The sequence below is a fragment of the Cervus elaphus genome, chromosome 26, assembly GCF_910594005.1.
Source record: "Cervus elaphus chromosome 26, mCerEla1.1, whole genome shotgun sequence".
In the NCBI taxonomy this organism is placed as follows: domain Eukaryota; kingdom Metazoa; phylum Chordata; class Mammalia; order Artiodactyla; family Cervidae; genus Cervus; species Cervus elaphus.
In genome coordinates, this window is record NC_057840.1 from 49045863 (window position 1) to 49116806 (window position 70944).

At 51.5% G+C, this 70944-nt stretch overlaps 1 protein-coding gene across 2 annotated transcripts; it reads right to left on the reverse strand.

Moving 5' to 3' along the window:
* Positions 1 to 25940: 25940 nt before the first annotated feature.
* On the reverse strand, positions 25941 to 53178 carry THBS2 (thrombospondin 2). Of its 2 annotated transcripts, XM_043888080.1 has the most exons (23): positions 53022 to 53170; positions 52728 to 52785; positions 50376 to 50450; positions 47900 to 48456; positions 46497 to 46581; positions 43575 to 43771; positions 42179 to 42319; positions 41504 to 41600; positions 40319 to 40483; positions 39971 to 40147; positions 39671 to 39844; positions 39327 to 39454; positions 39096 to 39248; positions 38561 to 38779; positions 37612 to 37719; positions 36206 to 36365; positions 34413 to 34531; positions 33559 to 33793; positions 32088 to 32315; positions 31402 to 31673; positions 30637 to 30734; positions 29140 to 29279; positions 25941 to 27967 (listed from the first exon to the last, which is right to left on the reverse strand). In XM_043888080.1, exons 3-23 carry the CDS (start codon positions 50425 to 50427, stop codon positions 27960 to 27962), a joined length of 3513 nt encoding a protein of 1170 aa, XP_043744015.1. In that variant the 5' UTR covers positions 50428 to 50450; positions 52728 to 52785; positions 53022 to 53170; the 3' UTR covers positions 25941 to 27959. The 2 variants fall into 2 exon arrangements, with proteins under 2 accessions (XP_043744015.1, XP_043744014.1); XM_043888079.1 differs by lacking the exon at positions 52728 to 52785 and having other exon boundaries at positions 53022 to 53178.
* Positions 53179 to 70944: the final 17766 nt, after the last annotated feature.

Below are 70944 nucleotides of genomic sequence, written 5' to 3' on the forward strand. Positions count from 1 at the left end.
CCTCATGCCGGAGCCCAGAGCAGGAAGCGCCAGATTTCAGGCTCTGGTATCCTTGTCCTCTTTATTTTTCACCTGAAAACTTTGGGTCTTGTGAACAATGGATGATAAAAATAGCTCACATATTTCCTTTCTATAGGAATATCTATATCCTTCCAGTGGCTGGGAATTGGTGTAGCAACATGGTCAGGACCACCAGTGCTGTCGTCCGGCGACCTGAGGTCAGATCTAGGCTCTGCCGGTTCATCTCATCACCTGCCTTGGATCAATTTATCCATCTGTAAAACTGACATAATGGCTGTTCTGGGCGGTTCAGATAACATAATTGCCCCAGGGCACTCATACACAGGCACAGGTACACAGTCGTTGTTGTTTAGTCTCTCAGTCCTGTTCAACTCTTGGAGACCTCGTGGACTATAGCCCTGCAGGCTCCTTCATCCATGGGATTCTCCACGCAAGAATACTGGAGTGGGTTGCCATGCCCTCCTCCAGGGGATCTTCCTGATCCAGGGATCAAACCCACGTCTCCCACATTGGAGGGGGGATTCTTTACCACTGAGCCACCAGGAAAGTCCCAGGTACACAGTAGGTGCTCCGTAAATGTTGGCTACACATACTTGTTTTCAACTGAACTTTGCAAAGATCACCCTCTGTGTACTGTTCCAGATGCCCAGTGAGACTACTGCCCTTTAAACACTATTTGGTGATGCTGACCTAACAGGACCCTTTCTGTACCAGGTAAGAACGACTGTATACATCAGCCAAGTTTCTGTTGCCCCGTCAGCAGCCACGCCTCTGCGGGGAGTTTCCTCGGGGTCATGTCTGCCCGACGCTCCCTACTTGTCATCCAGCAGAGGTTCCAGCTGAGAGAAGATAGCAGCAGGCATAGAGACAAATGTGTATAATTTCAGACGTTTCTGAAGTGAGAAATCGAGGCCACAGAGGAAAAGACCACTGTGTTCCAGAAAATGAAATTTGGTGTCAAAACGTCTTCTGATGAGGCTATTTAGTTTCAAAGAAAAAGAAAGAGCATTTCACATGTCCATCCACATCTTAGGAGAAGGCGATGACCCGGCTGGCCTCCAGGGTTTCTGCCTCAACTCTGACACCAAACGCTGGAATCTGCAGCTTTGGTCCAGCTGTGTTTCCCCTCCAGCACAAAGACACTGCCAGCGGATGACAGCTCCACATCTATGCTGGGTCCAGGGCAACATGGATGTCGGGCACAGAGCCTTCTTCCTGAGCACCCCAGGGCCACCACCTCCTTCTCCACTAGCCCCGCTTCCCTGCAGGGACCCCAGACTCTGCCCCTCCTCAGGGCTGCCCCAATTCTCCCCTTCCCATCCTACACCCATAAGACTGCTGTGAGCAGGTGGTGAGAATTTGGAAAAGCTTCTAAAACAAGCAGAAGAGGAAGAAAATTGAAATTAAAAATCAAACTGCTCTGAAAGCCCATAGCAGACAAGCAGTCACCATGACACAGTTGAAGGAACGAACAAATGGATGGACAAAGAACAGACAGTGTCACTAAGTCTTTCCTGGTTCGTGGACACACAATGTGCATTTTTTAAAATGTCATCTTTTCTGCTTCTAATTAGTTGTGCATAGTTTAATGACTATCGCATTGCATCATATACAGCGGATACTTTCTGGGCAAAGTCTTCATGGGAGCAAAAGAAAACCCTAAGGCCAGTAAATCAGTGTATACTTGATAAAAACTATGAAAGCAAAGCCTTTGTTGTCCTCGTCAGCCAGCAGGAAGGGTCAGTTCTCGTAGGATCAGAGGCTCGGAGAGCGTGGCCCTGCCTCACGCTGGCCCCATGCCCGCAGACCCTCACGCCTGCCAGAGACAAGGGCTGCTGCTTTATTTCTCAGACTCTCCTCCCTGCCAGCGAGGAAGATGAGCATGGCAGGAGGATGCCAGCTCCCCCAGAGTTAAGATCATGTGAGCGGCTTTCAGAGACACTGACTCCCTGTCATTTAATTAAAGCAGAAATGAAGACTTGAGCACTTGAGAATCTTGGGCATTTTAGCCAACAGATTTATCTCACAGAAGATGATTTCCCAAGCAGCAAATGCCTGCTTGTTCTAGAAAGAATGTGTCCCGTGGAGACAGGACAGCACGTGGTCTTCAGAGCATTTTCGTCCCACTGGCCCTGCGCTCAGCACCGCACTCAGGGCAACACGCAGCCTCGTGGGTGGAGGTCCGGAAGCAAGGTTCCCAGCCCTGCAGGAGAAGCGTTCAGGCTCTGTGAACAAAGGGTGTTCTGTATCACTTTCTGGGCAATTTCTGAACAGTCTCACCTACAGGTGGAGATTGTCTTTAACTGACAGTGTTCTTGGCAACACAGACTGTTCTTGATAAACTGCACCAGGAAACTCCCACGGAGAGGAAGGGGGCGCTACGGACAGACCCACTACGGCGACACAAGACAGGTCACGTGTACCTGCAGGTGTGCATGTGACACACCTCTCCCTAACGCTGGCGTCACGGCGACTAACGCAGGGATGCCCTGATGCAAACGGCCCCCTTGTTCACCCATCTGCTCAGCCCCCAGACATCTCCCCTTCACCGTGGACGGCGGGCTCTCTGCTGGGTCTGTCAGCTCATGGGCGCGACCAGCCGCACGCCCAGCGTCTCTGCAGTGACTGTCTGAGGTTCTTTTCACCCCGGCCGGGGCCCCGACATAACCTGGGGGTCAGCAATCATGCTGGACTTTGGGTTCCTAAACAAGAATAAATCCGCACATCTTCCATCCACTGGTGGTTAAAGTTTAGTCTCAAAACAGATCTCTTTCTACAGCTGACAGGGAACACAGACACTGGGTTCGTGCCTCAAAAATGGAGAAGAGGTGAGTAAAGTCTCCTTACTTTTGGGAGAAACTCAATGGCTTTGTGACCCAGAGCGGTGTTGGGGAACAGGATGCCTGCCTGCTGGCTGGGACGCCTGGGCGAGCGTGGTCCCTGCTGAGTGGATGCGGATATGGCCCCCCTTGCTCAGCTCATGCCTCTGTGAGACCCCCACGCCTGTGTGTGCACGTCTGACCTGACCTCACAGGAACCTGGAGCCCAAGGGCCGCCTCACTTGTTCTCAGGAGAAGGTGCGCTGGGACTCCGCCCACTGCAGGCTCCGGGGGGCGGGGCTTGGGGACTTAGTTCTGACCCACCCCAGGGGCGGGGCCTCTCGGGAGGAGGCGGTCCTCTCCCCGGCGCCCGTCAGTCACAGCTGTCGGCAAACGAACAAGACCTGGGTCCCAGGGCTTCAGGGCCCTGACTGGGCTAGGAGCCCCTGGGCCCCAGCCAGACAAAGCCAGCGCCGTCCTTCTGTTGGGGCCAAAAGCACTTTAAACCTAGTGTTTGCTGAGTCTTCGTGGCTCTTCTTTCTCTGTGCAAACAGCATAAGAGTATTTTGAGATTTACTTGAAAGGGGATGATAGTAGTTAGTAGTGATTTTATACATATTTGTAAAATAGGAAAGGTTGTACCTATTTGCAGTGAATCAGGAGAAATGAGAGAAGTTCAGTGCATCCTGAGATCTCCTCTGCTGGCCTCTCAGGATTTGGGAATTTTCATTAGAGGCTGTTCCACCAGGTGTAAGTAGCCTGGGGCTGACTAATGGCTCATGGAAAACATGGACATTCAGAGAGACTCCATTGGTGATGACATACAGAAAGATTTCTTGTTGCATGAAGTCCTATGCATGATGCCAAAGGTGTTTTATTAGGTTAATCTCAGAACCTGCAGCTGGGCTGAGGTCTCGAGCCTTCAGTCAGGCATTGGGTACAAAAAGCTGAGAAGGAGGAGACAGGTTAGAAGCAGGAGACTGGGGTGTCTTGGGTCCACCTCTCATAGGTGGGATCAGGCGAGCCCTGAACCAACTCGAGCATCCCTGTGGGACCATGAAATAGACTTACTTGACAAAATTACCAAAGCTGCATCACACACTTGTGTTGGGGTGAAGTAAGATAGGTGAAAGAAGTTATAATTCCTCCCGTGTGGCTCATGCCTGGGGATCTTGTCCACACTCCTGATGCTGGTCTCTGGTACCCACAGGACACCTATGGTTCCTGCCGGCTCCAAGCCCAAACCAGGCAGGTGACCTCTTAGTGAGAGCTGACCTTTCTTCCCCTTTTCACAAGGAAATGCAGTGTGATGGCCACTTCCCGCAGGCTGTGAGCGGAGGCAGGAGGAGGCAGCGTCTTCACAGACGTGGCAGGCTTGACCTTGCCTGTCTTCCCATGAAAATAAAATTCATACATAGTGAGAGTAAAGCAAAGCCACAGCCACACACGTCCCACAAAAGCAGCACATGGTTGACGTGAGAGAATCCGTCTCAGGAGATGCCGTCGATGACATTGTCCTTCACTTAAACCAAGCTGCTTATTTCTTCTGATGCTAAACCTCTTAAGCGGGGCTCCCATCACCTGGCGATGAGTGAAGTCTAGAATTCATGGTCACCTACCTTCAGTGTCGCTCACTCACCCTCCTCACTCCCGTAGACACCAGAAGTGCTTCTGCGGTTGGAGTGAAGGTGATTTCACCTCACCCTCCTCACTCCCGTAGACTCCGGAAGTGCTTCCGTGGTTGGAGGGGAATAATTTGTTAAAAGCAGAGCCTGTGGTTCGTCCACCGAGATGCCTTCCCCTTTCTGGAGTGTTGCCTGGGCAGTAAGCTTCTTGCTGGCTGCCCTGGATATCATCTTATGCATTAATCTATGGGCTACTTTCATGCATATGCTTCCTGTATTGATTTTATTTTTGTAGGAAAGTTGACAGGGAATCACAGAAAAGTTGAAATGTCTCATGGATTCTGTCCTCCATCCTTCCCTCTTGCTGTAAAATGTGATTTCTCCCTGGAAAATACCTCCTAAAATGTAAACATTGCTTGGCAACAGGGTGGAATCTTCTGTCAGTGTGGCCCAGAATCTTCCTGTGGGTACAAGCCCTTAATTTTATTCTGAAGACTGTCCTTAAGAGGTTGTCAAGCTCCCAGAATTAATAGTCCTGGGATATCATTCAACAGAACAAACTTCTAATGAGAGATGAGGGTAGTCAGCGCACGCCCACAGTGGCAGCCTGTGAATCAGATCTCCCCATCTTTCCTCAGGGACACGAGAGATAGAAACCCAGTTCTGACAGGTCCTCTCTCCACTGCCTGGCTGGTTTGTCTGCTTTCCTCTTCTCCGCTTGCCAGGTGCAGGGTTAACAGCTCCCCTGGCAAGCTGTTAGCAACAGTCAGCAAGTCCCCGTGAGGACCAGCCTGAGCTCACTTCCTCCCGCCATCCCCGTGTCCTGCTCCAGGGTTGCTGGGACGCCGTGAGGGGATCATCCCTGCCGGAGGAGGCATCCAGGGAGCCCAGCCTGGGGGCAGAGGAGACCCAGGCTGACAGGAGCCCGCCTCTGGCCCTGTGGGTCACCCGGGTGCAGCTCCTGTTCACCTCACCGTAGACCCAGGGATGTCCCCCATACTGGGAAGGAGGGGGACGTCTAGAGGTCAGGCAGATGGGGCAGGGGGCTGGCTACTCCCCTGCAGAGCAGAGTTTTCAGACCGGCTTCCACCAGAAAGGGGCCTCGGCCTGTTGGTTCCCGCGTCAGTCCAACCAGCTCTTCCCTGGGGTCGGGGTGGGGACCTTTCCCTGGGGTATAAGTACCAGGTCAGTCCCGTCCATCCAGGTGGCCCAAGGGAGTCTGGGGAGAGACAGGCTGGGTGGGGAAGGGGGTCCCCTTTCTCCCTGGTGCCCCCACAGGCCCCTACCCTGCACGGCCCCCATGCTCTGCACCCCCAGCCCAGCAGCACCTTCTGCAAAGCTGCTTTCTTCACACCTTCGAGGTGGGTGGGGGGCTCCCACAAGTCAAGCCCCCAGCCTGGAGGAGGGCGCAGGGGCCCATCCCTCTGCGGCCAGGACGAGCTCCAGCTCTGGGGCGCCCCATCCTACCTGGGGGCCACAGGGCTCCTGCACACCCCCTGCCCCCTTCCTTGACCCCTCCTGCCTGGCCCCTCGGCGCTGACGTCCCCCGGCTCCAGTGACTGCCGGCCTGTCCATCCCTCCAACAGGACCCTCACTGCCTTGCAGCTGCCCCTCGGGGTTCCTTGGGGCTCCAGACTCTTCCCTTTCTTTCTGGACCTGAGTGTGCAAGGGGCCCCTCAGGGCTGTGGCCACCTCACTATCACACTGGGAGTTGGTCCAAAGCGAGGGGATGCCTGGCGGAGACCCGGGCCGGATCGGGACACGCGGAGCTGCAAAGCCCCTCCTCCCAGGACTAGGATGACGTCCGCCCCCGGCGTGGCGGGAGCCCGTGAGAGTCGGGGGCCCTTTGACCCAAGCTGGGAAGCGTCCCCCCACTGTCATCTGGTGTGTGCGCTTTGTCCACGGGGCTGCGGCCCGCACCCTCTGAGCCCTGACTCCGGGAGGGCCGGGCGCATGACAGCCCTGAGTCCTGCCTGGGATGGATCGCTTCCTGTGTTTATCTCTGACTGTCCAGCTGGGCGCTAAGCTCATTAGGACGAGGATTAGCCTTCCTCTTCTCACAAGCCTGTAGAATCTGACAGAAAACAAAATTCATACTTGGTGGTGGTTTAGTTGCTCAGTCGTGTCCAACTCTTTGTGACCTCGTGGACTGCAGCATGCCAGGCTGCCCTCCCTGTCCTTCCTCACCTCCCTGAGTTTGCTCAGACTCATGTTCATTGAGTCGGTGATGCCACCCAACCATCTCATCCTCTGTCGTCCTGGAGTGGGTTGCCATTTCCTTCTCCAGGGGGTCTTCCCGACCCAGGGATCGAACCCTGGTCTCCGGCATTGCAGGCAGATGCTTTACCAACTCAGCCATCGGGGAAGTCTAAATTATGCTTGGTACCCAACAAATGATGAGATCAAATGAGCATCTTCCATTTGCTACTTGTGCAGTGATGAATTCTCTGTACTGTGTTTTCTGGCATTTTTTTTTAATATATCACTGTATAATCAGAAAAGGTATTTGATAGCTGATACCAGAAAGCCTCTCAGGGAGAAAGCCATGGTTAGGAAGACAGACACCTTCACACGTAGCTCAAGGAGGAAGGTGATCCCAGGGCAGGGACTGGCGGGACACGGGGCAGCTGTCCAGGGCTGGAGGAAAGGGACAAGGCGCAGATTGGAGTGGGAGGGTGCTGAGGACCGCACCAGAGGCCGCAGGACTCCCGGGAGCCTCGGGGTTGACTGCTGGCTGCCTGACCCACCGCCGCACAAGCCCTGCCTCCCCCAACTCCGCGTGCTCCGTGCTCACACAGGGGCTCCGCCCGTTTGCTTCTGTTTTTGGATGATTGGCTGTTCGGCTCAGGGTCAAGAGCTGGGTTGGGGGCTGTAGAAATTACAGAGAAAGCAGAATCCCTTATCTGCATCAGCATTCACAGGCCACGGCGAGGTGGGGGCTCTGCGTGACGTGTGGGCTGACCCAGCACAGGAGGCGCTGGGACGCTGCATGCACGGGGTGACAACTCCGTAGACGGAGCGCAGAGCATCTCCGCATGTCCGTGTGCACCCACCACCTACCTGCCCGCTGCTTACGGGAAGGGTGTGGCCTCTGAAGGCCAACAGAGGGGTCGGCCGCATCTGCTTAAGCTGCTACTGCAGGATGCCCCCCATGGTGGCTTATACACAGCGGACACTTCGTCCCCAGGTCTGGAGGCTGGATGCCCGAGATGCAGGGACCGTCAGTGTCTGCTGAAGACCCTCTTCCAGGCGTCTGCTCACCATGTCTTCATGTGGAGGGAGGGGCAGAGGGGTCCCTGGGGATCCTTTACAAGGTCACTGGTTCCCTTTGCAGGGCTCCACCCCAGGACGGCATGACCCCTGTGGACCGACCTGCTAGGGCCTCAGCATGTGACTTTGTGGGGGAACACAGGCATTAGTGTGTGACTTTGTGGGGGGGACAGAGACATTAGTGTGTGACTTTCTGGGGGGAACACAGACGTTAGTCTGTGACTTTGTGGGGGGGCACAGACATTAGTCTGTGACTTTGTGGGGGGCACAGACATTGGTCTGTGACTTTCTGGGTGATAGAGATATTAGTGTGTGACTTTGTGGGGGGCACAGACATTAGTGTGTGACTTTGTGGGGGGCACAGACATTGGTCTGTGACTTTCTGGGTGATAGAGATATTAGTGTGTGACCTTGTGGGGGGGCACAGACATTAGTCTGTGACTTTGTAGGGGGCACAGACATTAGTCGTCACAGCCCTGACAGCTAAGATGCCAGGCCTGCAGGGCGCCGTCCTAAGGAGAACACTTGGCACCTGCAGACGGTCCTCTGCTCACCTTGTCCTCGTGCCTGAACTGCTCCTGTTCGTGGTGGCAACAAGTGTCTGTTAACCACTCACTTTGCTCCAGACGCTGCACCAGATGCTAGATGCACAGGCAGAGCCCCTCGACAGCACGTCATAGATGCCATGATATTTACAGACTCAAGTTGTATGACAATCCTGCTCCGAGTCTGTTGGAGCCATTTTCCAAACAGCATGTACTCACTTCATTTCTGCATCACACTCTGCTCATTCTCACACCATTTGTTCATTACTAGGATATTTGCTATTATGACCCATGGGCTCTGGTCTTTGATGTTACTATTGCAAAAAAATTACAACTCACTGTTGACTCAAGACAGGCCGCAGTTTTTGGCAATGAAGTGTTTTGTAATGACGCTTACTCCTTGGAAGGAAAGTTATGACCAACCTAGACAGCATACTAAAAAACAGACATTACTTTGCCAACAAAGGTCCATCTAGTCAAAGCTATTTTTTTTCCAGTAGTCATGCATGGATGTGAGAGTTGGACCATAAAGAGAGCTGAGCACCAAAAAATTGATGCTTTTGAACTGTGGTGTTTGAGAAGATTCTTGAGAGTCCCTTGGACTGCAAGGAGATCCAACCAGTCCATCCTAAAGGAAATCAGTCCTGAATATTCATTGGAAGGACTGATGCTGAAGCTGAAACTCCAATACTTTGGCCACCTGATGCGAAGAACTGACTCATTGGAAAAGGCCCTGATGCTGGGAAAGATTGAAGGCAGGAGGAGAAGGGGATGACAGAGGATGAGATGGTTGGATGGCATCACCAACTCAGTGGACATGAGTTTGTGTAAACTCCAGGAGGTGGTGAAGGACAGGGAGGCCTGGCATGCTGCAGTCCATGGGGTCGCAAAGAGTCAGACATGACTGAGCGACTGATCTGAACTGAACTGATTTTGTAATGAAGATTTGTCCGTTGATTTATAGACATAATGCTGCTGCACGCTCGACAACCACAGCATAGTATAGTGCGTACTGGGAAACCAAGTAATTTGTGTGAGTCACTTTATTGCAATATTTGCTTTCCTGCCGTGGCCTGAATGTGACACGTCATTCAGTTATGCTGAAGGAAGGCCAGTGGGACCTAGTTTTTATGGTCCTCGAAAACTTTGCAAAAGCACACGTCACCACTAAGGGAACGTAAAACCCTGTCACCTCCAGGAATGATGATCGTTCCCGTACAAGGATCAGGAACAGGCATGAATGGTGCTTTGCATGCACCCTCCCAGAAAGTCTCGCACCTTTGCCCTTGCACAGTTCGTACAGAAACGTAGACACTGTCCCCAGCACAGAGGACGAGTAGTGAGACACCCACAGTCTGGTGTGGCGTGTGGAGTAAAGAAGCTGCCCCTACACTTACTGCCCAGCCCTTGCCCAAGCAGCGTGCCAGGGCCGCTCCCAAGGTCCAGTGGAGGGGTCGTGGCTCGGGCTGAGAGCGAGCGTCGTCTTGTGGCTTCTCAACTCCTCCTGCTCTACTGCTCTGGGTTTACTGCTCTCATTGGAAGCAATGATGCTGAAGCTGAAGCTCCAATACTTTGGCCACCTGATGAGAAAGGCAACTCATTGGAAAAGGTCTTGATGCTGGGAAAGATTGAGGGCAGGAGGAGAAGGGGACGCCAGAGGACAAGTTGGTTGCATGGCATCACCGACTCAGTGGACATGAGTCTGAGCCAGCTCCTGGAGACAGTGAAGGACAGGGAAGCCTGGCACTTGCAGTCCGTGGGGTTGCAGAGAGTCAGACACGACTGAGGGACAACAAGACGTGGCAAAGTGCACTTTATGCGACCCTCCGCGCTGGGGCTGGCTGTGCTGGCCCTACGGTATGTCTGGTATCTGTGCAGACTAGAAGGAGCCTGGCCTTCCGTGAGGAGGGCTACTCTGTGTTCCCCCACCTTCGTGCCTCCCAAACATGGGACATGAATACGGTGACAGCCTCTCCTGGACATCATGTCCCAGCATCAAACTCAGGCATCTTTGCTGCTGGACACAAAACCTACAGAATTTGACAATCTGTGGCTTCCCTTGTCCAACATGTGTCTGCATCATGCATGGCTCTAAACAGAGTTGAGTCAAAAACCTTCTCTCTCTGTAACCAGATTGTGGATTCCAGGATGTCTGGCTCTAGGTGAGTGATCACACCATCGTGGTTATCTGGGTCATGAAGATCTTTCTTGTATAGTTCTGTGTATTCTTGCCACCTCTTCCTAATATATTCTGCTTCTGTTAGGTCCATACCATTTTTGTCCTTTATTGAGCCCATCTTTGCATGAAATGTTCCCTTGGTAACTCTAATTTTCTTGAAGACATCTCTAGTCTTTCCCATTCTGTTGTTTTCCTCCATTTCTTTGCACTGATCACTAAGGAAGGCTTTTTTATCTCTCCTCACTATTCTTAGCAACTCTGCATTCAGTTGGGTATATCTTTCCTTTTCTCCTTTGCCTTTTGCTTCTCTTCTTTTCTCAGCTATTTGTAAGGCCTCCTCAGACAACCATTTTGTCTTTTTGCATTTCTTTTTCTTGGGGATGGTCTTGATCCCTGCCTCCTGTACAATGTCATGAACCTCCATCCATAGTTCTTCAGGCATTCTGTCTGTCAAATCTAATCCCTTGAATCTGTTTGCCACTTCCTCTGTATAATCATAAGGGATTTGATTTAGTTCATATCTGAATGCTCTAGTGGTTTTCCCTACTTTCTTCAATTTCTGAATTTGGCAATAAGGAGTTCACAATCTGAGCCACAGTCAACTCCCGGACTTGTTTTTGCTGACTGTATAGAGCTTCTCCATCTTTGGCTGCAAAGAATATAATCAATCTGATTTCAGTGTTGACCACCTGCTAATGTCCATGTGTTATAGTGTATATAAGCGCCAATTTTTCCCTAATTACACACAGTTAATGTAGCTTAAACAGTAAAGCAAGGCACTGTCTCTTGTGTTATTGGAAGAGGGTGTTTGCTCTGACCAATGCATTCTCTTGGCAAAACTCTATTAGCCTTTGCCCTGCTTCATTCTGTATTCCAAGGTCAAATTTGCCTGTTACTCCAGGTGTTTCTTGACTTCCTACTTTAGCATTCCAGTCCCCTATAATGAAAAGGATATATTTTTTTGGTGTTAGTTCTAGAAGGTCTTTTAGATCTTGATAGAACCGTTCAACTTCAGCTTCTTCAGCATTACTGCTCAGGGCATAGACTTGCATTACTGTGATATTGAATGGTTTGCCTTGGAAACGAACAGAGATCATTCTGTTGTTTTTGAGATTGTATCCAAGTACTGTATTTTGGACTCTTTTCTTGACTGTGAGGGCTACTCCATTTCTTCTAAGGGGTTCTTGCCCACAGTAGTAGATATAATGGTCATTGGAATTAAATTCACTCATTCCAGTCAATTTTAATTCACTGATACCTAAAAAGTCAATGTTGACTCTTGCCATCTCCTGTTTGACCACTTCCAATTCATCTTGATTCATGAACCTAACTTTCCAAGTTCTTCTGCAATATTGTTCTTTACAGTGTCAGACTTTATTTCCATCACCAGTCACATCTACAACTAGGCATTGTTTATGCTTTAGCTCCATCTCTTCATTCTTTCTGGAGTTATTTCTCCACTAATCTCAAGTAGCATATTGGGCACCTACTGATCTGGGGAGTTCATCTTTCAGTGTCATATCTTTTTGCCTTTTCATACTGTTCATGGGGTTCTCAAGGCAAGAAGATTGAAGTGGTTTGCCATTCCCTTCTCCAGTGGACCATGTTTTGTGTGATCACTCACCTAGAGCCAGAAATCCTGGAGTTCAAAGTCAAGCAGGCCTTAGAAAGCATCACTGCAAACAAAGCTAATGGAGGTGATGAAATTCCAGCTGATCTATGTCAAGTCCTAAATGGTGATGTTGTTAAAGTGCTGCACTCAATATGCCAGCAAATTTGGAAAACTCAGCAGTGGCCATGGACTGGAAAAGGTCAGCTTTCATTCCAATACCAAGAAAAGGCAATGCCAAAGAATGTTCAAAAATACTGCACAATTGCACTCATCTCACATGCTAGCAAAGTAATGCTCAAAATTCTCCAAGCCAGGCTTCAACAGTACATGAACCGAGAACTTCCAGATGTTCAAGCTGGATTTTAAAAAGGCAGAGGAACAAGAGATCAAATTACCAACATCCATTGGATTATAGAAAAAGCAAAAGAGTTCCAGAAAAACATCTACTTCTGCTTTATTGACTAAACCAAAGTCTTTGACTGTATGGGTCACAACAAACTGTGGAAAATTCTTAAAGAGATAGGACTACCAGACCACATTACCTGCCTCCTGAGAAATCTGTATGCAGGTCAAGAAGCAACAGTTAGAACTGAACATGGAACAATGAACTGGTTCCAAATTGGGAAAAGAGTATGTCAAGGCTGTATATTGTCACCCTGCTTATTTAACTTATATGCAGAGTACATCATGGGAAATGCCAGGCTGGATGAAGCACAGGCTGGAATCAAGACTGCCAGGAGAAATACCAATAACCTCAGCTATTCAGATGACACCACGCGAATGGCAGAAAGTGAAGAGGAACTAAAGAGCCTCTTAATGAATAAAAGAGGAGAGTGAAAAAGCTGGCTTAAAACTCAACATTCAAAAAATTAAGATCATGGCATCCGGTCCTACCACTTCATGGCAAATAGATGGGGAAAGAATGGAAACAGTGACAGGCTTTATTTTGGGGGGCTCCAAAATCACTGTAGATGGTGACTGCATGAAATTAAAAGATGCTTACTCCTTGGAAGAAAAGTTATGACCAACCTAGACAGCATATTAAAAAGCAAAGATATCACTTTGCTATCAAAGGTCCATCTAGTCAAAGCTATGGTTTTTCTAGTAGTCATGTATGGATGTGAGAGTTGGACTATAAAGAAAGCTGAGCACTGAAGAATTGATGCTTTCAAACTGTGGTGTTGGAGAAGACTCTTGAGTGTCCCTTGGACTGCAAGGAGATCAAACCAGTCAACCCTAAAGTAAATCAGTCCTGAATATTCATTGGAAGGACTGATGCTGAAGCTGAAGCTCCAATACTTCGGCCACCTTATGTGAAGAACTGACTCATTAGAAAAGACCCTAATGGTAGGACAGATTGAAGGCAAGAGGAGAAGGGGACAACAGAGGATGAGACGGTTAGATGCCATCACTGATTTGATGGACATGAGTTTGAGCAAGCTCCTGGAATTGGTGACGGACAGGGAAGCCTGGAGTGCTGCAGTCCATGGGGACACGACTGAGCAATTGAACTGAAGTCAACCAAATTTTACCTAGGAGAAAATCTCAACTCTTTCTACAGCTCGAGAGCCCAAGGCACAGGCTGGCTGAGCAGGGCCAGACCCTGGGCGTTGCATCCACTATGCACAGACTCCCTCCAGTCTGGGGCAGCTTCTTAGAAAAGCTTCCCACGCATAAGCACAGAGAGCAGGCCGGTGCCCCCTGGCCCTGACCTTCGGCCGTGACTCGGTGGGCCAGGAGGCCGGAGCCTCGGTCCCCAGCAGACTCGGGAGGGTGAGCTCACACACTCCCAGGTCAGTCCTCCCAGGCGATGGCCCCTGCCCTTCCCTTGCAGTCGGTCACCAACCCCAACGCTTCCTCCTTCCCCTCTCTCCATGCCTTCCTCTGGCCCCTGGTCTCAAGTGTGTGTGCACTGTGAGGGCCGGGCCTCTACCGGCCACTTAATGACCACGTCCCCAGCACCTGAGGGTGTCCAGAACATGTGGGATTCTAGAAAACGTCCTGAAAGGTGAGTGAAGGAATCTATGTGCTTCGGCATGTTGTTTGCGATCAGAAGACTTTCCGCGAGTGGCGGGTCTGCCTCCCAGACTCACTCCTTCCTGAGGCTCGGGGCCCCGCACACTTCCACACGCAGTGAGCAGCTTGTGTGCCAAGCCGAGAGTCTCGGCCCGCGGGCCCTGGAGTGTAGGCATGCGCTTTCTGGGGCCATGGACAGTTCATCTGTGCCAGTCCCCTGGTGCCCTGGGTTGACCACATCACGTGTGTCTCCCCAGCCCACCCTGCCGGGCCGGCTCTCGCCACATCACTGGTCTCCCGGCGGCCGGTGACTGGGCTCCTGTGGGCACTGTGGCAGCCGGAGGCCATTGGGCCTAGGAATCTGGGTTCCTTCTACTTGAATCACCATAATTGCACTTTTCTGGGAAGCTTGGAATCTGGTGTCTGACAAAATGCATGCTATTTATTGAAGGTAAATGTTGAAACTTGCCATTTCACAATAAAGTAAAAGTTGGATATAGTCTCAGTAGCCATTAAGAGAACCACAGATTTTTTTTTTCATAGAAATATTTTTTAAGTCATGCTTTGGCAAACAATGTAGTAGCTATTTCTGGGTTTTGAGCTTTTCTTGAGCAAGAACTCTGGGCTTAAAATCTTGAAGCATACTTCCATTTAAAAACTAAGATAATTCACAGAACACTGTGAGAAGATGAACACTACATAACTGCTGACAAAGCTCCTTGAGTGTGGGGTTTGGGGCATGTGAAGAGGGGCTCGGGGAAGGGAGATGGGAGTCAGTGGACCCCCAGCATTGCTCGGGGCCCCTCTGATGGTCAGAGTGTTTCTGTGAGCCTGAGTGGTCTTTCTCCTTCACAGCTGAGAAACTGGATGCTTTAACCAAAGCCACGCAGCTCGGAGATGCCACACCTAAAACTTGGGCCCCAAACCTCTTCCTCTTATTGTGAACAATGTCTGCCTTTTACAAAAGGTGACTTTCGTTCATGCATGCAAGTCATTTTTGAAGTAAAAGATTATAAAAAAATAGCCTGAGTCTCAGGCTCCAAGTCAGGAACCCCAGAACCCTCACAGACTTGCTTTCTGATAGTATGGGGCTACTCACCACCTTCTTTTCTTCTGTAGAAAAGGGTAGTTCCTCCCTCCCAGACCAGCACACTGGTTGTCAAAATAAACTGAGAAAATATGTTATCAAAATGTCTAGTTTTTCTTTTTACAATTGAATTGTGTTTCACATGTTGTTTTTCCATCTAGAATATATTTTGATGGCAATTTCTCTTTCTTCATTTTATTGCTGAGCATGCTGAGTGAAGTGTGGGGAAGCAAGAGTCTCAGGAGCTGTGAAGCCCCCCCACCCCACTGCCCGAGGACACGTGGGCCCTGGTATCTGACTCTTCACACACTTGAAGACACACTGGAACCTCCTATGCCTGGATTGAACTCAAGGTCCTGTGGACTCTGCCCTCCAGCGCTCGCTCTTAAAGCAGAGATTCGATCAGGAAGACCCTGCCACCTGGGAGACGACACCCGCTTGGTGATGCCCAAGTCTTGGAAGGTCCTTGCATCCCCACCCGTAGTTTTATTGAGTGTCCATGGCAGCAAGCTCGCTCCCCACCCTGCTCAGAAGATCAGCTCTGTCTCCCATCACAACCACGCTCGCTCGCCCCCAGTTCCCATCCTGGACCGGAGCAGAGTGTCTCCACTCTTCCCACCTCCTGCTCCGCAGCATCCTGCAGACCCCCTTCCTTCACACGGCCATCTTCTCCTGTATCCACGGATGCTCCCTGAGAGCAGGTGGGCTACACTGACCACCCCACTTCTCCCCTCTCCCAGGTCCCCTCGTGGACTCCCCCACACCCAGTCCTCTCTCAAGGAACCCGCATACCCATCTTTAGTAAGAGGGTCCCTGCGCTGAGCTCGGTTTTGGGGCCTTACTGTGGGGGAGTCTGGGGCCAGCTGACCTCTGCTTCTGCCTCCTCCCTGGGGCACCACCTAATGGGTCTCCTCGAGGAGATGCTGGGAAGATGCTGCGGAGCAGGGAACTGGCTGGCAGGGGCTGGCGGGAACCACCGAGCTGATTTCAGTTGTTCCCGCTTTCACTCTGCTTCACCAAAGGTCTTGAGCTCTTAAACAAAACCCCTGGTGTCCTTAGGCTGCAAAGGCAGTCAGTCCCATCAGAGGTTCAGGCTGGAATGCAGCCTGAGGGAAGAAGAGAGGAAAAACCGGGCCTTTGATGCGGATGTTTCCATGGTGGCTCAGACGGTAAAGAATCTGCCTGCAATACAGGAGACCCAGGTTCAATTCCTGGGTTGGGACGATCCCCTGGAGGAGAGCACGGCAACCCACTCCAGTACTCTTGCCTGGGGATTTCCATGGACAGAGGAACCTGGCGGGCTACAGTCCACAGGGTCACAAAGAGCCGGACACGACTGAGTGACTAACACTTTCACGTGGTCACGTGGACATTTGTGGCATCTGTTTTGTGCCTGAAATCAACTCTTATTCCCTTCATCTGGCAGCTAATCTTCCTCTACCAGTAATGCAAGGTCTCTTCCAGGACCTGGAGAACACTTTTCAGAAGCAGATTTTGTGTGATCCAGGAAATCCCAGTGTGTAACATGAAATAACTCTTTTGAACTTAAAATGGTGAGTGAGCCTTTCAGAAGACTCTTCTCAGCTGGGGAGGTCAGAGTCCAGCCTTTTGGAGGAAAGTGGTAGAAACGAGGCTTGGACCCCAGAGGACACTGGCAGCCCCCACTCATGTCTCTGGGCTTCTGCGTCCACTCCGAGCTCTTTGGTGGTGAACCAGCTGCTTCTGGAAAGAATGGTGTAAATACACAGGCTCGCGTTGTCCTGCGGGTGGAGCCTCGTGGCTGGTGCTGCCTCCCTTTGTAGGAGCATCTGCACATCCACGCACGCAACCCAAAGCTGGATCCCCTTGTTCCTGAGCCCCACCCACCCCCTGACCCCCCAGCCCGAGCTGCAGCCGGTGGGTCAGCCAGGCCTCTCCAACCCTTCCACACTCAAGCTCCAACCGCCTCCCGAATACCTCCTTACATCCTCTTCTCTCAGCCCACAGGGTGAGCAGCCCCATCATGGGGTGATTGGGGGTTTGGGGCTGGCAGACAAACGCTCTGGACTCCTTTATTTCAGAGGGGCCTTCTGCTTCCTCAAATGGGCCTGAAGACCATTGAGCTCGAATTGCTCACTGAGAGGTGACCTCTTAGTGGTGGACACACTACTCCCCTCAGCCACTTCCCAGCTCCTGGAGTCCCAGGATAAGGGACCTGACCCCAAACTCATGGCCGTGCTCCCCTTTGGGGGCAGCCAAGCTGATATGAAGTTCAATTACAAAGTCTCCTTGGTTCCTGGAGAATCGACACAGAAACTAAACTCATGATCACAAAAGCTGAAACCTTCTGACTCTGATTGCATCGCATCATGACCATCCAGCCTCCAGGAACAGAGCCATCTGGCCGCCCACACAGGTCAGAGGACACCTGTCCTACACAGGCGACTGGGGTCTCCCTCTCGGCCACCCCTCTGTCTGGGCCCCAAGGCTAACAGTCCCTTCTCTGATCGCATGGTCTGCTTTCAGCAAATCAACCTGCAGGGGACATGCTTAGGCTTTAAAGCTGCATTCCTTTGGAAGGTTACACCCAGGACATTTCTATTAGGATTTGGGTGTTTCCTAAACTTGTCAGCACCTCCTTCAAGGTTAAGTTTCGGGAAGGCTCCCCCCCTGTGAGGACGGCCTCGCCCAGCCCAGGCCGGCCCATCCAGATTGAATTTTCCGAGGGTCCCGCCTTCTACTCAGAGGCAAGGAACAAAGCGGCCGTGGGAAACTACCTGGAGCCCTGCTGCGTCTTCTCTTCTCCAGGCTTCCTCCGCCCGGTCTAATTCCTGCTGAAGTTTCAAGGGATGTTCCTGCTGTAGAGGTCACATTAGCAAAGGTTGATGCCAAGTCCCTGCTCAGCACAGCCCCTGGAAGGCCCAGCTGGGCATGTCCACGTGTCCTCACGTGCCGTAGGGACCCCGGAACTCAGGGGTCTCCTCCAGACACTCCGAGCTTGTTGCCAATTCTTTTAGGAGTTTTATCCAGGGATAATTTAAATTTGAGTCAATGATTTTCCTCCCAAGACAAATAACCATAGGTGGTGGCGATAAAGCTGGCAGCTCAACCTCTGCTGGTGACTTGACTCAGGTCTGGAGGAAAAGGGGCCAGAAAGAAAGAACAAGACCCTAGAGAGGGCAGAGGACAGAGGGCAGAGGGCAGAGGGCAAGGGTGGCTTCACGTCATTCTCTTCTGTATACTTCTCTTAAGCCTTTGCTCACACAAAGCAAAGCATCAGAGTTCTTAGTCTGACCAGTTCATTAACTGAGCATGTGCTACAGTCATGATCATATAGTTCCCATTCTTACAATAAGGTGAAATTCATGCCACATGAAGTTAACCATATTCAAGTGTACATTGCAACAGCGTGCATTCACAGTGATGTGACATGATCACCTGTATTTCATTTCAGAACATTTTTATCTCCATGAAAGAAACTCTGACCATCACCAATCTGCTTTATGTCTCTATGGATTTACCCATTCTGGATATTCCAAATAAACGGAATCATATAGTATGTACCCTTTGTGTCTGGCTTATTTCATTCAGCATAAAATTATTTGGGTCCATCCCAAGTGGCACTGGTGGTAAAGAAGCCACCTGCCAACGCAGGAGATGTAAGAGACTTGGGTTTGATCCCTGGGTGGGGAAGATCCCATGGAGAAGGACAAGGCAACCCATTCCAGTATTCTTGCCTGGAGAATCCCATGGACAGAGGAGCCTGGTGAGCTACAGTTCATGGGGTCGCAGAGTCAGACATGACTGAAGTGACTTAGCACACATGTATGCATGCTGTAGCAGGTGTCAGAGCATCAGTGTTAAGGCTGAACAACATTCCACAGTTTGGACTCCATCCGTCTGTGATGCATGTTCGGGCGTTTCCAGGTTCTCACTGCTGTGGATAGTGTTGCTAAGAACATGTGTGACACGCACTTGTGTGAGTTCCTATTTTCATCCCTCTGGGGTTTATACCCAGGAGTGGAATTGTTGGGTCATATGATGTCTCTGTTTCACTTTTTGAGGAACAGCCAAACTGCTGTCCAGAGCAGATGATTCATTTTTCATCCCCTGCAGCAAAGCGCTCCAGTTCCATCATTGGTCCCATCTTTACCAACACTTCTCTTGTTCTTAAATTATTATTTCAGTGGGTATGAAGTGAACCTCACCGTGGTTTCTCTAGTGGTTAATGAGAGAAAGATGATGACCATTTGTATGTCTTTAGAGAAATACCTATTCAAAACCGTTGCCCATTTTTCTAGTTTTTTTTTTTTTCTTTTTTCTTTTTTTTTTTTTGGCTTTTGTTTTGGGGTTGTAAGAGTTCTTATCTATTCTGGACACCAGATCCTCATGAGATTTATAATTTCTAAATATTTTCTCCCATTCAATAGTTTGTCTTTTTACTTTCCCAGTAATGTTCTCTGATACAGACATTCTTTTTAATTTGATTGAGTGTCCAACTTATCTTTTTTTCCCCCCTTAATGCTCATGCTTTTGGTGTCATGCTTAAGAGTCCATTCCTAAATCCAAGGTCATGAAGATTTATCCATGTTTTGTCTGAGAGGTTTATAGTTTTAGTTTTTATATTTAGGTCACTGACTTAATTTAATTTTTCTGACCTAAGTTAATTTTTCTATGTGGAGTGAAATAGGAGTCAACTTTATTCTTTGGCACGTGAACATCCACTCGTTGAAGATGCTGTTCCTTCCTTACTAAACAATCCTGGGACCCTTGTTGAAAACCAGTCGACCGTGATCATCTGGGTTTACTTCTGGACTCAGTTCCAGTGTGTTGGCCTATGTGTCCATCCTTACATCATCACCAAACTGTTCTGAACACTGTACCTTTGTTGTAGAATTGGGAATCAAGAAGTGTGAGTCCTCCAATTTTGTCCTTATCTTTAAGTCTTGTGTTGGCAATTATTCAGAACTCTTGTAATCCCATATGAAGCTGAGGGTCATCTTTTCCATTTCTGCTAAAAGTTATTGGAATTTTGATAGGGATTGAACTGAATCTATAGCTTGCATTGTGTAGTATCATAGTTCTAACAATGTTAAATCCTCCAATCTATAAATACAAGCTGTCTTAGCATTTATTTAGGCTTTTCTTATTCTTTTTCACAATGTTTTCCACTTTTATTATGTAAGTATTTTACCTTTTGGCTGAATTTACTTCTAGGCATTTTGTTTCAAATTCTACTGCAAGTGAAATTGTTTTCTTAATTTTATTTTCATGTTATATCTTGCTGGTGGATAGAAATACACAGCGATTTTGTGTGTTGATCGTGTACCCTGCAGCTTCTCTGATTTTGCCTTTTTTCTTTATTGAGGTATAATCGACATATAACATAGTTTAAGCTTAAGGTGTACACCCATATTTTTTAAATCCCCCAAAATATGTCATTAGAAAAGAAAGAGCTTGGAAATTAGAAAGAGAAATTATGAATAAAATACCATGGCATTCCAGAAACAGATTTTAGAGTTTTCTATTATATCCTTTATCAAGCAGCATGCAACAGCCCCAGAGAATCAGCAGCTATGTGACTGTGTTTTAAGAAACTGCTAGGATGGACCGTGTTGGCAGTCTCTTTGTCCAACTATTTAGGACTGAGCTTTGATTGATCTGGGGTTGCCAGTCCTGTTCTGGAACTGACTCATCTCACCACGCGTGGTGAAGCTTTATTGTTGCTGTTTAGTCACCAAGGTGTGTCTGACTCTTTGTGACCCATGGACTGTAGCCCGCCAGGTTCCTCTTTCCATAGAATTTCCCAGGTAAGAATACTGCAGTGGGTTGCCATTTGCTTCTCCAGATCTTCCCGACCCAGGGATTGACCCCATATCTCCTGCTTGGCAGGTGGATTCTTTACCACTGAGCTGCCTGGGAAACCTACTCCTCCCCAAACATAGCAAGAAGCTCCAAAATCTACTAGAGCCCTCCTGACGCCAATCTAATTCACGCTTCCCAGCAACTGAAATCTTCAGCTGAAGTGCCGTTGAGTCTTGAGTACAAGATGGAAGTTTCTAAAGAAATGAGTCCTGATGGAGAGACTGTGCCTTCATGAGGTATGTGTATGTGTGCATGCACAAGCATATAATGCAAAATACACATGATTAAGGATCTTATATCATATATTCATGAGGCATGTCTATGTGAGTACACACGAGCATATAATGCTAAATCTATATAATTCAGTTCAGTTCAGTTCAGTTGCTCAGTCGTGTCTGACCCTATAGACTACAACATGCCAGGCCTCCCTACCCACTCACCAACTCCCAGAGTTTACTCAAACTCATATCCATTGAGTTGGTGATGCCATCCAACCTTCTCATCCTCTGTCGTCCCCTTCTCCTCCTGCCTTCAATATTTCCCAGCATCAGGGTCTTTTCGAATGAGTCAGTTCTTTGCATCAGGTGGCCAAAGTATTGGAGCTTCAGCTTCAGCATCAGTCTTTCCAATGAATATTCAGGACTGATTTCCTTTAGGATGGACTCGTTGGATCTCCCTGCAGTCCAAGGGACTCTCAAGAGTCTTCTCCAACACCACAGTTCAAAAGCATCAATTCTTCGGTGCTCAGCTTTCTTTATATGTGAGTCAAACTCTCATATCCGACATGACCACTGAAAAAAACATGGCTTTGACTAGACAGACCTTTGTTGGGAAAGTAATGTCTCTGCTTTTTAATATGCTGTCTAGGTTGGCCATAACTTTTCTTCCAAGGAGTAAGCATCTTTTAATTTCATGGCTGCAGTCACTATCTACAGTGATTTTGGAGCCCCAAAAAATAAAGTCTGCCACTGTTTCCACTGTTTCCCCATCTATTTGCCATGATGTGATAGGACCAGATGCCATGATCTTAGTTTTCTGAATGCTGAGTTTTAACCCAACCTTTTCACTCTCCCCTTTCACTTTCATCAAGAGGCTCTTTAGTTCTTCTTCACTTTCTGTCATAAGGGTGGTGTCATCTGCATATCTGAGATTATTGATATTTCTCCCAGCAATCGTGATTCCAGCTTATGCTTTATTCAGCCCAGCGTTTTTCATGATGTACTCTGCATATATGTTAAATAAGCAGAGTGACAATAAACAGCCTTGATGTACTCCTTTCCCTATTTGGAACTAGTTTGTTGTTCCATGTCCAGTTCTAACTGTTGCTTCCTGACCTGCATACAGATTTCTCAAGAGCCAGGTCAGGTGATATTCCCACTTCTTGAAGAATTTTCCAGAGTTTATTGTGGTCCACACAGTCAAAGGTTTTGGCATAATCAATTAAGCAGAAATAGATGTTTTTCTGGAACTCTCTTGCTTTTTCGATGATCCAGCAGATGTTGGCAATTTGATCTCTGGTTCCTCTGCCTTTTCTAAATCCAGCTTGAACATCTGGAAGTTCATGGTTCACGTACTGTTGAAGCCTGGCTTGGAGAATTTTGAGCATTACTTTACTAGCGTGAGATGAGTACAATTGTGTGGTAGTTTGAGCATTCTTTGGCATTGCCTTTCTTTGGGATTGGAATGAAAACTGACCTTTTCCAGTCCTGTGGTCACTGCTGAGTTTTCCAGATTTGCTGTCATATTGAGTGCAGCACTTTCACAGCATCATCTTTTAGGATTTGAAATAGCTCAACTGGAATTCCATCACCTCCACTAGCTTTGCTCATAGTGATGCTTCCTAAGGCCCATTTGACTTCACACTCCAGGATGTCTGGCTCTAGGTGAGTGATCACACCATCATGATTATCTGGGTCGTGAAGATCTTTTTTGTGTAGTTCTGTGTATTCTTGCCACCTCTTCTGAATATCTTCTGCTTCTGTTAGGTCCATACTATTTCTGTCCTTTATTGTGCCCATCTTTTCATGAAATGTTCCCTTGGTATCTCTAATTTTCTTGACGAGATCTCTAGATTTCCCATTCTGTTGTTTTCCTCTATTTCTTTGCATTGATCACTGAGGAAGGCTTTATCTGTCCTTGCTATTCTTTGGAACTCTGCATTCAAATAGGTATATCTTTCCTTTTCTCCTTTGCCTTTCACAAAATATTTGATTAAGTATCTTATATCATATATTCATGAGGCATGTGTATGTGTATACACATGAGCACATGATACTAAATATATATGATTATTTTATGCTAAGTTTATGTGAATATATTTTGTATATACATAAATGTCTTATTTACCAATTGTAATATATCTCTTAAACCATAAGAAAAACCATTCTTTTTTTTTTTACACTAAACTACAACTGATTTATAAAAAAGCTGAGCGCTGAAGAATTGATGCTTTTGCACTGTGATGTTGGAGAAGACTCTTGAGAGTCCCTTGGACAGCAAGGAGACCCAACCAGTCCATCCTAAAGGAGATCAGTCCTGAATATTCATTGGAAGGCCTGATGTTGAAGCTGAAAATAAATCCACCGTACAGCAAAACACATTTTTATAAATAATGAATTATTTGAAAGTAAATACACAGCACATAAAAGGAGGTGTGGTCAGGTTTTACTACTCTACTTGTTTCAGAATCCACCCTCTAGAGGTGCACGGGTGCCTTGCAGTCAGGCTGTCCTCTTACCCCGAGGTTCATCCGTTAGAGACCCCATCTGGCCAAGAAAAGGCTGACCTCCCGAGAGCCTGGAGTCTAGGGCCTCAGCCAATGGCCGGGGTCTGAGGCTGTCTGGGGGCTGTTCTCCAAGCTGACCACCCGGTCCTGTCCACACTTGGGCACTTGATCTAATCTTGTTCGCTGGGATGGCTTCTGACTGAGCTGTTGTTAACGATGTAGAGAGAGTGTCTTTGCTGGAAATGTCAACATCTCACTTCTCATAATGTACTTGGTGTGTCTGGGGGTCAAAAAGTCACTCTATGGAAAAGCAACAGCTGGAAACGGTTCAAGTTCCCAGGCCCTGTTACAGCTGAGAGATGTGACCTGAAGGTCACCCTGGAGTCTATAATCGCGGGTTACCTGCCCTGGTCACTGAGACCCGCATGGCCCCCACGGGGCTCAGAGCTGCCTCTATATCCATCCCTGGGTGGCTGTACCAGGGGACCCTGGATGGTGGGGACAGCATGGGTGGAGCTCAGCCAGGGTCAGACCTGGCGACGGGTTGACACTTGGCCACTGCTCAGGACCCAGATGTCTTGGCAGGAGTTCTGCGGGCTTCCCCAAAGCCAAGGTCACCGTCGGCTGGGCCGGGAGCCACTGTCATCTCTGGACCCTCGCCCTCTGCCATGTCGCTCCTCTGGGACCAGAGGCCCAGGCTTGGCCAGGCGTGGAAGGTCCCCACCTTCCCCCTTCCTCCCCCGGGATCCCAGGGCTGTGGTCCTTGGCATCCAGATGAGGATCTTCAGAGGAGCGGAACCCTGATTCTATGACCAGGGTGGCAGAGCTGTCAGGCAGCAGCCCCCAGGGGTCCCTGAGCTGTCGACCGCCAGCTCCCGTGGCCAAAATACCACTTTGCAAACCAGACGAACTGAACATGAGCCGCTCGAGCAGCTCACAGGGACCCCCGGGCCTTCCACCCTCAGCCATGACAGACCCCGCGGACCCCCTTCCCACCAGCCCCCTCAGGCCCTGCAGGAGCTGCCGTGGGGGACCCGGCCTCGGACCCCCACACTCCCTCACCTCAGGCTGGACCCACCCCCCTGTTAGAGTCACCTCCAGTTCCTCCGACGCTGGCCCACCGAACACTGCCTGAAGGCATGGTTTTGGGGGTAGGGAGGGCCTTTTCTTCAGGGACAGTGATGGAGCACAGCGTGACCCCGAGTGTTAGAACCTCACATAAAGGGAAGAGACTCTACAGACCCGTCCCCTGGGGGGCCACCACCTCCCCCACAGGTCACAGAGACACAGAACTGGTCCTGGGACCACCGCGTGCTGGCGGGGGCGGGTCTGTCAGAAACTTGCCTTTCGATAAACATTCCCCAAATCGGAACATGAGGAGCTGCGCCTCGCTTCATCGCCTGACTTCTCAGCACCCTCACCACGCCCCCCGTCCGCTTCCCGTTCCACAGGCGGCACGCACCTCAGTGTCCCCCGGTCGTCACAGCACCGGGGCCAGCCTCCTCATCGCCCCGTGTCTCAGTCCCCTGAGCCTCTCGAGTCCCTTCCCTGGGTCTGGCCTCATCCTCCTCCTCCACGTGCGCACACCCACCTGTTCTCCACCCAAATCAAGCCGGATCTTCGCCTCCACACATCCCCTCGGGAGGCCTTTCCTGCACCCGAGGCTTCCAAACGTGCTGTCCATCTGTCCGTCTCCCCCTGCAGCTCTCACGGTTCCCCCATAACTGAGGCCGCGGTACTGCTCAGAAGTCCCGGAGATGCCCAGGCTGCCCGTGGCCTCCTCCCGTCACTGAGCGAGCGGCTTATCCAGACACCGCCTTGATCGCACACGCGCCCGCTGAGCCTCCTGCGGCTTCACGCTCCCATTTGCCACCAGACTGGTCCAGGGAAGCACCGTCCGTGTGATGAGGGGCCCCGTGGGTTGCCCCTTTCCCCTGAGTCGTCCCAGGGGGAGCGACACTCACCACACCGCTCAGGCCCCAGCGGGATAGCAAGAGGCAACAGAGGATGGACTCCCTAGGGTTACGTCCTGCGTGACCCTGGCGGCTCCACCGACCATGGTGAGACCTGCCTCCTGCTCTGTGAGACCCCCGACTGCATCTTGGCCTGAGAAGGGGGTTTGCTCGTCCTGCTGGGATCCGTCCACTGCACCCCGGCAGGAGCCCTGCTAGCTCTTTAAAAAAGGGAGAGAGATTGATTTATAGAAAACCTTTTTACAATTTATTTCCTGTTATGAACCTTTGAAGTATAAAAATGAGGCTCTAGCTAAATGCAGGGTTCAGTGGTGAAAATCTGACCATGTGAACAAATAAATTAATATTTACAGTCTTTGGCAAAACAAAAGAAGTTTCATCCATCTGTACCAAAAGTCTGTTTTTTTTTTAAAAAAAAAAAACATAAATAATTTACAAAAAAAATATGGTACATTCTAAATATTCACATCATCATCCCGTACCACCGAACACACCAACACGGAGACCTGCACTCTCCTTACCACGGGGACGTCTAATGACACCTCCCAACACTCCGTCGTCTTGGGAGGACAGCTCCCCCGAGAAACGTAAGAAGTACAGCACAGCAAGAAGGCAATTAACCTCAGAGAAGCAACAAATGTAAGTTTATCAGACGGCACGAGCAAGGGAGACAGGTCGCGGGTCCTCTCTCCCCGTGACGGAGGCTTAGCCCGCTGTCAACCGGAAGGGAGGCCGTCTGCCACATCAGGCCGACGAGACAAGTCTTCTTCCTGAGCCCCTACGTGGAGTGAGAGTAACTAATATTTCCTGCGGAAACGTCATGCAACTTAAAGCGAAAAACAAATCAAGCCTGTGCATACTGCTGTCTAAGGGGTGTGTCTGCTGAGACAGCACTGGTTTATCCTTGGCATTCAAAGTCTTTAAAGTCCTACGTACAGCAGATAGAAAATAGTGAAAAAAATATATATATATGGAATTAAAGTCACTGGCAACAGTATATATTAAGGTTCCATTATAAACTCTTCATTATTATTTGTTTATTCTATCACATTTTGCAGCATGCTTGATCATGGCAATATAACATTATAAAGCCTTGTATTTTGACAGAAGGTATTTTGCTATAACTGGATCTTTATATTATATGCTAGTTATATGTTTACTTCTAGAAATTATACTACATATGCACTACTTGGCATATTTAAATAAGTTACTGGTGAACAGCACTGCATTCTATACTCACTTAATAAATATTAACACAACATTTATAACTGGAACCTTAATGGAATGTGTTACCAAGTTAGGTAAAAGCAACTTGCCCACAGTGTCAAAGCCTCGATGAGGGATTAGATGTAGAAACGCATTTGCCGACCACTTCTCCACTGGCTCTTCTACAGCCGCAGAGATGGGAAGGAGCCCCGGCAAGGATTCTGGGGACCACACCTCGGAACCAAGGGACAACTGGCCGTGAGTTCTCCCAGGCTGGAGGGGCCACTGTAGCAATGGCAGGACCTGCTAAACCATCAGGTCAACAGGGCTTTGCCAGGCCCAAGTCTAGACCCACAGCAGAGCCGTCTCACAAGGATTTTCCTTCTATGATGAGACCACATCTCTGAGGGATTCCACTGTGGGACAAGAGAGTCGGGGAGGGGGTATTCACTTATTCCCATGGGTATTTCTGATGTTCCTGACATCTCACATATGTGACTGCTGTCTCCTGACCTCTTTCTGATGATGGAATTACTTCAAACTTGAGTTGACCCTTCTTTATGATTTACCTAACAATATTTGGGTGCTCTCACACCCAACTTAAAGCACTGAAAGTAGTGTGGCAATATTTTTCCTGCTTAATTTATGATAATGGCTTATACACAATACTCCCTTCAACTCCATATACACATAAATACAAAAAGTACTTACATTTCATATGTAAACGTCATTCTTTTTAAACACACAAGAAAATAAAAACAATGCAATATCATGCTCAATTTTCACTCCACATAAAGTCTCATGGATCATCAAACTGCTTTTCCTGTAGTGGGTTGGATGTTCATCTTTCAGTTCCATTATTATTTATCCTCTGAAGGCACATGGGTTTGGGCTGAGGACAGCAGGTGAAGAACCATTCAAGGTTAGGGTCAAGGACAGGAGGTCTGCTAGAGAGGGTAGCTGGAAGCACTGGGATGGACTGAGGTGTCTGGGTAACAGCATCTACAGTACTTTGCTGGAAACACAGCAAATCTTGCTTAGACATCTGCAAAACATAGTGAAAGAATTTGGGAGACTGGACCATGAGTTTTATTTTGCTTTATTTGTTTAACTATAACCTAAAACATCAGTATTTCTATTTTTTAAAAAGACATCCACAATATGCATGGATGCATGAATGATTGAATGAATGGATGGAAAGATGGATGGATGGGGATGGATGGATGGATGGATGGGGATGGGTGGATGGATGGATGGACAGACGCATAGATGCAATGATGGGTGGATGGATGGATGGATGGATGATAGATGATGGATAGATGGATGGATGGGTAGATGGATGGATGGGGATGGATGGGGATGGATGGATGGATGGATGGGGATGGATGGATGGATGGATGGGTAGATGGATGGATGGATGGATGGGTAGATGGATGGATGGATGGATGGATGGATGGATAGAAGCATAGATGCAATGATGGGTAGATGGATGGATGGATGGACATATGGAAGGAAATGTGAAATGTCTCAACTGAAACCTAACGTAAGGAAGAGAACACTCCATCAGAATCAAGAAGACATATCAACACTTTTGCTGTGTGATTTTTGAGAAGCATCTTTGAGTCTTACCTCAACCATAAAAGATACTTTCATATCTACAGGAAAGCACAGGTTTAGACCACATAGAAGCCAAGTTCCCATCCAGCTCTATCATACTTTGACTTGAACATACTCCCAGAGAGACAGCCAGAGAGACCCTTCCCAGCACCTCCTCCCTCCTCCTTCCTTCCACTGTCCCTCCCTCCCTCTCTCCGTCTCTGCCTCTTCCTTCCTTTCTTTCTCACCCTTTCCTGACTTCTTTCTCTCTACCTTTCCTTTTCTTCTTCCTTCCTTCCTTTCTCTCTATCAGGGGCTGCAGTCTAAAGTGCCAGAGGGGCCCAGAAGATGTAGACAAGGCAGGAAGCTACGGGGTAGAGTACAGTGGGCAGGTAGAGCCTGTGAATAACACAAGTGTTTGTCCTACTGAAGACATTCACAGGGAATTCAAAACAAACAGACCGACAAAGTCCGCTCAAGCTGACCAAACCAAACATCTGCTGGGCGGGCCAGCAGTTTATTTCCCTGATGTGCAGCTCTTGTAAAATGAAAAGCAAAATGTGCATTCCTTCCCCGTTCCCTGTGACACACGGCCCCAGTGACCCCTGTTCTCACACTCACCTCTGCATTCATATTTGAGGTCCGAGAAGTAGACCATCTCTTGAGAGAAGACAAACAGACCCAGCCGCCCACCGGCGTAGGTTTGGTCATAGATGGGCCCTGAGTCCGCCATGACTTGTTTTCCTTCATGTACTAAGACTCTGAAAACAAAACAAGGAGACGGAAAGAGAAGGTCAAGACTGCGAAACAGTCACCAGAGGGCGGGAGGTCAGCTTTCTCCTCACAAGGCTCGCCAAGAGCAACAACAGCACCCAGGCAACCTTCCTCCCCGTGACTCACTGACAATCACCCGCCCAAGCTTCCAGGCTGCCTCTGCCCTTAAGAGCCAGGAGGCCCTTCCCTCAGCCTAACCCTGATCTCAACTCCGACCCTACCCTGACCTTAGCTCTAACCCTAACCATGACCCTGACCCTAACTTGACCTTAACGCTAACCCTAACCCTGACTCTAACACCGACCCTGACCCTAACTCTAACCCCCGCCCTGGCAGCAGGCTCCTGGCCTTCACACAGCACTAAAGCCTTGTGCTCACCTGTTTCCTCGAAAACCGTGAGCTGACCGACATGTAAGCACCGGCCCCACCCCTCATGCACAGAGGCACTAAATTTCCTTGGCAGGGGAGGAGCTCACGAGTGGTGAGACAGGGACTCTCCCCAGAAACAGTCCCTGCAGCCAACCAGCACCGCCCCTTCTCAGATCTGTCTGCTGTCATCGAGGGCACACACACTCCTGGTGGAGGATCAGACCAGCCTGTGCGCTAAGCCTAACTCTGCAAAAGTTTCAACTTCAGTCACTGTGCTTTAATCAAAACTGATTAAAAATGCTGTCATGCTGAAAGAACGAAATTCTGTTGGACTGCTTTGTCCAAGTTTTGTTTGAGAGGAGTCTTGGACTCAGCAAAAATATCCTTGTTTTCCAGACGCGGGACTGAGACCTTTGGAGCCCTAATCTCCCCATTTCTACAGGGCGCAGACCTATGCTTCATGTGCAAGAGGTTCGCCAGTCGTGTCTATAAAAGCACCAGGCATGGCCTCTTTAATAAGCAAGATTATTGAAATTGTCTGAGCTTCCCTGATGGCTCAGATGGAAAAGAGTCTGCCTGCAATACAGGAAACCTGGGTAAAATTCACAAATCAGAAACAGGCAGGAACCTGTGCAAGGGAATCACACACTAATCCACAAAGATGCAGCACTTCAACTGCACTTTCCCTCCCATGAGGGAGATGCTTACCACCTTCTGGCTTATTACAAGTTTGATCTCCTCTTCAATGGTTTTGTTTTGGCTTTTTTATTTCTTTTTCTTTTTTTTAAGTGACATGCAGAAGAAGATGCTGGACAGAAAAGAGAAGCGTTTAAAGTGGGAAAATCCAGGGAGCAGCACAAGGGCAGAATCCACTTCAGCTGATTCATCTGGGGATGCCATGCAGCGGAAAGAAGTTTCTGAAACGGACAATTGCTGGGCAGAAACGCAGCGGGCAGCGAGCGTCCCTCCGCCTACCTTATGTAGCCCGTCTTAGGCCTGTGGGTCAGATGCCACCGGTAGGCAGTGTAGTCCTTCCAGCCGATATTTTTGGGGTCGTGCCATAGAGTGCGAACCTGGGGAAGAGATTACTCTGAGAACAACCGGCTCCCTGAGCCATAAGTACAGCTTTAGAGCACAAAAAGGGAGACAGAACATCCCTGTGACGAGAAACCCCCGCGCTCAGGCAGCCAGGTCTCCCTCTGACGAATCCCACAGCGTAAACCTTAGCGTGAGCAAAGCCCGCTGACGGGAGCCGTGCCGCTCACTGTGAGGAGCCCCCAGGCCGAGCCCCGGGTCTCTGCTTTCCCAACGCGGGACCAAGACCTTTGGAGCCCCTTTCTCCCCGTTTCTATAGGGCACAGACCTATGCTTCATGTGCAAGAGGTTCGCCAGTCAAGTTTATAAAAGCACCAGGCATGGCCTCTTTAATAAGCAAAAGTATTGAAATTATCTGAGCTTCCCTGGTGCCTCAGATGGTAAAGAGTCTGCCTGCAATGCAGGAGACTCGGGTTCAATCCTTGGCTCGGAAAGATCCTCTGGAGAAAGGAATGACACCCACTCCAGTGTTCTTGCCTGGAGAATCCCATGGACAGAGGAGCCTGGCGGGCTACAGTCCCTGGGGTCGCAAAGGGTCGGACACAACGGAGCGACTCACACTGACCGGCCGAGGTGAGGTGAAGGTAACGGGGCTGCTCTCCCGAGGGCTCGCGGCAGCCGCCCGCCTGGGGGATGCGTGCTCACCTGGCCCTCTGTGTTGCCCGTGTGCCACAGAGCGTTCCTCAGGTGTTCGCCCGTCCCCGTGGTGGAGTTCACCACCTTGAGGGACACTCCCGAGTAGCCGTAGGCCCGGGTGGGCTGGTCTTCCCAGTAGGTCTGCGTCACCTGCTTCCACATCACCACATAGAAGCGGCTGCTGGACTGGTAGCCAAAGACGAAGCCGGCATAGTCGTCGTCACGGTCCGTGTTGACATAGAACGTGCCGCTGAAGTCGACAGACCCGAACTCGTCGAAACCTGGAGGCCGCAGGGAACATCGGTCGTCAGAAACAGCCTTCTAGGAAAGTCCTGGAGGCCCCGGGACCCCTGGACACAGGTAGAGAGGGCTCTTCCCTTCCAGCCAACTGGAGCCCTTTCCTGGGCGATTAGGGCACTTAGGGAACTTAACCTTCCTAAAGTTATGGGAGGGCTGCACCGCCTTAGGTAATAACTTAAACACAGAATTCATAAAATAAAACGGCCTGCTGAATATGAGATCTCAGAGACTGGAGGGGCAAAGACGCCCTTCCCCAAGTTCCCCCATCACAAATACTTAGGCAGATGGTTTACAAACCGAGGGAGGGTGGGAGCTGCCAGAGAGGCCCATTGCTCCACCCCCTCGGTCTCAAAGGGCAAGCTTGCGTGCTCCGCGGCGCGCATGCTGAGGCTCACCAACAGCGATGCCAGGGTCGGAGTTGGCTGTCTGCACCAGCTCTTTGCCTTGATGGCGAATGACCCAGTTGGGATCAATCTGAGTGGTGCCCTTGGGGTCCAAGTGGACCATCTGGAAGTTCCGGAAGTCTGTCTCGCTGATGGCGTTGTTCTCAGGACACACATCGTCAATATCAGGGACACTGTCATTGTCGAAGTCATCTTTACAAGCGTCCCCACGCCCATCGCCTGTTGCCAAGGAAAAGCAGAGAGAAAAGAAGAGCTCACCATCTGCCTCTCTGTGTCTGAGAAGACTTAGTACATGAGTCTCTGAAGCCCTGAGGCCAAGGGCTTGGCAGCGCTTTCTGGACCAGTGCCTGTAATTGCTGACATTTTGCCCCAGCACTCTGAGGAGGAGTCTGGACTCTCTTCACAAAACATCGCTCTGATAACACCACAGTGAAGCTTGCCATGTGTGAGCTCCCGTGAGAGCCATTTCTTTTCATTCTGAACTTGAAATTGGGGTACAAAACCTGAACTTTGCCAGGGGAAATCAAGCTGAATTTCCAGCTTTTCCCTCTGATTGTCTTTAGAACCTTTGCTACTACCTCAATTGCCCCTGCTTGCAATCTACTTGGCATTGAGGGCAGAACTCTCTAATGAAAAACGGTCTCCCTGGGGAGAAATGGACTTCCACATTCGGGGGGCATCTTGTCAATTTTCCCAGGGGTGGGGCTGGGAGCCACGGACCAGCCTGGCTTATGGAGAGATGCCCGCTGAGACCTCACAGGTATGCAGCCCATCCATGCTAATGGTGACAATCCAGACAACCACTCACTAAATCACCCCATAGGAGTGCCTGATGCTTTAGAGGGAGAAAAGATACTGAGTTCAACCAAGTTTCCATCACATCCTTCACACGGCCCCTCAGTTCCCCTCAGAGGCAGACGGCCCCCTCAGTTCTGCTCAGAGGCAGACATTCCGCGCTCTGGGTGCCAGGCCCAGGCTCTGGCTGGCAGGAGCATCCACAGCCCCGATGACGTCCCCGAGCACCGGCCTCGCCTCCACCCCAGCTCCCCCAGCACCAGCCAAGCCCTCCCCCAGGCCCAGCTGTGAGGAGAGAAGCCATCGGTCCTCTTGTCAACAACAGGCTCTGTACTGCTTGCGGCCGGGTGTCCTTGGAGCTCCCCTTCAGCCAGTGAGTCTCCATGTGCCTCGGGGTCAGTGGGCTCTGGCCCCCCGCCCCCGCCTCCCGTCTCATCCACAGCAGCTGCGCGTCCTCCACCAGCACTGGGGTCAGCCTCCAGCAGACGCCCGAGGACGCCCGGTCGCCCCCGCACAGCTGTGCCCCTGCTGCGTCACCTGAGACCCTGAGCCGCCCTGGGCTCCGCGCCCTCCAGATCCTCTCCCCGGGGACCACTGGGGCTAGCGAGTTCTTTTCGTCCAACATCTCACATCCCCGTGGCCCCCTGCTCCTGCGGGAGGCGCCTACCGTCCGAGTCCTCCTGGTCGGGGTTGGCGACCAGCCGGCAGTTGTCCCTGTCGTCGGGGACCCCGTCGTTGTCGTCGTCCGAGTCGCAGGCATCGCCCTGGCCGTCGTGGTCGTGGTCGGCCTGGTTGGCGTTGGAGATGTAGGGGCAGTTGTCCTGGTTGTTCTGGTGGCCGTCCTCGTCAATGTCCTCGTTGTTGTCACACTGGTCTCCCACGAGGTCATTGTCCACGTCGGTCTGCAAGGCAGAGTTCGGGGACAGCGGCACTGAGCCTCCGTGCAGCAAAACAGATGCCGGGGTGAAAGTCACCGAGCACGGGCAGGCTGGACCACCTCACCCCACACGCGCGTCGTGACCGCAGAGAGGAAACGGCCTCCTGAGATGACCCGCCAGCGTCAGAATGGGGACTGGAGTCCAGACGCCTCTGCATCTAACCCACCTCCCTACAGGGGCCTGCTCTCCTTAAGGGAGAGTGCAAGGAATTAGCGGCCGCACAGTCGAGTCCGTTCTGACAACGTCCTTTCTCCAGCACGTTCTATTCCCACTGTGACTTCCAGAGGCCAGCCTGGAAAAGCAGCCAATTCCTCTGTCTGCATCAGGGAAACACCGAGCTGATCAGGAGACTCGCGCCCATGCCCAGCGGGGCAGAGGCACCTACTGTCTGGCTGGGGGCCACCGAGATACAGTCTTCCTCAGGCTCGCGTTCAGTCAGCGTTTTCAACTAAAACGATTGAGCAGCCTGTGCTGTCACGTCCTGGCAGAGTGCGTGGAAAACCACAAGGCCACACAGCCTGTGATGATAACCCCTCGACCTCCGCTCCTCGCAGACGCCCTGATCGGCCGCCCCGCCCGTTACCTGGTCGGGGTTGTGCACCAGCGGGCAGTTGTCACAGTGGTCGCCCACGCCGTCCCCGTCGGTGTCCCGCTGGTCCGTGTTGTAGACGTAGGGACAGTTGTCTCGCTCGTTGAAGACATCTGTGGGGTTCAGGGAGAACAGAGCCCCCAGAGTTTAGAGAAGGCACGCTGCTTTGCTTACTCCATTAAACAACTTACAGCCAAATGTCTGTTTAATAAAAGAGAAATCTAAGAAATCATAAAATGTGAAGATTATTAGATTCATGGCAGATTTCCCATTAGAAGGAAAATACCCTTAGTTTAAAGAACCAATGCTTGGAGGTCTCTGGATGGTGACGCACACCGAGGGTCAGCGAGTCACTGCAGCGTAAATGTCCGCGTCTTCACGCTGACTGTTTGCCCTAACACCCACTCAGAAAATCTACATGAGCTGCTAGGGGCTGGCCAGCCACCTGGGCTCCACAAACTCATCCATTTCATACGTTACTAGGAAACCAACAATGACAGACACTGATGGAGGCTTAGGTGCAGTACCTTATACCCAGAAATCTGAAAATAGATCATGAATTTCATTAATGACAAAGTTATGAAAACTGTGAATTAACCTGGCAGGTGGGGGATCCCAGGACGTGAAGGGGTCCTGGCAGGTTGGGGGTTACAGCAGGTTGGGGGTCCTAAGAAGTGATGGGGGGTCCTGGCAGGTGGTGGGGGGTCCTGGGAGGTGGGGGATTCAGGCAGGTGGGGGGTCCTAGGAGGTAGGGGGTCCTGGCAGTTGATGGGTCCTGGGAGTTGGTGGGGGTTCAGGCAGGTGGGGGGTCCTGGGAGGTTGAGGTCCTGGCAGGTGGGGGTCCTGGCAGGTGGGGGTCCTGGGAGGTAGGGGGACCTGGCAGTTGGTGGGTCCTGGGAGTTGGTGGGGGTTCAGGCAGGTGGGGGGTCCTGGGAGGTAGGAGTCCTGGGAGGTTGGGGTCCTGGCAGGTGGGGGTCCTAGGAGTTAGAGGGTCCTGAGAGGTAGGAGGTCCTGGCAGGCGCGGAGGGTTCCGGGAGGTGGAGAGAGTCAGGGGAAGGACCCCTGACAGATATGGGATTTGGAAGTCACAGATGGATGATGGGAGGAGATGCCTCATCTCCAGGAAAAGCCCTCGAGAGCAGTGTGGGGCAGACGCCGTCCTGTGCTGGTAGAAGCCAGTCAGTGAGATGCCAAGTTGCACCAAGAAAGCAGCCTGGAGACAGCATAGTTGGGAGCGGGTGGGTGGGGGGAGTGGGTATGAGTCTAGCGGGCTGCTGGCTGGGCTGCAGGCACCCAGGGTGAGGCCATGCAGGCGGTGGGTGCAGGGTCACGCCCGCAGGCACTGCTTAAAAGGCCTGGTGCTTTTTAAGTCAGAAGTTTCCAGTGTCCAGGGTGAAACCCTAGCAGGGTCTTTGCAATGGACTCAGTGAGGCCTGGAAGCGGGCTGTTGGGGAAACAGAGAGGGTACGGGAGACCCTTCTCAGAAGCTCGGTTTGTTCAGGGCAGGGCGCTGGCCTCCTGGGGCTGTGAACGGCGGCAGGCAGGAGAGGAGACACCAGAGCTGGCAGGACACGGGACAGGGAGCCGGGGTCAGGAAAGGAAGCTGCAGGTGGGCTGTTTTCCACAGGGTGGTCCAAGGCCCCGGGGAAGAGGGGCTGGATAAGGATGGTCTCGTGAGCAGAGACATGACTCAGGACGTCGCGTGTTGATAAACAGATGGGGCTGAGCGCCCCCAGCCCGCACAGAGCCCCGCAGCGTCCGCAGCCCGCGCAGAGGGCTCCGCTCACCGTCCCCGTCGATGTCCACAGAGCAGGCGTCGCCCTCCCCGTTGTTGTCCGTGTCGATCTGCGCTGGGTTGTGCACGTAGGGGCAGTTGTCGCATCGGTCCCCGACCTCGTCTTTGTCGTAGTCGAACTGACGGGGGTTGAAGAGAAGCTGGCAGTTGTCCTAGAATAAAAAAGGAGGGAAGAATTCCAGAGACAGCGTAGAGATGCTTGCTGGGTTACTCATAACATGACTCGGCACTTAAAAGTCGTGTATTTAAAGCAGATCAAGATGACCAAGGTAGAAATAGAGCCAGGAAGCTCTTTACCTACTATTTCTTGACATCAAGTCCTTTCATAATTATTTACACTACCTATCCCTGTGAAAAATGTTGAGATTGTCTACGGTAAAGATGATACAATATATATATAATGGTGAGGATAGACACATAAGACAATGACCATAAACATGTGGATGTTGAGGGAATGAAGGATCGAAAGAGTCAAGGCATCAATGAAAGTGAACCCGCGAACAAAGACTTAGCTGCTCTGTCTGCTAGTGCCGAATCATATATGAATACGTTAGATCACATATGTCTGCTACAGTTCTCTCGGGAAATGGAGAGTCCCTTGGACTGCAAGGAGATCCAACCAGTCTATCCTAAAGGAAATCAGCCCTGAATAGTCATTGGAAGGACTGATGCTGAAGCTGAAGCTCCAGTCCTTTGGCCACCTGATGCGAAGAACTGACTCATTGGAAAAGACCCTGATGCTGGGAAAGATTGAAGGCAGGAGGAGAAGGAGATGACAGAGGATGAGTAGGTTGGATGGCATCACCGACTCAATGGACATGAGTTTAAGCAAGCTCCAGGAGTAGGTAATGGACAGGGAGGCTTGGGGTGCTACAGTCCATGGGGTCTCAGAGTCTGACACGACTGAGCGACTGAACAAGATTCTGCTATCAAAGCAATGAGCGGTAGCCTCTCTCCTTGAAGAGACAGCCCTGGATCACTGGCACCACTGCCCCCCACCCCCAGCCACCCCCCAGAAGGAGGATGGAAAAGTGAAAGTAAACTATTGAAAGCGTTCTAAGTAGAGCAGCCCGCGAGGCTGCACACCTGACTGGCTAACGTGCGGTAGAAACCACGGGGTTCTCCCGGCGACTCCAGCCTCGCTGGGGAGAGAAGTCCCAAGGGTTCACAGTGACCATTCGGAAGCGCTCCCGCCCCGGGCGCTCCGGAGTGCGCGGAACAGCTCCGCGGTGCGAGGAACGGCCCCGGGCGATCCGGGGCGAGAGGAACAGCCCGGGCGCTGGGGAGAGAAGTCCCGGAGGCGGTTCACAGCAGCGTCAAGCGGAGCCCTGCGCTCCCGCCTCAGCGCTCTGGAGCGCAAGGAACGCCGCGGGCGCTTGGGGCGCGGGAGCCGCCCACCTTCTCGTCGGTGACGCCGTCGTTGTCATCGTCGTCGTCGCAGGCGTCCCCGATGCCATCCTTGTCAAAGTCTTCCTGCCCCGAGTTGGGCAGGAGGGGGCAGTTGTCCTGCGAGAAGAGGAGGCAGACGTTATGAAAACGTCCCCGAGCCCCCTGCCCTCAGGACCAAGCAGGGAAGGGCGCAGCTGGTGGAGCTCGAGGAAGCCCCACTGCGGAGACCTCACGGCCAGGCTGGGCCCCGCGTGTCCCCGGGGGCTGCCTGAGGCCTGATGTCAGCACCGCCCGTGAGGGCAGAAAGGAAGCCTGTATCTGGAGCCCGGGATCCCTGTGAAGAGCCCACGACCACAGAACCGGGAGAGAAGGAAAACACTGGACTGGACCAGGCCCCACCAGGCTCCTCCCCCAGAGCTCCGGGCAGCAGTGACGAGCTCTGACCGGCCACCAGGCTGCCTAGAGCCACTGCAGGGGTATGCCAGGAGCCGAGGGCCAGTACCACCCATCACCCCATTCACTGGCTTCAACCCTCTCTGAATTCAGCCGATAAACGTGTATCAGGTGCTCTGTCCCCCACCAATTCCAACAATTCCCCAGAACGACCCCTGGAATCTGCAGAAAACCCCGGGGCAGATGTCTTGGGGGCGGTGCCGGTGGGTGGCCTGGAGTTTCCTGCCCCACCCCAGTCCCAGCAGCACCCCGGGTGGGCACATGTCTTGGGGGGGTGCCGGTGGGTGGCCCGGAGTTTCCCGCCCCCCCAGTCCCGGCGGCATCCCGGGTGGGCACATGTCTTGGGGAGGGTGCCAGTGGGTGGCCTGGAGTTTCCCGCCCCCCCAGTCCCAGCGGCACCCTGGGTGGGCACATGTCTTGGGGGGGTGCCGGTGGGTGGCCCAGAGTTTCCCGCTCCCCCCAGTCCCGGCGGCATCCAGGTGGGCATGCGGCGGGGCGCCCGCACCTTGATGCAGTGGTAGGTGGCGTTGGTGGCGCACACCAGGTTTTTGTTGGGCCAGCCGTCCAGGTCTGAGTCCTCCCCGCAGATGAGCCCGTCGCCCGCGTAGCCCGTCTGGCACTCACACTTGTACATGGGGTCGCTGAAGTGGCCCAGGTAGATGCACTCGGCGTGCCGGTGGCAGCTGTGGGTCTTGTCCTTGCAGGGGTTCTCGGGCTCACATACCTGCACAGGCGAGGGCGCACGCTGATCCCGACCCTGACGGGGGCCCTGGGAGCCCAGGTCCGTCCAGACCCGCGGGGCTGCACTCCCCGGATGCCAAGCAGGGGCATGGCCCGCCCCAGCCTCGGCGACGCCTGGGGTCACAGCAAGGCCACAGCTCCTCACCCGGGCCCTCGGGATGCTGTGCATGGATACTCAGCTCCGCGGGCCTTGCTCCCCGCAGAGTAAGTGGTCCCTCCCCACGCCACCTGCCCCTCTCCGCCCCAGCCCGCCTGACCGTCCTCACGCCTCTACAGGAAGACAGCAGCCGGCAGCTCACCTGCTTCTCAGTCCTGGCCGCCTCCAGGCCAACGCCAAAGGGCTGGTTCCCCTTGTAGCGCGGCGGGCAGGGCAAGCAGTGGTAGCCGGGGTTGGTGTTGACGCAGCGGTGGGCCTTGCTGGTTGCGAAGCACACGTCCGTGACCACGGCACACTGTGGGACCAACAGGCTGGACATTAGCCCCGGCCCCGGCCTCCTCGGGCCACCCCGCAGCCTGGGGAGGGCACCCACCTCGTCCAGGTCCTCGCAGTGGGTGCCGTTGCCCAGGAAGCCCACGGGGCAGGCGCCGCAGGACCAGGAGCCGTCGGGGAAGCTGCTGCACTCGGCTCCGGGGAAGCAGGGATTGGACAGGCAGCCGTCTGCAGGAAGGGAGGAGATGGCGAGGCTTGCAGCCACCCACCGGGCAGCACCTCGCCCAGGAGCAGCACCCAGCAGCGTGCTCAGAGACGCGTCCAGCCCCACAGCAGGTGCCCAGCGGCCGAGCGGCAGAGGGCCGAGGAGCCATGCCGCACACCCACGTGCCGGGAGGCTCCACACACCCACCTGCCGGGCGGCTCCCCACCCCGAACACCCACCTACAGGGCAGCTCTTCCTGTTACACATCTGGTGCTCCTTGACATCCCCCACGCAGTCCTTGCCCCCATGCTGGGGCTCCGGGCTGTTGCAGACACGTGTCCGCTCACGGATCCCTCCGGCACAGGTGACCGTGCAGGCTGACCACGGGGACCAGGGGCTCCACCGGCCGTCCACTGGGGGCGGGAGGACAGCGAGGTCATGCGGGGACAGGACCTGCGCTGGGACGCGGCCGGGTCTCCACGCGGGAACACCAGCCAGACAAGGGGCTTCCGGCGCCCGGCCGAGCCATATCCACTCACCCGGGCAGGGCGGGCCCTGGCAGGCCTTGGTCTCGCGGCCGCTCCCCTTGCAGTTCCGGCCCCCCATCTGTGGCACCGGCGAGTTGCAGAGGCGGATGCGGGTGACGTTGCCGACGCCGCAGGTCACCGAGCAGGAGGACCACGGCGACCAGTGGCTCCAGCCACCGTCCTGCCGGACTAGCGCGGAGGGGGAAAGCACACCGGGGCTCAGAGGGCTGAGCGGAGAGCAGGCTGACCCCTCCCAGGACCTTCCCACCGACCAGGCGGGGAAGAGCCCCCACGGCACGAGGCCCAGACCGGCGGAGGCCCCTGGGACCCCCAGGACCCCGGGGCAGGCCTGACACTCACTGCGGTGGTCGCACTTGCCCAGGCTGCAGGCCCGCGTCTGGATGGACGGCCCCAGGCAGGTGTTGCTGGTGACGTCACAGGAGCGGCCCCTCTGCTGGGTGCCCGACCCGCAGGTGGCCGAGCACTCCGTCCACTCCGCCCACGGGGACCAGCCTTCCTCGCCGTCTGCACAGGGACACCACTGTCTGTCAGGGCCCAGGGGCCAGGACACGGGGGGCGCAGCCCTGCAGTCTGAGCAGACTCCCTGGGTAGATGTGGGAGGTGGGCAGACACGTCCGTCCGGGGGTCGGAGCGCGGGAGTGGACCCCAAGAAAGGGAAGGGGGCGTACGAGGAGCTTGCCCACACGCCCAGTGGCCCCTGGCAGGAAGGGGCCCATGGGAGACCCTGACGGCTTCTCAGAGGAGACACGGATTCTGCTGCAGAGCTGTCGCTGGGGCCACCAGGACGTGAGCTATTTCCACTCTAACCGCTGTTTGCTGGTTTACATACAGTAATGAAGCTTCAATTTGGGGTTGAAATGACAGGATGGTAAATTTAGTTCCAAATACTCTAAATGGGAACAAGTTAAATAAAAGGAAATTTCCTGCCAAGAAACACCCAGTGCCTGCCATGCACATTTGTAAACATTGTCCTGCATTTTCATCATAAAACTCACCCTGGGTCACGGGCATCATCACCCTGAAGCCCAGAAACGCTACATTTTCATAGAGACGCAGAGCCCTGCCCATCGCCATGGGCTCCCAGCCCCCGCCCAGGCCAGCAACCTGCAGGCCCCCAGACCAGGATGATGAGACGGGCAGGACACGCAGAGCATGTCTCAGAGAAAGCAACCAGTCCGGTCAGCACTGCTGTGACATGGGAGGGGGCGGGGAGCCGCCGTGAAGGAGCTGGGGGTGGGGCTGGGGGCCAAAGGCACGGGGCCAGCTGATGGGGGGGGGGGCACCGAGCCGGCAGGGGGCCGCGAGCGTCTGGGGGCTTCCAGAGCGGGGCACTGGGCTGTCCGGGAGCCGCGAGCATCTAGGGGCTTCCAGAGGACCTGGAGGCTCTGTTGACGCGAGGTCCCGGGAGCCCTGGCCCTGAGGACCTCAGCCCAAGCCCCAGACTTCCCTCAGCTGGCACGCAACGCGCAAGGACACGGCTGAGTCCAGACAGCCGAGGTTGCCGCCCACCCGCCGGGCACTCACCGTGGACGCAGGACGGGCAGCACTCGCCCTCCACGAACCAAGGGTCCGCACACGTCGCAGGCGGGCAGCTGATTTGGTGGCAAACGGTCTTAAATTTCTACAAGGAAAAGCAGCGTTTGTGTCACACGCGTTCAGAAACAGAAATGCTGAACAAGGGCCGGACCGGAAGGGTCAGGAGGGTCCGCTTGTTACAGAGACGCGGGGACATCTCTGCCCTCAGCTGGAGCGGCTCCCTGGACCGTGACCCCCTGGGCCCCCCACACGGTGCACCAAGCCCAGGGCCCTCCACACCCAGCAGCGGGACAGGTGGGACGGGCGACGTCCAGTGTCCAGGCGAGTGGGTGACCGAGTGGGCGAACAAGGAAACCGAACGGGCTGCCGTGCTGCGGGCGCTGACACTCCCCCGGGGTCTGTGCTGAGCCCGAGGCCCTCGCAGGACCCAGCGGCATCAGACCCAGGAGGGGCGCCTGCCAGCCCTGCCCGCTCCGCCCCCACCACGGGCGACCCTGGTCGCGCGCTCCTGGTTCTCGTGTAGAACCACGGGCTGACTCCTCATCTGGGGTGGCCTCCATCCGCACGGCCCCTGCAGACAGCATGTTTAGCAGGGGACCCACGGGGTCTGGGGGTCAAAGCGTCCGGCCCGGGGCTGCCCCTGGGTACTGCACGTCCGCTCACCTTGCAGGTGCATTTGGTGCAGCTGTCCACCACCCAGGTCTCATTCTCTGCAAAGAACCGGCCGTCCTGCCAGCAGGCGGACATGTTCCTGGTCTTGGGGGGCCCGCCAATGAGCTCCCAGAGAAACTGGTTGTCATTTGACTGGAGGATGGAGGAAAGGACGTCAGTGTGGACGGACGAGGCTGTGCAGCCTTAGCGTTCAGCAACAGCCCACACCAAACTCCCATCTTTAAATAGATTGCCCTCTGAATCCGGGCTTCCTGTTTCCTGGGAGATGAATCTCCTTGAGTTCAAGACTTCGCAGTGGAGTCCATGTAGCCTGTGAGCACCCGTTTTCTACCAGAGTCCTCTACTCACGGCATTCTAACCAGATATCTGGGTCTCTGTCTAGGGAGCTGGCTGATTACTTCTGGTTAGCAAAGGCTAGTGGTGGTTAGTAAATGTTACTGATGGTTACTCATGGTTACACATGGTTAGTGGTGGTTAGTCATGGTTTGTGGAGGTTAGTTGTGGTTAGTGGTGGTTACTCATTGTTAGTGGAGACTAATTGTAGTTAGTGGAAGTTAGTAAAGGTTAGTTGAATTAGTGAAGGTTAGTAGAGGTTAGTCATAGTTGTGGTTAGTGGTTACTCATGGTGAGTGGTGGCTAGTTGTGGTTAGCAGTGGTTAGTCGTGGTTAGTGGAGATTGTCATGGTTAGTGGAGGTTATTTGTGGTTAATGGTGGTTACTCATGGTTAGCAGAGATTAGTCATGGTTAGTTTTGGTTAGTCATAGTGGAAGTTACTTGTGGTTAGTGGTGGTTAGTGTGGTTTGTGGTAGTTACTAGTGGTTAGTGTGGTTAGTCATAGTGAACATTATTTGTGGTTAATGGTGATTACTCATGGTTAGCAGAGACTAGTCATCATTAGTCTTGGTTAGTGGTGGTTAGTCATAGTGGCAGTTACTCCTGGTTAGTGGTGGTTAGTCATGGTTAGTGGAGGCTACTAATGGTTAGTGGTGGTCACTCATGGTTAGCAGAGATTAATCATAGTCATAGTGGCAGTTACTCATGGTTAGTGGTGGTTAGTCATGGTTAGTGGAGGTTTCTAATGGTTAGTGGTGGTCACTCATGGTTAACAGAGTTTAGTCATAGTCATAGTGGCAGTTACTCATGGTTAGTGGTGGTCACTCACGGTTAGCAGAGATTAGTCATAGTTATAGTGGCAGTTACTCATGGTTAGTGGTGGTTAGTCATGGTTAGTGGAGGTTTCTAATGGTTAGTGGTGGTCACTCATGGTTAGCAGAGATCAGTCATGGTTAGTTATGGTTAGTGGAGGTTAGTTGTGGCTAGTGGCAGTTACCCGTGGTTACTGGGGGTTAGTCCTGGTCAGAGGGGCGTCGCCAGCTAGGCACCCACCACTTTGCGCAGGTTCTCGTGGAGCTGGCTCACAATGACGTGCAGCCCCGAGAGCTCTCGGATCATGCTGCCCAGCTCCTCGCAGGAGTGCTCGCACACCTCCGGGCCCCTCTCCGCACTCCGGCCCACGTGATCCATGGTGACCATGGGGCTCAGGTGCAGTGTCTCCGTGTCCTCACTGATGGCGTTGGCTTCGGCTGAAGGAAGGAAGTGGGACAGTCACGGCCTGGCCGGCACGACGGGGCGCTGCTCAGCGTGCTCGTGCTACGTGGCTCCCGGGAGCCGGAGAACCGGCATCTGTTTGTTCCCACCACAGGACTCTGCCCCTCACAGCACCATGGGGACCAAGCCTCAGACACTGCCGTCCGCAGAGCAGAAGTTCAGCTCAGGCAAAAAATGCAAAAGCATCAGAGACACACATCTGCCTCGTGTTCAAACTGGTTAGAGGCAACAGCTTCCTGTTTTTCTTCTTTTTTATATAACTATTTATATAACTTATTATCTAAAATAAATTCCTTATTTTGGTCCCAAACCTCAAATCTGTTTCTGACCCCATAATTTCTATACATTCTGACAACCCCTCTCAACTCCTCAATTATCCCATTTTTTTAATCCTAAACACCATTTATTTTGGCTACTTGTTCTGCACTAAGGTAAATTTTTTTTTCTTGCTAAATGAGTAATTTTGTCAATTCCCTGCTGGCTTCAGAAGACCCCTGAAGTGCAGAACCCGGACTATGGACTCAGAACCCACTGCTCAGAGATGGTACAGGCCTCGGAAGTCCCCAAACACAGGACACACAGCTACACCACTAAAGACAAAAGTGATCTGGGAAAGTCCCAAACCAGGCGTGGCCTCCTGGTGGAGCCGGCCGGGTGGGACATGGCCGCCAAGGCCAGGCCATGTCGTCTCCACAGTGACGCTCATGTCTTGTCTGAGACGTTCCATGACTGAGTCACGACTTGTCAGTGTTATAGTTCTGTCAGACCTTCTATGACTGGGTTTTTATTATGTGGTTGTAAATCCTTATTGCAGCTCACACGGATCTTGAGAGGTTCCCTCAGACTCACCAGGCCTAAAGCCATGTGTGTGTGTGTTGGTTGCTCTGCTGCTGCTGCTAAGTCGCTTCAGTCGTGTCCGACTCTGCGCGACCCCATAGACGGCAGCCACCAGGCTCCCCCGTCCCTGGGATTCTCCAGGCAAGAACACTGCAGTGGGTTGCCATTTCCTTCTCCAATGCATGAGAGTGAAAAGTGAAAGTGAAGTCGCTCAGTCGTGTCCGACTCTTTGCGACCCCATGGACTGCAGCCCACCAGGCTCCTCCGTCCATGGGATTTTCCAGGCAAGAGTACTGGAATGAGGTGCCATTTCCTTCTCCAGAAAGCCACATATAACCATAAGCATATTAATCACTAGTCGTACATAGAAGAATAAAAATAGGGCAACAAAAATGCCCAAAAGTCCCAGGACCGCCTCACGGAAAACGAGCAGAGTCCTTCTTCAGGAGAGGACGTCCCAGCCTACAGCACGGGGGTCTGAGACTGGGGTGAGGGCCACTCTACCCCCACCTCCTGCCCTCTCTCTGAGGGTCATTGCTCCCTTTCCCTCTCTCTGTCACCCAGAGGTCACCAGGCGACTGCCCCCAGGGATGCTCGGCTCGGATCAGAGACAAGCAAGGCTCCCTCCATCTGCGTCCTGGGACCACCTTCTCTTCCCATGTGTCCTCTTGGATGTCAGTTCACTCTGTCTTAGCGTTTTCAGAACTTTTGCTTTTTTATGACCACACCCCTCAGAAAGACTGTGACCTAATCCAGAGGGACCTCGATCCGCGTTTCAGCTGGAGCTGGCGGTACAGGGTGGGATGTTGTGGCCACAGCACTCAGGAAGTTTGGGGGCTGAGAGCAAGTGTGTGGCCCACCATAAAGCCCTCCTAGGTGCACAAGCTGCCAAGCATCACGATTTAAACTCTTTCCCTCCTGAACTCGACTGACCAACAGCTGAGAGATGTGCCGATTGAAAGGCAGCCGGCCGTGGACGGAAAGGCTCACACGTCAGACCTGCACTCACGCCGCAATGCCAGTGATCAGGTCCCGGGCTCTGAATCCTCAGCCCTGCGTTCCCACATGGGGTCAAGGGCTGGGTCCCAAAGCTACGTTACAGACATCAAACCCCATATCCTTCCACGTGGATCCATAAAGTGACAATTTATATTTGTGTACAGTTGATGTAAAGAAGCCTTTTAACAAAGTGAATCAGAAGATGGGGTCATGTGGCAGTTGAGAGCCTCCTCTGTGGGGCTCAGCCTGGGTGGGGGGCAGTTAACAGGCCCTATCGGTCCCCACCCTCTTTATTTGTAAAGTGAGGAAAGCGGATGAGCCCAACTCAGGGGGTTTTGAAGATGAAATGATATGTTGCATTCAAAAAGCCCAGCATAGTGACCTTCAAATATCAAACACTCAAGACAAGGTTGACAAATTATGGTTGGATATAAATTCAAAATGCAATTAACAGACAGTGTGGGATTATGTCAAAGGTTCAAGTGGCCCATTTTCTTAATAAGACGGTATCACCAGCTGTGACTAGTATAAAACTTCCCATAAACCAAGCTTGACAAAGAGCTGTGGAGTCATCTTATGAAGAAGATCTTCATACATCAGTAGGCTGGCATCGTTGCATATATTTAAAATCATGTTAAAATGCCAGGGATGCTTTTGGCATGTAAAATGGATTATATTTGAATAATTAAAATGTATTCACAGTTAATCCTTCAAGCAATGTACTGTTTTCAGATGTCAGCACACCCAAGTTGACCAGCCACCTGGGCAAGGCCAGGATGGCACCGTATTCCAATGCGTCCCCTTACCCTCCACGGCCCTCCCCACGGGAGGAGGACGCACCCGCAGCGGGACCCAGGCACCTACCTCCCTGGTTCTGCTGACAGCCTTTCTTGCTCAGAAGATCCTCCACCGAGTTTTCAAAGACTAAGTAGACGTTCTGCAGCAAACCCTGAGACACGTACGAGGGCAGAAACACAAGTGGGTAAACAGCAGACATTTGAGGACACACTAAGTGATGTCTCAAAGACACAAGATGCAATTTAAAGCAGTGAGAACGTTTTCTCCTGCGCTCTTATTCTCAGCAGGTCTGAAATCTCGTTAATGGGTTACCTGTGTATGTTACTTCGAAGCTTCGTTTGAGGCCAGAGGCAGATGTGGGTTTGACTCAAGAAGGGAGAGCGTTTGAGAGAAGGGGCTTGAGAGGGATGGTGGAGACAGGCTTAGGGGACAGATCATGGAGGCCACACTCTCGGCTAGGGACCTTGAGGGTGACCAGCACTCCCATGCGTGGCCATGGGTCGCAGGAACATGCACTGCTCTGCCTGTCCACGGAACAGACAGCTCATCTATGAGAACAGGCAGTCCACCCCGCGACAGTGAGGATCTCGTCCCACTGGGCTGAGGGCTTCCTGACGACCGCCAGAGACCACACGGGGCATCTCTAGGCCTCTTACTGAAATAGCTGAGTCTGAACATACATTTATTTCCAAAACGCACACACACATGGAGGAGAACAGTTGCTGACCCTCTGCTGCAGTTTCTAAACACTAGCATTTAGAAAAAATCCTCTTGCAAACATATTTTACCTGAGATGAACGTGGAACCACTCCCTCATAAATCAACAGCCCTTTCCTTCCTTAGGAAACATGGTTAATTTTCTCTCCTGCCAGCCTGTCATGTCAGGAGTGAACTGGAATCTGGGGACCCCGGGAGACATCTGAACTGAGCTGATGTCTCCATGATCAAATCAATGTTCAGTCTGGAGATTAGTGACCATTCTGGCAGCTAAGAAATGTGCCTGTGTCCACTGCTCTGTTGGTTCCTGGGTCAGAGTGTGTGTGTGCACGTGTGTGCTGTGTGTGCATGTAAAAGTGCATGTGTGCGCACGTGTACCATGCGTGGTGTGCACATGTATGTGCAATGGGTGCACATGTGTGCACGTGTGTGTGTGCAGTGTGCGTGGGTACAGTGTGTGCACCTGAGAGTGCCTGTGTCCACTGCTCTGTTGGTTCCTGGGTCAGAGTGCGTGTGTGCACGTGTGTGCTGTGTGTGCATGTAAAAGTGCATGTGTGTGCACGTGTACTGTGTGTGGTGTGCACATGTGTGTGCAATGTGTGCACGTGTGTGTGTGCAGTGTGCGTGGGTACAGTGTGTGCCGTGACCACACGTGCCAGCCGCTGTGCATGGGCGCTCCTTACGCGCACGCATGCCCGTGTGCACCGCCCCCCACCCAGGCCAGGCCCGGTGGGAGTGCCCGCAGCACCTACCCGGAAGTGGCTCTCGCGCGCCGCGCCCTTGGCCACGTACATCCGGCTCCTCTCGGTCTGCAGGTGCTCGTAGAAGGGCTCGTCCAGCGTGAAGCTGTCCATCAGGTCGCAGCCCACGTACAGGCTGTAGGTCTCTCCGGTCACCTGCACGGTGACGTTCTTCCATTGGGAGTCAGCCAGGCCCACGTCCTCCAGGGAGATGACGTGCTGGGTGCCGTCCACCCAGTAGGTGAGGTCCAGGGTGTCCGCGGGGCCGTTGGACACGATCTCGAACTGCCTGTGCGCGGCGCCCGGGCCCTCCAGCGCCAGCAGGGTGCCCCGGGACCGGCGGTCCTGCTTCAGGCTGGCCGTCAGGAAGAAGCCCTCCCTGCGCCGCATGGCCTCGGCGATCCGGCCCAGGTGCTCCGCGCTCACCGGCGGGATGTAGTCAAAGCGGACGAAGCGGTAGGCGGGCACGCTGGGGTCCGGGCCACGGAATTGCTTGGCCCCGATGGTCTTGCGGTTGATGTTGCTGATGCTGAAGAGGTCGAAGGCGGTGTCCTCGTCCTGGTCTCCGGCTGCTCGGGGAGCAGGGCACGAAGGTCAGGGGCGCGGGGGCACAGGGCCCTCCTCTCGGGGGCCATGTAGGCTCACACGCGGCCCCTGCGAGGCCCGAGAGCCCGCCCCTCCTCGCTCACCTGGGCGCTGCCTGACCTGCCCTCCCCGGCCGGCGACGACCACAGGCCCGGCTCACCCATGAGCGGCTCTCTGTGCGGACCAGCGGACGAGCCTTCACGGAGAAAGGGAGTGGCGTCCGGTCCCCACTCGCCGCCTCCCTGACAAGGGCCCTGCGCTGCCGTCTCGGCTCCCCGCTTGAGCTGGGCTCAGGGGAGACCCTCCCTCTCCCACCCAAGTGCCCAGGAAAGCTGCGGGCAGCTGCACCACTGGGGAGCGGCTACCTTCGATGTCGCTTTCCTAGAGACATAATCTGAGCTGAACTCCTCCCGTGGGGACCCTGTATTTCTCAGAAATACATCCTGCCTCTCAGGGCTCACACTGCCAGAGAGTGTCTGAGAGACCCAAGGCCACAGACGCACGGTTTTAATGCGCTGTCCAAACACTGGAGAGAGAGGTTGTCTGCCCTCACCAACACTGTAATGCTTTAAATCATTCGAAATAATTTTCTGAACAGAGAGTCTAAATGAAGTATAACTTTTATCTAATACTTGGCAAATTGCAGCATTCGATTACTTGGTGTTGTTGACAGAAGTGTTCATCTTACTTCCTGCAATAGACCTATTTGACCATATGTCAAAAATGCTTAAAATCATTAAAGACTTTGACTCTGCAGTTTTACTCTGGTAAGTTATCCTAAATATGTAATCACAAATGCAAGGATATATGTATTCACAACAGTGTTCCCTGTGGTGTCATTTACAGTCATGTAAATGTGTAATGTAGATGGGAATGGCCTAAAGATACAGAGGGGTACCTTCTAATGGAATATTACAGTCATTAAAAATCATGTTGTAAGAAAACAAACACATGAAAAAATATTTAGATATGTTTTTAAGTGCAAAAATGGGGGAAGGATAGAAGCTGTAGAACACCAAATACTTCAGTATGCTGTAAATATTACATACAAAAAAAGGCAGCAGCTTCCCTGGAGGTCCGGTGTTTACGGCTCTGCACTTCCAATACTGGAGCCGCAGGTTTGATCCCTGGTTGGCAAATTGACATCCCACATGCCTTGTGGCACAACCAAAAAAACCCAAATAAACAGTTGTTGTTGTTTTTTCTAATCCAATTTAAAAAAGAAGGAAGACAGACCATGTCCAGCAAAAGACTGCATCTACAGGTGGGAGGGTATTTTTCTCTAATACCTCAATTTTCCAAAAATAAATTTCCTACTATATGGACTCAAAAGTGAGTGAAGATTTATTTTAAACCAAGTTAAGGTCCTAAGGGGTGAGCTGCTCCAGCCAGGCCTCCACTTTATCCACCCTTGTCCAGCAGGTGAACCTCGTCCTGGGGGCCCAGGTCACCCAGGGGGTCCACACTCACCCTGAGCGCTGGACCAGGTCACCCAGGGGTGTCCACACTCACCCTGAGCGCTGGACCAGAACACCTAGGGGTCCACACTCACCCTGAGCGCTGGACCAGGTCACCCAGGGGGGTCCACATTCACCCGGGGGATCCACACTCACCCTGAGTGCTGGACCAGGTCACCCAGGGGGTCCACACTCACCCTGAGTGCTGGACCAGGTCACCCAGGGGGTCCACACTCACCTTGAGTGCTGGACCAGGTCACCCAGGGGCGGCCACACTCACCCTGAGCGCTGGACCAGGTCACCCAGGGGCGTCCACACTCACCCTGAGCACTGGACCAGGTCACCCAGGGGGTCCACACTCACCCTGAGCGCTGGACCAGGTCACCCAGGGGCGTCCACACTCACCCTGAGCGCTGGACCAGGTCACCCAGGGGGTCCACACTCACCTTGAGCGCTGGACCAGGCCCACAGGGCAAGCAGCAGCAGTGGCCGCAGCATCTTGCGTCTTCCCAGCCAAACCCCTGCAGATAAATCAGACCCTGTTACTTAAGATAACATAACCACAGCTTCTAATTTGGATTGGAAATTTTACTCATATGATCATTTAAAAACAGTTTGTATATAAAAATCAGAAACAAATGGATTTGTGGGCAAAGTTAGATAGAAAATATGCTTTTCAAACGAGTTTTTCTAACTAAAGTTGGTATTCATTGGACTAGCATTTGTCAACAAGCACTGTACTAATGATGTCCTAAGCATTCATATTATTTAATCTTCATAATGACCTAGGAGATAAATATGATCATTATCATGTCCATTTTACAGATGGGTAAGTGGAGACTCAAACAAGTTAAGTGCTTGCCCAGAGCCAAAACATAAACCCAGGAAGTTCGAATTTAGAAAAATATCAGCCTGGGGAAAATAGCCTACAAAGACATTTTGCACAAATAGCCAAAAAAAAGTTGCACATGATTTAATTAAAGAGAATAAATATTAACTGTATATGAATTTGAAGTAAACCTAGTTTGCTGGATCATAACTGCTAAGAAAATAGCCTTCTACTTAGTAATCATTTTTGCTCTGCTTTTCTATTTTCTTGAGGCCTGTTTTTCCATTCTTGAGGATTCTCAGTTGGCAGGCTCAGCAGACACTGGCCCAGAAGTCAGAGCCTGGCCGGGAGCCTGCTCCACGGTTAACCCCTGCTCGGCCTCCCCATGTCCGGGCCTCAGCCTCCTTGCCTCCCCTGAGCTCGGGCCCCAGGGCCTTCCAGCGACACTCTGCGTTCCACAGAGGTGAAGGCAATCTGAGACCCCAACCCTCCCTGTTTAGGGCTTCAATGGTCCTGAGCTGCTTGGTGAGAAAGAAATCCCTGCAGGAGCCTCTCCAGAAGGAGCAACTTTCCCCGAGAGGGGGACCGTCGCCTGGGGAGGGGCTCCAAGCAGGACTCTCCCGTCCCCGCAGGCTGCAGACACCTGCCTTCAGCCTGTCCACAGCAAGTGCAGGGCTTGGCTGTGTTCCGCCTGCACCCCCAGGCAGCGGGCAGGCCCCACGGGCAAGGCGCCGGCTCAGAGCTGCGGCGCCAGCATCACCGTGCTGCCTGGGGAAGCATCCTCGAGTCCTCTGATCTCAGACACCCCTTCTGAGGAATGAGGACCGGACATTTAAATCAGCCAGTCACAGGGTGAGTGTGGGAAAAGAGCCCAGCAAGTCTTCTGAAGCGCAGCCCAGTAGGAGAGACGAGAGGCTGCCGTTAGCAGGACTCTTCCGAGGACTGAGTCACGCGGTGAACCCTCCTCGGGGACTCAGAACAGCACTGGCACGCCGTGAGTGCTGCACAAGTGACTTCAGAGTAAGCGGGGGGCAGGCATGTCCTCTCTCCCCCATAGCAGACAGCGGGACCACTGCCTCCAGCAACAAACTCCGTCCGAATTAAGAGTCCCATGTCCTGAGGGCTCAGCTTCCCGTTGGTCCCTAGGACGCACACGGAGCTCTGTCGGGAACAAAAGCAGACCCTCTGGTGCTGAGAAGACGTGTTGGCGCTCTGCCATCGGCCACACGGGCCTGGGGCGCCCATCCCGTCTCGGGGGTCGCCCAGCAGAAAAGAAACCACCAGGGTCGTGGCTGGGGCTCCAGCCTTCTCTCGTCCCGTGTTGCTAAAAGGCAACACATACACTACGGGGACACATGCTCCCACGTTGTACACCTCGCTTCACACATTCTGGGCTTAAGGTTATAGTTTTTTCCAAAAGAAAGCTGTCTGCAACAGAATGTCGTTAGCACTTTTACAGTTACACCTAATTACATTAGAACTTTCACAAAGATCTGCAAAGATCTTTTACAATTCTTATACCAGCAATCAGCGCAAACATAACTTTACTGAGAAACACGACCTTCCAATGGTCAAGAACGAGGTGATTCAACAGAGCCCCTCACTGTCCTCAGCCTCCCCTTGCAAAGGAACCTGACCCCCCTTCACAGAAGTTAGGCTAATTTGCTAATTCCCGCTGCCTTTTCATCTGCAAATTACCCCCCAAACTTGTAAGAACAGCTGGAGTCTCTGGGCAGTCAGGGCAGTCTTCACTGACTTACTAAATACGATTCATTAAAAACTTTCAGAAACACTTTTCAGCTACGAAAACTGTTTAGCATGCGTCTTTATAACTTCTCGTCATTCTTTCACATCCTCAGGAACAACTTCTAGTTGCTTCCTCACGGCCGCCCCCCAGTAACAGACTTTATGGAAGCATCCTTTTCAGTGGCTGAAACGGAAGCCTCTGCCCAGGATTCCAGGCAGGTACCTTCACGAAAGCCCCAGGGGTCCTCAGGCGGCGGGCAATCCGGCAGGATCACAGCATCCTGTGTGCGGATAAGACGCCAAAGGGAGCTCACCTGCGCCAGTTCTGCCACTGAGCAGCAGCCGGCGAGGGGAAGACCTGTTTCTGCTTAGGTGCCAACGGGCAAGCTCCCTCCCTGCCTCAAAACTAGTTTGCACTTTCTCCTTCTCCCCTCTTAGAATAAAATTTTTTTTAAAGACTTTTCTTAAAAGTTAAACTACAGCGCAGTGATTTGGTAAATGGAGAAGCCGCTCTTACCTGGTGTGGAAACCCTGCAGGAATGACTGGCTCAGAGCCGGGAGGGGGTCGGGGAGGGACGAGGGGCCGCAGGAGGAGACCCAACCCCGCTCTGCGGAGGAGCTGGGCTTGGATCCGCGGCGGGCTGCGGCCGCCCCTTATATGCTCCGAGTCCGGTGCGGCCGGCAGTCAGATGCACGCGGAAGCGCTGGACTCGTTCCCCGGCGGGATGACATAATTCCTCCTCTGATCTCGCATTTGCTGGAGCACCTGGCACGGGTCCGGTCCGGCCCCCTCCTGCCCCCACCCCTGCGGCCCGCCCCTGGTCTGGCCGCAGCCGGGGGACCACGGGGGAGGAGCCGGAGGAGCCGGGGGAAGACGGACTTTTCCTGCCTTCTCTCAGGAAATAAAATGCTATAAATAAAACCAGCGAGATTGGCTGGAGCTTCTTGCTGAAGAGAGAGAACGCAAGTTGTAGGCTTCCAATCTGGTTCGCATTACCCAAAGTGAGAACGGTCTCTCTCAACCGAGGAAAAGGCCATCAGCAAAAAGCAAAAGAACCGGTGGGTGGAAATGGTCAGTATACGTATTGACGAAGTTGTAGGGATGAATTCATTTATCACGTGCAGAAAGTGTGGTATTTAATATAAAGGGACGTCAGTGCATCAGTTGGATGACTGAGAAACAGGATTGGGTGGATTTATTTTCATCCAAATCCTGCTTCATGCCCAGCCTGGGCCCCACAGGGTGTCCGTTCCCTGGGGACACCCCGTGTGGGACCAGGAACCTCCCGCACAGACTTTCCTGGCAGCAGGAACAACCTGTAATCAGCTTCCACAACCTCACTTAGCCCGACAGCCCCAAGGGCGGGTTACGCAGGGGGACACCTCCAGAAGTAAGAATGGCAACAGGGGTGGGCTCCCCGCCCCCGCCAGAGCACAGCGTCCCCCAGAAAGGCTGGACCATGGGCAGAGGAGGGGGGTCGGAGGGAGGGGTGAGGCACCCCCCAAAGGCCAGGCTGGGCCTTGCATAGAGGAGTGGTCCCCAGCACAGGCTGGCAGATGGCACCCGAGGCGCCAGGCCATGATGGGCAGAGCCCTGGACAAGTGAAGTCTGAGCTGAAGGACGTCAGAGGGGGTTTGCTCTGAGCCACCTTGGAATCTGAGCAGTAATGTTGCTGAGGAGCCTGCTTCTCCAGCTGGGTCCTTGCTGGGTGGGGGTCACAGAGGGGCCACAGGCGCACACAGTCTAGCGCTGCCGAGGTCCAGCCCAGGCATCCATGGGGCGTGGGGGGCAGGGGGGGGGCGCTTCTGATTGAGCAGGCAGCATTTGTTACCTTGCTCACTGCTTGTATTTTTTGAAAGGATTTGTTTATGGCGACTGTTCACTTTTTACCAGGTAGACAGTGTCAATTTCTGACATGCAGAGAAAAAAGAAACTTGACTCAAAGAACATATATGTGTGTGTGTGTGTGTTAGTCATGTCTGACTCTTTGCAACCTCATGGACTGTAGCTCACCAGGCTCCTCTGTCCATGGGAATCTCCAGGCAAGAACACTGGAATGGGATCCCTTCTCCAGGGGATGGTCCCAACCCAGGATCGAACCCCAGCCTCCTGCATTGCATCCTGTCCAAGGTGAGATATCTTACTCTTGATCAGCTAACTGGTGGCAGAGTCACATGATTTAAATTTAAAATTCTGAGCGCTGTGTAACTAAGCTGGTGTCACTGCAAACTCCAGAGAGGAACGTCTAACCCAGTTTCCCCTAAAGCCTTATTAGTGGCTAGCAGCTGATTTGCCAGTCGACCTGACTCTGCTTACAGTTTGGCTTTTCCTTGGCCGGAAGTTGGCCTCTGGCCCTCACACCCCACTTGCCGGCAGAAGGTACCATCTCGTCAGGCTTCCCTGGTGGCTCAGCCGTAAAGAATCCACCCACTATGCAGGAGACTCAGGAGACGCAGTTTCCATCCTTGGGTGAGAAAGGTCCCCTGGAGGAGGAAATGGCAGCCCACTCCAGCATTCTTGCCTGGGGAATCCCATGGACAGTGGAGCCTGACGGGCTACAGTCCCTGGGGTCGCACAGAGTCGGACATAACTGAGTGACTTAACAACTCCTCTGCTCAGCCACGGGCAGCCACTCACCCCACGAGCGTTAGGACAGAACGTGCTGCTGTGTTGAGCATCTCAGGAGTGCAGACCGCACCCAGGACAGGTCAGAGGGCTGCCTTGCTGGGGCCCTAGGGAGATGTTTCTTCCACGGAGGAGGTTTCTTGAGGAGACAGGACGTGCCTGACTGGATCTTGGCCTCTGGGGAGGGCATCTGAGGTCGGAGGTGCCCCAAGAAAGGCCCAGGTAAGGGGAATTGAAGGAGGGGTCAGGCCTTCTGGGGCAGGGAACTAACGGGAGGTGACAGATGGCAGGAATGCTGGGGCTCTGCTGGGGCCGGGCTGGGCAGCTCTCCTGCAGGGAGGTGGGGACCAGAGGCAGGGGTAGGCACAGGACGTCTGGGGCCAACCACCCCACCCTGGGACAGAAGGACAGGTGACCTGGAACAGCAAAGCAAGGCCGGGTCACACCGGGCGGGCCCCAGAGCAGAGTGTCAGCTTCCAGGATGAGGAATAGGGTGCGTCTGCTGGAAGGAGGAAGCAGAGGCCAGAGCAGCGCGGAGCCTGCCTGCCGGAGGGGGAGTCACATCCCCAGCGCCCGCCGCCTGGAACCGGTGCACGTGGCCGTGTTCCGAGACCCGGTCTCTGCAGGTGAGGCTGTACTGGGGGAGGGCGACCTAAGTCCAGGGACCCGCGTCCTCATAGCAAGAGGACCATCGGGACACAGGACACCCTGTGAGGGCAGAGGTGGAGAGGGGAGGAGTGCAGCCACCCACCAAGGGGCCCCCAAGATCACACAGCCCCCAGAGCCTCCAGAGGGGGCCCGGCCCTGCTCACACCCGGAGACGCGAGAGAATTCACCTGGGCTGTCTCAGGCCACCCCGCGTGTGGCCCTTCCTTACAGCGGCCCCAGGAGACCAATGCACGCCCCGCTGGGCTCCAGAAACTCCCGTGTTCAGAGCCCTTCGGGAGCCCAGGGAGGGCGCAGCGAGGCCAGCTGCATCGGCGGTGGCAGGGTGTTCCACTGACCAGCCGGTGACCATGCCTGGCTGGGGACAGCGTCAGCCCGGGGACGGCTGTGCCTGCCCGGGGAATCAGGGGCTCTGGGACTGAGGACAGACGGGGTCCGGCAGGTTCCTCAGCAGAGTCAAAGATCCGCTGGTTTAGAGCATCCTGGCAGCCGGGCCAGGCTGGGCTCCCGGAAGCGCCCGGGGCAATGCCGGCTCCAGCCCGCCCCTCAGGCAGGTGTCCAGTTCCAGACGGGGCACTGCAGATAGATCTGGCCCTGGAGCAGGAGGGGAAGGAATGGAAGGAGCAAATAGCTGAGGGGCCACGGCCAGTAAGGCGAGATGCAGAGAAGCCTCGAGAAAGGGTGTCTTCCTGTCTCTGGAGCTAACTTAGGGTTTCCGCGCGCCAGGGAAACCGGGTTGAGATCCGCAATCACTCATGGCAGCTGCCTGTTGGGCAGTCACGTCCATTCACAGTAAACATCTGAGCATCGACTGGCGGCCAGGGACGCAGGGAGACAGGCCGGGGATTCACCAGAAAGGCGAGGAGTTTCCCGCACAGCTGGGCGGCCGGGGAACAGGGTCTGCTCTGAGTCCGGGCTCTGGATGCTCATGAGAACCTTCTGAGTTAAAGGGTGGACCCACGGCTTACAGGGGAGCCAACACGAAAACCCTGAGCCAGCGAGGTTAGGATGGGATTGAGGAGGGTGAGCCCAGCGTCGGCCCTGGGGAGTCTCACAGGCCCCTCCCTGCCACCCCCGCCCCCCACCCCGTGTCCCTGGGTGGGAGGGGGGTGAGGGCGCCCGGGGACCCTCCCCATGTTCACAGAGCCCCCCACCCACCCCAGGGGGAGGTGAGGGCGCCCGGGGACCCGCCCCGTGTTCACAGAGCACCCCGCCCCCAGCTCTGTGTCCCCTGGGGTGGAGGTGCGGGCTGCGCGCCGGCGGGGCGCAAGGCCGCCTGGGCCGGCGCTGGGAGCTCTGGATGGGAAGCAGCCGCATCTGTTTGCTTTCAGCCTCCGCCCGCTGCTGGGCTTTCTCACCCGCTGTGGGCGGAGGGTTCCGGGAACTCGCTCTGCCCTGACCGACAGCAGCGGAGAAACTGCAGCCTGCGCCTCCGACTGGAGGGCGCCCGGGCTGGTCGCGGGAGGAGAAGATTCCTTTAAACAGCTCCTGTGGATGGAGGCCAGGCAGGATGAGGTCGCGGGTTATTTCCAGTCCTGGCGGGGACGGAGTAGCCGCACTGAAACGCTGGGGGCCGGGCTGGGGGCGGCGTGGGCCCGGAGCGAGGCCGCAGACGCTGGGGGGCGTGAAGGGGCGTCCGGAGCGGGAAGCCCGGCTCCAGCCCGGACCCTCCCGGGCCCCAGCTCCCTCCCGTGTGAAACGGGCGCAGTCACAGAACCCGCGGGGTCAGAACCGGTTCTCAGCCGACCTGGGGTTCTGTGCCCTTCCGACATCAGCGGGTGAAACGAGGGTCCTCTCCAGAGCCCCCACACTCGGGGGGTGCTTGGGAGCGGGACACGGCTCTGAGGGTCCAGGCCGGAGGGTCCAGCGACCGCACTGACCACAGAGGCCCCAGCTCAGCTGGGGGGCGGGGGTGCCTAGGAGCGCCCGTCTATGAGCTTCCCCTGCTCTTGGGAACCGACGAGGCCCCCAGGGCTGCAGACTCCTGATCCCACGGAGACCACGGGGTCGCAGGGACCGGGCGCCTGGGCTGGGGGCGCCGCCCGCTCTGGCCAGAACGCCGGCCGGTCCCCTCCGCTGTGTCCTGCACCCCCACATCTGACGGCAGCTCCCGGTGTGGGGCCTCCTTGTAGCTGGCCTCCTGGCCTCACGCATCCCGTCGGGGTTCCGCCTCTCCCCAGCCAGGCCCCGCCCCATCTGGCTTCAGCCTCACTGCATCCGACTTCCGTTCACGCTCACGTTGGAAGTAAACCCACGTCCACAGCAGGGGCGCCGCCTCTCCGCCTTTCTCAGCCTCGCGGGTCAGGACAGCCCGGCCGCTGAGGCCGAGGCCGTGAGTCACCCCATCGTGTGTCTCACTGGAACTCCTGCCCAGCCTCTGCGCCCACCGAGGCCCAGCTATCCGGGTCTGTCCCGCCCCGGCCTCTGCCGGCCCCTGGGACACGGGCTCCCGGCCCCCAAGGCCTCGCCGGCACCCAGGAGTCAGCCTTCCGCACCGCCTACATGACAGTGAAGTGAGAGACCGCGGAACACCTTCTCCAGGGGCCCGGTGAGCCCAGGACGGCCCAGGGAGTGCTGGGTGCCCCAGGCGTGAGATAGCTATCAGCTGCCTGTGTGCGGAGTCGCTTCAGTCCTGTCGGACTGTGTGACCCCAGGGACTGCAGCCTGCCAGGCTCCTCTGTCCATGGGACTCTCCAGGCAAGAATACTGGAGTGAGTTGCCATGCCCTCCTCCAGGGGATCTTCCTGACCCAGGAATTGAACCCACATCTCTTACGTCTCCTGCATTGGCGGGCAGGGTCTTTACCAGGAACGCCCCCTGGGAAGCCCTGGTTAGCTGCCCGCCGGGTCAATCGCACCCTGACCCCCATGCCATGCCCCATAGCCAGCCCCTGGAGTGACCACAGGGACACGGCAGACACCCCCCCATCTCCTCCCTCTGTCCTTACTGCCCCTCCCCCTCCCACATCCTCTGGGCTCCCCTCCCCCTTTCTGTGCCCCAAGTGCTCTTTTTAGGGACCTTGAACTTGCTACCCCTTCTGCGAAACCCTTTCCCGTTGGCTGTCCGATGGCTGGTTCTTTCCACTGGAGGAGCTCAGACCTCAGCTCCAAGGTCTCCTCCGTGCCCAGCTGACCAAGACCTCTGCCTGCTCCCTGGCCTGACCTGTGTCCGGTGGCTCTCAGGACCCCATTCACGCAAGCTTGTCTGCGGATTCCTGGAGCTCTGTCTCTCCCACTGGCCTGGGATCTCCAGGAGTCAGCAGCGGTTTGGCCTCCTGCCTGCAGGGCTGTGACCCCAGCCTGGGGGAAGGAACCCAGGGGGGTGGCCGAGTGGGGCCGTGACTGCAGGAGGGACGGGGGCTTCCCCTGGTGGTTCCATCCACACCCCGCTGCTCCTCGCCTTGTGCCTCAGGGACTTCTGATTACCCAGCTGAAGTTCACCGATAGCGTCTTGTTCCTTTGCTAAGTTGACAGTTAACGTCGGTAAACGCCATGTGCCTGGACCAGACCAGTCTCTGAGAATAGTCTAGGTGTGAAGCTGAGACCTGAAGGGACAGCAGCCTCCAATGGACCACTTCCCACAGAATTCCTTGCTGAGCCTGGGGGAGACTTGCCCGCAGCCTGAAAACCGAGTCTCAGCCTGTGCTGCTGGGGATTGGGAAGAGTTTAAAGTGGTGTGAAGGCTGCTTTTGCCTCAGAAACCCTCCATCAGCAACACGTTCCCAGCCCAGGCTCCAGACCAGTCCGTGGTCAGTATCAGGTGTTTAATGAGGAACCAAAGTTCCAACAAGATCCTGGGGACATTCAGCCGCCCTGACAGGCCGGTGCACATTCGGACTGTGATAAAGCAGAGAGGGCGGGATAAGGAACAGAAGACAGTCTGGGGGCATCTCTTCAGCTGGGCCAGGAAGCACACCGGGCCTCAGTAAGGAGGCTCCTCTTCCCCGGGGCAGTGGGAGCTGGCCCACTCCAGGGCCCCAAGGGAGCATCGTCTCTGTTCCACACGGGACACCAGGTGTCTACTGAGGGGCCCCCGGAAGGTGGCCGCAGCTGGTTCTGTTCCACCCAGAACCTCCAACACAAGCTGTGCCCAACCCACCCATCAGGTCCCCCGTTCTCAAGGCCGAAGAACAGCCTCCACCCGCAGTAGGGCCTCGAGGAGGAAGCATCCACCTCCTTTCTTCGGATAAGGATCTCACGCGCACATTGAAGTCGAGCTCCACACAGACAGCTCCGGCTTTTGTTTCTCTCAAGCCCTAAAGACAGCCGAGCTCTGATCCACGATATACAGGAAACCAGGGTCTCCCGGCCCCCAGGGCCCCAAATGGGCATGACCGTGGCAGTCGCCCTGGGCTGTCCACACCCACGGTCAGTGGAGCGCGTTGTGTCAGCGTGGTGTTTCTTCGGGGTTTTCCCTGAATTTGTTTCACCTCTGGGGCATTTTGCTCAAGATGTCTTTCGGGTGAAAAGACTTCGGGCTGAGTCACTCTGCGCGGTATCCTGGGAGAATGCACACATGGCCATGGGTTTTCGCAAACAGATTCATCTGACTGACATTTGCACAATGTTTTTGTAATTAAGGAGCAGGAATCGGAGCAAAGAGACAAAAAGGGAAGATTTTCAGGCCCGTCCGCCTTGTGCCTGCTGTGTGCACACGTGTGCGTGCACTGTTGCTGTGGAATCCAGACCGGAAGGACAGAAGAATCCAGTGGTTATAAAAGATCCCAGCTCGCGTGACAGATGTAAATATGACTCCCAGAATTGAGCAAGGGTAACCTTTTGCAAAGCGCAATCACAGAAAAGAGTTTAGAAGTATCTTCTTTCTTTTCAATACCCTTGAAAGTGAGTGATAGGAACAGATTTTGCAAGATGTCCTAAGCCGTGTGACCTCGAAAGAAGGGCTCAAGGCCTTCATCTTCTACTCAGCTTTGAGTCATTTCAAAAAGTCTTTGGCAAACCTTATATATTAGTCAGAGCTCTCTGGAGAAAAAGAACCAATAGGCTGTACACGTAGAAAGATTGATTATAAGGATCTGGCTCACACAATCAGCGAGGCTGACAAGCTTACAGCCATCAAGCTGGAGGCCCCGGAAAGCTGATCGTTTAGGTCCAGTCCTCATCCAAAGGCCAGGTGCCAGGAGAAGGGAGGATGTGTTTCCCATCTGGGGGCCCAGGAAGAATTAATGCTTCACTCAAGTCCAAAGGAGGGTCGGGACGCCAGTGTCCCAGTTCAAAGACAGTCAGGCAAGAAGCATTCCCTCATATCCAAGGGAGGGTCAGCATTTTTGGTCTATTCAGGCCTTCAACTGATTGGACGAGGCCCACCACACTAGAGAGGGCAAGCTGCTTTCCTCAGTCTACAGATTCGAGTGTTACTCTCATCCAAAAATACCTTCACAGAATAACGTTTGGCCAAATGACTGGGCTCCCCATGGACAGATGGCACAAAAAATTAGCTGTCACAACTTATATGGACAAAAATTAAAAACCAAAAGGAGAGAAAGCCGAAGGAGTCCTTGGATGAGTGGAGTTTTGCAGCAGGTACAAGCTAGTAATGAGCTGTGTGCGATACGCACGTCTAGAATAGATTCACTCCTCAGTGCTTACCTTGACCTTTCAGTGAGTAGAATGAATCCAGTGACCTGATATTATTAAGGGAGTATAAAAGGAAATCCTTTTAATTCAAATGTTCATCCTGAAACTGTTTCTTGTCCTGTGAATTTCATACTTTCAAATTTTGAAACTATTGAAAAACAGAAAAAGAGATAGAAATTGTCTTTGCTTGTAAATCTGTATAAAGTATTTTATTTCCTCCATTCAGAAGAGCAGTAACACAGTCCACATACGAGGTTCTTAATTAATTTAAAGTTCTATAAATTTGATAAAGCACCTAGCACAGTGAAAAGAATTCAGAGGTATAGAAATGTACATATTTTGAACTGAATTGTTGATTCAAAAGTGAAATTGGTGATCCAAAGTCTAAGGAAAAATGAGGAAAACAGAATAAGATTTTGGTCTATCCAACACTGAAAGCAACTCTGTGGTATAAGAGCATCATATGAAAATAATACAATTTAACTCAAATTTCAGGGTTTTCTTTGCATTTCTCCTAATATTTAGTGCATTTATCTAAAGATATCTCTCAGACTCATCAAAACATGCTCATGTTCCTATCTATACAATTTCATTTTCATTTTTTTGAGTCTATTATAAATAGGACTGTTTTCTTAATTTCTTTTTCAAATAATTTATTTAGTGTATAAAAGAACAACTGGCTTGTGTATTGATTGACTTGTGTGTTGATTTTGTATCCTGCAATATGCCAAATTTGTTTATTAATTCCAACCGTTTTTGTGTGTACGTGTGGAATCTTTAGGGTTCTTCCCATATAAGATCATGCCATCTCCAGAGATAACTTTGCTTCTTCCTCTCTGAGTTGGATGACTTGTTTCTCTTTCTTGCCTAATTGCTCTGTCTAGGACTTAACCATGCTGAGTAGAACTGCTAGCATGCACACTCGGTCACTAAGCCATGTGTCCAGCTCCTTGCAACCCCATGGACTGTCGCCCACCAGGCTCCTCTGTCCATGAGATTTCCCAGGCAAGAATACTGGAGTGGGTTACCATTTCCTTCTCCAGGGGATTTTCCTGAACCAGGGATTGAACCTGTGTCTCCTGCATTGGCAGGCAAGTTCTTTACCACTGAGCCATATTCCTGGATCATATGGTAATTATGTTTCTAATTTCAAGGGATTGTCATTCTGGTTTATATAGTAGCTGTACCATTGTACATTTCCACCAACAGCACACAAGGGTTCACTGTCTCCACATCCTCACCAACACTTTGGCCACAGATGCAAAGAGCTGACTGATTAGAAAAGACGCTGATGCTGGGAAAGGTTGAAGGCAGGAGGAGAAGGGGACGACAGAGGATGAGATGGCTGGATGGCATCACCGACTCGATGGACATGAGTTTGAGCAAGCTCCGGGAGTTGGTGAAGGACAGGGAGGCCTGGCGTGCTGCGGTCCGTGGGGTCACAGAGTCGGACACGATTGAGCGACTGAACAGCACCACCAACACTTGTTACTTCCTTTTGCTTGTTTATAGAAGTCACTCTGTAATGACTATGTATGTGTGTGTGTGAAAGTGAAAGTGTTAGTCACTCAGTTGTATCCAACTCACTGTGACTCTATCGGCTGTAGGCCTCCAGGCCCCTCTGTCCGTGGGATTCTCCTGGTAAGAATACTGGAGTGGGTTACCATTCCTTTCCCCAGGGAATCTTCCCAGCCCAGGGATTGAACTCCAGTCTCCTGCTTTGCAGGCAGACCCTTCACTGTCTGAGCCACCAGGGAAGATTGGAAGTGACGTGGGATTGCAGTTTTACTTGCATTTCATGATGTATTGAATACAGTGATCAGAAAGCTCTGGTGTTAAGTAGCCCTAAGCTAACTGCTACTGTGTTCCCACCTCATGAATCTTAAAAGCAGGGCCTGAGAGGATTAAATTGCCCTCAAGCAACTTAAAGTGAAGTTGCTCAGTTGAATCTGACTCCTTGTGAACCCACGGACTGTAGCCTATCAGGCTTCTCTCTGTCCATGGGATTTTTCTAGGCAAGAGTACTGGAGTGGGGTGCCATTTCCTTCTCCAGGGGCTTTTCCCGACCCAGGGGTCGAATTCAGGTCTCCCGTGTTGCAGGCAGACGCTTTACCCTCTGAGCCACCAGGGAATTCCCCTGGTCAAGTAACTTAACTGGACCCCAAATCAGAATAGACTATAAGAATATATATATATATGTATATATATATATATATATATGGGGATATTCAGCAAGCCACAAAGTAAAATCCACATCTAGTATATAATCAGAGTACTATGTATGCAATAATGATAAAAGTACAACCCATAATAGGAAGAAAATGCAACCCAGTAAAGCTGCCCAAGGACTGATGCAGATGATAGAAAATAGAAGATTATGGCAGTAAAACAATTTTATAACTGTCTTTTGTATGTTCAGAAGTTAAGTAGATACACAGTGAAAATGTAAAATGCATCTTAATAGAGCTTGTAGACATGAAAAATATAATGTGTGAGATGAGAAATACATGTGTGCTGACTTTTTTGAAAAAGAGATTAGTGAACTTGGAGACCTAGCAAAGTTACTATCCATAAGAAAACATACAGAGAACGAGGGATTTAGAACATTTAACAGAGCACAGTGGACTATAGTGCCCTAATTTAGTATACTACACATTTAAACACCTCTGTTAGCATGATTATGAATAGGCTTATAAACATTTGAATGAGATGAGAAATCTGTTCAAGACACCTAGTTTCCAACAGTGAAATATTAATACACTATGAAAGTGAAAGTCGCTCAGTCATGTCTGACTCTTTGCAACCCCATACAGCCCATGGAGTTCTCCAGGCCAGAATACTGGAGTGGGTAGCTTTTTCTCTTCTCCAACGGATCTTCCCAACTCAGGAATCGAACTGGGTTCTCCTGCATTGCAGGCAGATTCTTTACCAACTGAGCTATCAGGGAAGCCCCCAACATTTAAAGTACTGAAATTAAAATGTCATCCTAAAATTCTATACTCAGCCAAAATATCTTTCATAAACAAAAGTAAAACAAAGACTTTTTCAGACATACAAATGTGGGAAGAATTAATTACCAATGGACTTCTATATACAAAATGCTAAAGAAAGTCTCTCTGCCAGAAATAAACTAGAAACACAAAGAGAAGTAAGAATATAAAAACATTTTCTCAACCTGATAAAGGGCATCTATAAAAATCTATAGTTTAATGATAAAAGACTGAATGCTTCCCCCTCAGATGTGAAAGACCTCTCATCACTTACTTCTATTCAGTATTGTACTGGAAATTCTAGCCAGTGCAGCAAGGCAAGAAAAAGAGTATTGAGGCTAGAAAGGTAGACGTAAAACTGTCCCTTTGTTTACATACATGATCATCTATGTAAAAATTCAGTGGAACCTACAAAAAAACTACTAGGAATAGTGAGTTCTGTGAGGTTACAGAAAATAAAAATCAATATATGAAATTCTGTTGTACTTATGTATATTAGCAATGAGTCATCAGAAATTTAAATTTTCAGATCCCATTTACAGTAACAACAAAAACATGAAATACTACAGAATTAGTCAGACAAAATAGTGCAATAGCTATCTGCTTACAACTATAAAACATTGAGAGTAATTGAGGAAGTCCTAAATAAATGGAAAGATGTTCATTTATCAGAGGACGCAGTATTTTTTAAGATGCAATTATTTCCAAATTTGCAGTTTCGATGCAATTTCAATTAAAATTTCAACATGTGTTTTTGTATAAACTTGCAAGCTGATTATGAAATTCACTTGGAAATGCAAAGGATCTGAAATAGACAATATGGCTTTGAAAAGCAAAAAAAAAAAAAAAAAGAAGACTTATACTACTTGATTTAAAATCTCATTATAAAAGTAGTAAAGACAGTATGGTATCATTGAAAAATAGAAAGTTAAGTCAATAGAACAGAAAAAGAGTTCTGACATAGACGTATGTGAACAACTGATTTTTGACAAAAAATTTTACAGGAAACTCAGTATAGAAGAAAATAGTCTTTCCAACAAGTGATTCTGGACCGATTAAATATCCATGTGCAAGAATAAAATAAAAACAAATTAAACGCTTGATTTATATCTTGTACCATGTAGATTAATCCAAAATGGATAATGAACCTAAATGTAAAACCTAAAACTCTAAAAATTCCAGAAGAAAGTAAGAAAATAGCTTTGTGACTTCATTTGAACCAGAGACTTATTTGCTACAACATCAAAACCACAACCCATGAAAATATCAACAACTGGACCTCATGAAAACTAAATAATCGTACTTTTCAATCTATCCATCCATCCATCAAAAACATTGTTAAAAGAATGAAAAGATGTGCCTCAGACTGGGAGAAATACATTTGCAAATGCTGCATGATAAAGGACTTAAGTCCCTTCTGAATGATGAGGGGGGATATTTCAAAAGATTTGAGCAGACACATCATCAAAAAATATATATGGTTTAAAAGATGCCCAACTCTGTTGGCCTCCAGGTCAATGAAAATTTAAATGCCAGTAAGATTCTACTACATATCTATCAGATTAGTTGAAAAACTTGACCATACTGAATATCGGTAAGGTGTGGGGGAACTGAGCTCAGAATTTCATACACTACTGTTGGGAAGGTAAAGTCCCACTTTAGGAAACAATTTGGAATACAGTTTGTCCATTTACTCAAATGTTAAGCACTCACCAGTCCTGTGACCTGACTAGTCCATGACTGGATAAAGGAAAGCATATTTCCACTTATTTAAGAATGTTCATAACAGCCCTAGGCAATAACCTCAAACTGAAAACAACCTGATGTCTATCAACAGATGAGTGGCTAAATACAGAAGCAGTATATCCATTCAGTGAGACGCTACTGATTCATAAAAACAAGTTAGTCAGAAAGAGAAAAACAAATTTTGTATATTAACACATATATACAGAATCTAGAAAAAGATACTGATGAGTCTATTTGCAGGACAGGAAGAGAGACACGGACATAGATGAACAGATTTATGGACACGGCGGGGGAAGGAAAGTGTGGGTCAAACAGAGAGAGCAGCAATGATATATGCACACCACCTACACACTATCCTGCTGGCTGTCTGCAGCCGATAGCTGATAGAGTAGACAGCCAGGGGGAAGCTGCCGTATGGGAACAGGGAGCTTACCCTGGTGCTCTGTGACAGCCTGGAGTGATGGGATGGGGTGGCGAAAATGGACGGCAGGGAGAGAAGGACGGGCTTCCAAAGAGGCAGGAGGAAGAGTCGGTGAAGAAGAAGATGTCAGGGACATTGTGCATGTGTGATGATGGTTTCATGAGTGTATAAATGTCACAAATCATCAGATCTTACGGTTTAGATACGTGAAATTTATTATACGTGATTATAACTTACCAAAGTCTAAAACATAGTGGAGCTTGAGTAACAACATACTAGAATTGGCCAGTTCCACTTTGTGAAAGCCAGTTATGAAATTTTCAGAATTTCTTGAGCCAGTTAGTGTTTCAAGAGCCAGCAGGCTGTAGTCCTCCACGCTGGGAGGTTCTTTGTCTTGGAAACAAGTGTGTTTATGTGTCTATTTCTACTGAAAACTGGTTGACAAACATTCACCAGCACATCACTGGACTAAGAGTAAAAACAATATAGTCAGAAAAGAGAGTTACTCAGAGAAATATTTTCCCTTTTGCTATTTAAGAACTTGTAGATATTCCACTAATGTGTCTCATTGTATATTTGCATGATGTTAGTTAATCAAATGGCAATAATTATCCAATGGTGACTGCAGCCATGAAATTAAGACACTTGCTCCTTGGAAGGAAAGTTATGACCAACCTAGACAGCATATTAAAAAGCCGAGACATTACTTTGCCAACAAAGTTCCATCTAGTCAAAGCTATGGTTTTTCTAGTAGTCATGTATGGATGTTAGAGTTGGGCTATAAAGAAAGCTGAGCCCTGAAGAATTAATGCATTTGAACCGTGGTGTTGGAGGAGACTCTTGAGTGTCCCTTGGACTGCAAGGAGATCCAGCCAGTCCATCCTATAGGAAATTAGTCCTGATTATTCATTGGAAGGACTGATGCTGAAGCTGAAGCTCCAATACTTTGGTCACCTGATGTGAAGAACTGACTCATTGGAAAAGGCCCTGATGCTGGGAAAGATTGAAGGCGGGAGGAGAAGGGGAGATCAGAGGATGAGATGGCTGGATGGCATCACCGACTCGATGGACATGAGTTTGAGCAAGCTCCAGGAGTTGGTGATGGACAGGGAGGCCTGGTGTGCTGCAGTCCTTGGGGTCTCAAAGAGTCGGACATGACTGAGCGACTGAACTGAACTGAATGCACTAAATTTCTCATCTTCTACCTAATTAAATTTGGTAAAATACTAATGGAAAAGATCATATGATATCACTTATATGTGAAATGTAAACCATGACGCAAATGATCCAATCTATGAAACAGAAACGGACTCACAGACATCGAGATCAGACTTGTGGTTGCCCGGGGGAAGGGGAAGGGGAGGGATGGACTGGAAGTTTGGAGTTAGCAATGGAAACTATTATGTATATGATGGATGAGCAACAAAGTCTTACCATAGCACAGGGAGCTATACTCAACATCCTGTGATAAGTCAAAATAGAAAAGAAGATGAAAAATAATGTACATACATGTGTCAGTGAATCACTTTCTATAAAGCAGAAATTAACAAAACATTGTAAGTCACATATATTTCAATAAACTAAATTTTTAAAAAATATTCATCTAAGATAAGGCCTAAGCCAAAGTCTTTGGGACTCTTTACCATCTAAGCCACCAAGGGAAGCCCATTAAGCTCTTTAGGAAGACATATAATTATTCTTCATTTTTATTTTCAGATGATAGAAATTGCTTATATGTAAAGTACATAAATGTATTTTTCTACATAGAAAGACCTCAAAAGAATCTCAGCATTTGTCTACCTAAACTACTTTCTTATGAAAGTAATGATAAAAATTTAATATTCTCAATAGCAATGCAGGTTCTGTTATTATCTTACATAATCAAAATAAGTAAGAAGATCAGTTTTAAGAAAAACTAATTCTATGCAGGATTTCTGATAGATTATTTTTAATTTTGATATTTATTTTTGTTAACACTGGTGGCACATGCATTAAGTAAAAGTGATTTGTTGAGTTGATGGCAGCTTAATGATTGAAAGAACCAAGTAACATCTGTAAAAGAAACCACATTTTCTACAGTTTTAAAGGAATTCTTTTCCATGAAACAACAGGGGAAAGTATACACAAATGCGCAATATTGAAATTTTGTCAGCTGAAGTGTTCCCAGCGTTTGTGCACATTTTTAATGCAATTCATCCTCTGTGGGTAGGTTTTATGTGTTATAGTTTTTGTTACTATTTCTTTTTACTATAATCAACCCTCATTAGATACTCATGCATATTTCAAGCTTAAAATTATTTTTCCGTTTTGTTGAGATATAATTGACATACATTGCTGAATAAGTCTCAAGTATCCAGCATAATGACCTGACTTACATGTTTTGGGAAATGATTGCCACAGCAAGTTCAGTTAGTATCTGTCATCTCAAGGAAATTTAAAAAAAAAAAAAAGAATGTTTTTCTTCCCCTGTAATGAGAAATTTTAGGATACACTTTCTTTAGGAACTTTCAAATACACGAGACAGGCCTGTGTCCCGTCACCATGCCGTACTCATCCATATAAATGGGGCCTTGTCCCTCTTGCCCACTGTCGTCTCCTTCCCCCACCCCTCTCTCCCTGAGACTCCTCTGTGACCACACACAATCCGACCTCACTTTCTTCTCCTCTTTTTTTAGATTCCATATATAAGTGAGATCCTACAGGATTTGTTTTCCTCTGTCTCACTTATTTCGCTCAGCATAATGCCCTCTAAGTCACTATATGGTACCTAAGGCCCTAAATTAGCATACTGTACACTTAGACATCTCTGCTAGCATGGTTATAAATACGCTCATAAACATTGAATGGGATGAGATATCTATTCAAGACACTTAGTTTCCAACAGTAAAATATTAGTACACTGTGAAAATGAAAGTGAAAGTCACTCAGTCGCATCCGACTCTTTGTGACCCCATGGATTACACAGTCCATGGAATTCCCCAGGCCAGAATACTGGAGTGGGTAGCCTTTCCCTTCTCCAGGGGATCTTCCCAACCCAGGGATCAAACCCAGGTTTTGTGCATTGCGGGCGGATTCTTTACCAGTTGAGCCACCGGGGAAGCCCATTAATACAGAGTACATTGCCAAAGAGCAAGTCTGTGTGCCTGAATTGTAAGAGAGTTTTGATCCCACAAATATGTTCTCAGCTTTAAACAGAGCACAGGTATCTCCCTGACCACGGCAATCCAGCCTGCGTGGAGTGAAACCTGCAAGCATTTAATAAACTGACGGGGATTATGAACACAGAGTGAGGACACACCATCTTAAATCTGCACCACCCTGCCCTCCCCACTGCCGCCTGGAGAGGGTTAGCCCAGTGAGGACAAGTGGGAGCCCTTCTGCGTTCAGACTGACGTTACTGGGTGGAATTGTAACCTCTCAGAGTCTCTGCTCCCTCACTATAAATAGCCATAATTATAGTATCCAGCTCATCAGGTCATCCTGAGAGTTGATGAGACAGAACATCTAACACTAAATTCTGGACGAGGTCTGATCCCCAATACCCGATAGAGGTGACCGTGAGGGTGAGGATGTGATTCTCCTTGTTGGTCGGGGCCAGTGAAAGCATCACTGCTGCGATGGTCTTGGAGTTTACCGCCTGTTTAAGGTCGCCTGTGTCTAAAAGGTAAAGGGCTGCAAGGGAGGGCACACATGGTGTTGTCATGGGAGCCACTGAGCAGGAAGACTGGCTTTGCAGACATTTGCCTCATCACACTCCGTGTGATCTGACACCTCGATCTAGATCGTGGTTGTGGTTTCCCCAACGTGCATTTTGCAGTCAGTCAGGTGAACGTGCTTCGTTGGTGGAATAAAGGTTTCCTCTAGTGGTGCAACCTTCCCTTTACCTATTATGACGCCCTCCCAACCCACTGCTGCAAGCACATTACCTTCCAGGGTTCTCCCTGAGATCTGGTCATGCAGGCTCTCATCATCGGCTGAGGCGAACCTCAGCCGTGATGGTGATCACTGCCCCGTAGATGAATGGATGCTGGGCCAGACATGGGGGAAAATACAGCGGGGTGAGGGGTACCCCGAGTGCCCCTGGATAACCCCATAAGTGACTCACACTCCGTTGCTCACACCCTCGTCAATAAAATGACACTGGTGCAGGTGAGCTCCTGTTTCTCTTTTAGTTCCAGATTTCTCAACTCTGTGCGTTTATCCAGAATTTTACAATGAAGGACAGCAGGTAGCAGCAGAAAGAGATCATGCCAATGTTCTCTTCACTCTTACCAGACAGACCTGAAGCTTTCTACTCAGTGTTCTCAGGTTAGAAGCAGATACTTTCCCCTCAATGCCAACATGATCTGCCTCATTTCTGTTGACCAACAGATTCAATCAATGGGTAGTCTGGATGA

Coding starts and splice junctions, on each gene's coding strand:
- THBS2 (XM_043888079.1), bottom strand. CDS start 50,427: ATGCTGCGGCCACTGCTGCTGCTTGCCCTGTGGGCCTGGTCCAGCGCT. Junction 39,455..39,670: donor CAGGAAGAGCTGCCCTGTAG/GTGGGTGTTCGG, acceptor CCCTTCCTGCAG/ACGGCTGCCTGTCCAATCCC. Junction 34,532..36,205: donor TGTGGACATCGACGGGGACG/GTGAGCGGAGCC, acceptor TGAACCCCACAG/ATGTCTTCAACGAGCGAGAC.